The 72,089-nt window shown below is 34.3% G+C and overlaps 1 protein-coding gene and 1 long non-coding RNA gene across 2 annotated transcripts; both read left to right on the forward strand.

The window, feature by feature from the left end:
- Window positions 1-13,146: 13,146 nt before the first annotated feature.
- LOC123559550 (C-type mannose receptor 2-like) lies at window positions 13,147-30,861 on the forward strand. The gene is made up of 7 exons (XM_045351476.2): window positions 13,147-13,300; window positions 14,043-14,118; window positions 21,501-21,706; window positions 21,929-22,016; window positions 23,886-24,026; window positions 30,330-30,532; window positions 30,733-30,861. Exons 2-7 carry the CDS (start codon window positions 14,076-14,078, stop codon window positions 30,859-30,861), a joined length of 810 nt encoding a protein of 269 aa, XP_045207411.2. The 5' UTR covers window positions 13,147-13,300; window positions 14,043-14,075.
- A 1,173-nt stretch (window positions 30,862-32,034) lies between these two features.
- On the forward strand, window positions 32,035-37,525 carry LOC123526499 (uncharacterized). The gene is made up of 3 exons (XR_008367318.1): window positions 32,035-32,184; window positions 37,003-37,032; window positions 37,265-37,525. It is a non-coding gene; the product is annotated as an uncharacterized LOC123526499 (long non-coding RNA).
- Window positions 37,526-72,089: the final 34,564 nt, after the last annotated feature.

A 72,089-nucleotide genomic window follows, 5' to 3' on the forward strand; every position in this document is an offset into this window, starting at 1 on the left:
TCGTCCAACTCAAGAGAGCTGATCACTATAATAGCATGTGGAAATGCAGCTGGGAGGATAATACCACCCCATGTTATTGTTCCTGGCAAAACAAAGAGAGCACCGCTCAGTTATGACACTGGAAATGCCCCTGCTGGTAAGGCCATCATAAAGATATTTTACAATCGGATTGACTGTTGTAAATTATGTCCCTAAGGTTTTTGTTTCATGATTAAGATCCACGCATTTAGAGAAGACTTTAACACAAGCAACACCTAAGTCCATAACGCAGTACATACATATATATATATACAATACATATCCTCGTACTGCCAAAATTCGATCACAACTTAAATTCGATCGGCCCCGGAAATGTTTTATATTTTTTCCTTATTTGGACTTTACACCGGTTGCGCGCGCACCATTTGTTTACACGGACAACTACAACTGTCAAAAAAGTGTCTTTGACTAAAATGGAGATAAGACAGGTAAAAAAGCTTCATTTAAAAAAAAATCAAAATGACTGGATTTTACTATTCCCAAAATATGCAATTTATAATCACCCTTTATTTACTATATAATCTTAGAAAATATATGTGTTTACATTCCGTCTGCTAAGAATGCATATTTTCCAGGGCAGAAGTGTCATCGCTTATGTCCCGCAACATATACTTACCGAAAAAAGTTACGTCAACATATATGACTATGCTTATCATTTATTTTCCTAGCTGGAATTTAATTGGATAATAAGTGGATGCAGTTAAGGCTCTTGTATCTGCTAGAGGTCCTTACAGGTCATATGACACAGATGACCTTACTAGAGCCTTCCTTGCTGTGAAAAATAAGGAATTGTCTATAAGAAAGGCTTCAGTAATATATGGTATACCTTTTGCAACACTTGCAGAGATAGGATTGCTGGACGGATGATGGATCAGTGTGGACACTGTCAAGTCAGGGGTGTTCCCACTCTTTAGTCAGGAACAGGAGTCTCTTCTGGCTCAACATCTTGTCGGCACTATGGCTGAAGTGGGATATGGTTATACCCGCCAGGAAACCATGAATTTAGCCACAGATTATGCCATTGAACTTTGATTGAGAACAAAGGATGATAGACCTGTGTCTGACAAGTGGCTTTATAATTTCTTGGGACGCTGGCCAGAACTTAAATTGAAAAAGCCTTGAGCATTAGAGATTGCCAGTGCAAAGAGTGCAACTAGAGATGCAGTTGACAATTATTTCACAGAACCTAAAAGAATTTTAGTGAAATATGATCTTGAAGATAAACCAAACAGAATCTTTAATGTGGATGAAAAAGAACTGAAGACTGACCATAAGCCACCAAAGGTTGTCGCTGGAAAATTTAACAAGACACAGACTGTAACTTCAGACAAGTATCAGACAACTACTGTCATTGTGTGTGTCAACGGGATTGGACAACAGGTTCCGCCCTTTTTCATTTTCCCAGGTGCACGCATGATTGATGGATTGATGGAAGGCTCTACTCCAGGATCAAAGGGCACAGTCTCACCAACTGGATGGTCAAATACTGAAATTTTCTGTCAGTACATGAAAGACCATTTGCTGAAATACCTTCCTTCACGTGATAATGACTATGTGCTAGTCCTGTATGGTGGTCACAAGTCACACTGCTCTCTTGGACTGATAGTATGGGCCAAGTCACAGAAAATCATATTGTTTGTGTTGCCGCCTCACTGTTCACACATCCTCCAGCCCCTTGACGTGAGCTGTTTTAGCCCTTTCGAGGTTGCCTGGAATTCTGCTTGCCAGAAGTACATGAGAGAGTCAGGCGGGCGATTGATAACAAGATATGATGTCTGTCAACTAGCCTGCAAAGTATATTCATCTACCCTCACTGTGCCAAATATTGTTGCTGCTTTCAAGAGATGTGGAACCCATCCATTCAATTCAGCAGTTGTCAGTGATTCAGTAGTAGCACCAGCCACGACCTTCAAATCCCAGAATCCTCCACCCACAGAATTCAGGAAACTCCAATGTGCCAAAATCAGCGGAAAAGTTTTTATTGCGTAAAGGTGGCAAATTTCTTGAAAATGTTCAAAGTGCTAAAAAAGAAAGAAACATACTCAGCAAAGTTATTGGTGGAAAACCTATCACAGAAGAAGAAATAATTGACAAAATCAAGGACCATAATGATAAACAGAAAAAATGTAGCAACAGTAAGAGAAAAACTGTGAAATCTCCTGTGGCCAGTACATCCGGTCTTTCTGTAAAAAGGGGCAGGAAGTCTCAGCATGCTGCTATTGCACTTGGCAGTGAGAGTGAAGAAGAAATAGGTGAAGAGGAAAAATGCATAATTTGCAAGAAGTTCTTCCCTGACGCAACTAAACTTCCCTTCATCATTATTGTAAAGTGGGGGTGTTGTGACAGGTGTAATGGGTGGGTCCACCTTGCTTTATGCACCCCTTTAAGAGTTTTGAGGTGTGGGGCTCCATTTCGGTGCCCCAACTGTGAAAACATAGAAAATGAACAGTAAACTTAAAGCAAAAAAAAAGAAACTGTAAATATGTTTAAGACTGTTAAAATAGTGTTCAAATTTCATTTTTCTTTTCAAAAGTTACACTTGTTTACCAGTTACTAACAGTTTAAATTTGTGTGCAACGCTTTTTTATGTGTGCAGTGTAATTATAACAGACTGATTATTGGAGTAGGTTCCCTTGATCGAATATAGGTCGTGACCCTGGAGCTTAAACAAAATGGCCACCGGATAAACTTTTGCCGATGCAAAAACATTGTTTTGGTGAGTACTAACTTTATGTCTAAAATTTATTGTAAAAATGGTTACTTTTTACAATTTAATCGTTTGTCTTGCGATATTTCTTTGCATAAAATTATGCGCACGACGAATTCAGTTTACTGATCGAATATTGGCGGTACGGGGATACCCCTACAATCATTAAATTGAAAAATGAACTTTTGATTAGTGACGCGCAAGAAGAGTGCCCTACTGTTTACAACATCTGTACATGTGAAACTCGATATGTAGAAACATGTAGAACGATATTCAACTAGAATGCAATTACATGTATTTCATTATTTGCCTATTTTGAATTTCAATTTATTATATAGGCACACAGTGCAGCGTCTCTGACAGTGGATGGACTAAACAGGGGATTAGCGAGCTTTGGTTCACAGAAACGTTCCTACCAAACATTGGGCCTCATAGACCTCAAGTGCTGATTGCTGACGGCCATGATTCACACCACCATGTTGAACTCGTAGGAGTGGCCAGAAAGGAGGGAAAAATAATAGTTGAGCTGCTTAGTAAAACAAGTCACTTTACGCAGCCATTTGACAGGTTTCTAATTATGCACTAAAGTTTGTCGACTTTTACTATTTTATGATATCATTAACCGTCTGAAGTTCGTTTTCAAAATGATTCCAGTCATTCATTATTTTCAGTTTCTATTTTTATATCGCTTCATATAAGTTAATTAAAAAAATTTCATTTTACACTGATGATTTATAGGGCAAAGTTTCTTCAACTTTAAAGGACAACTGTAGTTCCGTCCAGTTTACTCACACAGAAATACAATTGTGACTGAGGAGTGACAAGATTCGAACACGCGACACTGAATTTGGTGTCCACCGCTCTATCTCTTAATTGCAGTGCTTCTCAATGTTTTGCCACTGGGAGATATCAGGTCTCCGATTGAAGCTCGTTTATAATTTTTTAAATGCGAAAAGCAAAATGTCAAAAAGAAAAAATTGCTCTAATTCAATTACCAAACCGGTTTGTAAGAGTGAAAGTTTGTTTTACATGTATGCAATATGTACAAGTGTTTTTATGAACACCATAATACTGTGTTTTTACAGGTCTGTTTTTAAGTCTTTTAAGACGAGCTGGGGGAGACATGTACAGGACTTTACTTCGCAAACAGGTGTAGCTGTAGGACACTCCCAGTTCTTTAGAATTATGACAAAGGCATGGAACGATGCCCTCACCAGTAACAATGTGAAAGCTGGGTTTGAAGCTACTGGTATCTGTCCCTTCAATCCAGGCGTCATACCTGACATTGCCTACAGTCCATCAGAACTGTATGCAGCAACGCCCTCAGATCAATGTAAGGAAGAGTGTAATACAGTGGAGCAAGTCCATTCAAATCCTTCCGTAGACACCGCTGTTATACCTACTGCTTGTGCTGCAAACAGTAGTACATGTGCCGAAAATGATGTAATTGTTTCAATTGACATAGATGTACATGAGATGGACCAGGTTGTGGACCTACCTGTTTGTTTAGATGAGAATGCCATGATCAAGGTTCTAGAAGAGCAGTTAGGTCCACAGCAAGGTCCTGACCAAAGTCCTCAGCCATCTGCTTCTAAGCCTGAGTGCAATTCGTCAACCCTTCCCGATCAAACTAGCAAGCTAAGGGAGTGCGATGCAGCACTCGCTTTATCTGTGGTCGAGTCAGCAATAACTGATGAGAAAATAAACCTGTATAACAATACATACCAATAGCACACTAAACAAATCCATGTACGTATCCTGGAAAATGTATAAAGAACAAATATTCCCTAGGCCCATACCAGTGCCTATTATCCATGACAACCCCATGCTTGTTCTACCTAAACAACAATATAAAAAGCCAACAAAAAAAAAATAAATACTTTGTAGTTACTTCTGATGAATGTTTTAAAGCACAACTGGAAGAAAAAGTAAAAAGGCAAAAGAAAATCTCTGATGCAGAAGATAGAAAACGTCAAAAGCAATTAAAAAGGGAAAGCAGAGAAAAGGCCGTGAGGAAAAATAAAAAAGAGAGAAAGTTTGTCTAAGTAAGCAAATTTGATTTATTTATTGATACAGACAGACTAGTTCTTTTACATGTTATAAGAAGAAGGTCTAGAAAAATGTTTTACTTTTAAGTTGTAAACATGCATTCTTGAGAGTACTGATGGTATAAAATGTTGTCTCTAGTTTGTATTTTGGGGCCTCCGTGGCCGAGTGGTTAGAGTCGTTGACTTCAAACCATTTGCCCCTCATCGATGTGGGTTCGAAACCTCATTTGGGGCGTAGAATTCTTCACGTGAGGAAGCCATCCAGCTGGCTTACGGAAGGTCGGTGGTTCTACCCAGGTGCCCGCTCGTGATGAAATAGTGCACGGAGGGGCACCTGGGGTCTTCCTCCACCATTAAAGCTGGAAAGTCGCCATATGACCTAAAATTGTGTCGGTGCGACGTTAAACCCAACAAAATAAAATAAATAAATAGTTTGTATTTTGTTTTATGTCATCCACTATGTCTTGTAATATAATTTAACTCAGTTTCAGACACATACGCAGCAATATATTTCACAAGAAAAACATGTCTACGTATAACAGTTTCTTCACAATCTCCAGCCAGTGAACGCATTTCCCTTTCCTGCAGTTGATGTATTACCGTCTTTGTTATGGCATAAGATCTTTAACATAATGTTTTGATGATAACATGTAAGGTGAATAAAGAGTCATGATCGAAATGCGATTCATGCCAGAAGAGGTTATCCAAAAGCTGATGCGCTACCCACTCGCACTCCTTTCCTCTTCCATGCATCTCGCGTCTGAGCAGAACTTTGATTATATTTACCATAACCTTAACAAGATCTAAACGTTTCTGATGTAAGGAAAAGTTGCATACTTGCAAATACAATAACAACATCATCAACATTTACCTAAGCTGAAGTATACAATCAAATTCCCCTCTAGTCAACGTAACTGTCAATATTTGTAACACCCAAAGGGTGTTGCTCTACAGAGGTTGTACACGTTCGAGATAAATTTGATTTGTCATTTGAGTTTTAAAAGTTACTTTATAAGTAAAAAAGTTGCTGTAATAAGCATGTATCGTGTGAGCCGTGCATGTTTTTGTAACCTTTTATCTCACTATAGACAAGTTTGATCTGTACTCTTAGAGAAATTAGAAATTCTGCTTGAGATTCTATCACGGTTAAGTGAGCTTTTGAAGCCTTTTAGAATCACGATATAAGCCATCTACCGCATATATTACGCACTGAGAAATTTAAGCTGAGCTAATATGATATAGGGTGAGAAAATTGTGCAGCCCGACCGGGACACGAACTCGGGGCTTCGGAATACTGTTCCAATGCTCTACCAATTGATTCTCCCCTTATGTGATCAAGTCCGTTCCGTGAATCTCCCTATAGATTTCATTTATAACCGATAACTGTTTCTTGTGGTAAGTACTACCTTTAATCATCAAAAGCTAGCTCATCATGCAACTATTATCGGCTACTAAATAAAAATGTACGTATACTTGTCAACAAAAAACAACAAAATTTTCAGAAGGGATACTAGGAAGTCTTCTTTAACAGAAATGGCGCCTTTAATTTCTGGGGAATCTGGCCAATAAGAAACCTTTTCACATAAATAAAAACAGCAAACTTCATTGGCAGCAGTCAAAAAATGACTTGTTCGTTTAAAGGGCGAATGCATTTTACTTGTTCGCTTCATGGGCGAAAGTGTTCGTTTTAACGGCGAATTTGAGTGGTGTTAGTATTTCATTTACTTTGATTCATGGGGCCGAGATAATGACCAAGCTGTTAAGATAACGTGAACCGAGGATGATACTAAACACCGTCCGAATGAATCTGACGGTGTAGCAAGTGAGTGAACAACATGTGATCATCGCAATTTCATGACCCGTCCGCTTCAAGGGCGAATTACCTATATTGATTGATAACATTTTCTCATTTGGCAGATTTTCCTAAAAGTTTAATCAAGGTTAGAACAATTTGCAACAATTTCTGTTGCATTAAACTGGTGTTTCAAAGTAATGTATAATTTAAGTGCCACAGCAATTGGATTGACATGAACAAAAAAGCATCATTGTGAACATGCTCATTATATTTTCGTAGTATTTCAAACTTTTGATATAATTTCTTAGAGCTCAAGGGAAATATAAAATTCTCTTCTCTAGCTACCATCGTTTCAAAACATAAACATAATGTAACAATTTCATGATCCACTCCATAAATTCAATCCAAAACTTACAATTTTCCTCGCTATTAGTGACATTTATTTCATTGTTTCTTAAATTCTCCTTATATATACACATACAACAGTACAGAGGAAATTGATTATTTTTTTGTTTTGTATTACTCTTTTCAGTTGGATCAGCTGCGTGCACGTCAATTCGGTACACCTGCGGGACATGCCGAGTAATCCGACCGAAACTTCATGGCTTATTTCGGAGTTCCGCTCATGTGATTGGGATAGCCCGGTGTTGTATAAATCGGGGCCACTCACAGGTATTCACAAGAATAAAACATCTGGGGGGCTTTCCAACAGGCATACGACATGACGTTAATACTGCAACTGTCTTACTTTCCTTATATATAGAGGATATTTGTTTTGAGTGAATATGGAATATATCTCACTGAGGTGAGAAAATTTCAAATATTTTCACGAGCGCTAAAAACTCCGTAGAAGCAATATAAAACTGATCAGGAGTGGGTATGGGTGTAGGGACAATGTCATAGCATATGAGTATGTTGTTGTCTTGGTCATTGACTAATAATTTTTGTGACGGCAGATTGCTGTTGCTCTTTTATCAAAATTTCGATTAAAATTTATAAATTTTGTTGTTTTTTCTTGCTCCACTTGCACTTGTTATTGTAAATACATATTTAAATCTAAATACATTGAAAATTCTAAATATATGTATGATTTCAGATGCATATATACTGTAGCTGGTATTGACCATAAGAACGATCTTCCTAATATAATGGCAATTGTCCATCACTAGTAAAACTTGGAAGGATAAGCAACCGTGTCTGTAACAACTATCAATTCCCAAGCATTATTTCCTAAACAAAAATAAATTATCTATCCCATAATCAAAGAGAATCAACGAGAGCAAAAAGAACAGATTCATAAATTAACATTTAGACTTTGTTATCCTCATTGCCATAGTATAACACTCAATGTCAGTCATATAAACTATCAATTCATTAATTTCTACTTGGAAAACATACCGTTATGACTATATATTTCTGGGTCATTATACTGCAAAGCACCTACTCAACCCTACATCACTCCGTCGAGGGAGGGGGTAATATAAAGAAACCAAATTTCAATTCCAGCCGCCTTCTTCTTATGCCCTTACACGCATCTCCCAAAATTTATTGCAGAAAAAATACATCAATCAAAATTATTTAACGCACGAAATAAGTATACATCCTACACCTTAATACGTTTTGAAATACGGTAATACCTCGATTTCTTTAAAATAAAAAAGTGGAAAACCAGAGGTCGCCCAACACGACATAAACGAAAATGTTGCAGGTTTGATTTGATTGACGGTAGTGGAAGTGCAAGCCCTCTAGCCCCAAGTTGAGCAGAACTAAACATTTACACATGTCATAAGTATCAGAAAGTAATTTAGAAACCTAGGATATACATATGTGCATATTGCCTTTTGTTTGAATATACTCAGAACCAGCAAATATTTAATTACTAATATCGTCTGGACAATTCCTTTATTACTGTTTCATGATATAGATTTTATATTTCAGCCTAAACACCTGACACAAGGCCTTTGTCTCTGTATCATTATTTACTTGATGGTTTCCAATAATGTAGTGATAAATTGTAAATTTTGAAAGGAAGACGATTGTGATATCAAAAACATGCAACAGATGGCAAACAATAACTTGGTCTAGAAATCAATATAATGCTTACAACATTTTCCTATAACTGCAAAATTTAAAAGAGAATTTAGCGTAAATTTAGTTGAAGAATGAAATAAGAATCTGTTGAAATAGCTTCATCATTTTGTCTGTTTTGAAATTGTGCATAAGTCAAAGTTTGTCCTCAGCAGTCTGATCAGTTCATAGACATATTAGAGTATTTACTGCAAGGTAATTTGCATATATTCTGTTGTAACACGTATGAACACATGTGTACTTTTTTTAAGAAGTGAATGCTATTTTATGTGCGTTTATACGGGTATAAAGCACATTGGGACTTCCTGCAAATTCATGAATCGCGCAAGCGATTCTTGGCCTTCCAGTGTGGTTCATACCCACATGAACGCACAAAAATATAGCATTCAATTCTTATATTTACATTTTACGATAGATTGCTACAAAAATAACTGAACTGCTTTCTAGGAGTATCAGAAAATCAAAATAAATGTCAAGATATTGATCTTTCCGTCATCCTATAACAGAACAGTCAAAAAGGCCAGCCCACGTTCAACTATACTTCGCCTTCCGATTAAAATACAGTTCCTGGTATTTGTTTGAAATATTTTAACTCCAGTGAAAATTCATACAGTCGTGTTCTGTATTTTTTGACACCAGAAAAATTAGTTAAAGCTATAATTAAATGTTCTTTTTCAAGGTTTTGGCGTCCAATTTTGAAATAATTTTTGGAACGTGACCATTCTGTTCATGTTTTTGGTGAAGGACGTCAAATTACGCGTGCAATCTCGCGGAAAAGGTCATTGATATTATTACTCTAATGTTGTTTTTTATGACAATTAACGCATTTGTCTTTCCATATAAAATGTATAGTGAATGAATAAAGCCTGGGACGCGCATTTCCAAGAATATTTTGAAGAAAGAATTTTACCTCAGTTGGGAAAAGTTTCAAAATGGGCTATAGAAAAAATTACAAGGTATGACCCATACAGTGGCATAACCCAGAACCAGAGCGAAAGTATGAACAAAGTGTTAAAACAACTTAACAAATGGAAAGAAGCCCCAGCTGACGTAGTAGTACTATCATTTCTACGCCTTCATCAATATTATCTGAAGGAAATTTCTCGAGGTCGCGCAGGAATTGGTACGTACACTTTAAAACCTCAGTACATATCAGCAAAAATAGATTTTTCTGAAATAATTCAATTTGCAGTTTCACAGCCTGAAGATATTGTAAATGGCATCCGCGAAAATCAGTTTTTATCAAAGGCAGAAGAGCAAATACTACCAGACGCCATTACGCAAAGGGTTGACATTAACATTTCTCGAGCTGATGAACTCATAAAGAATGATAGAATAGTTTTTGCCCCAAGACTAGGAACATTTACAATACTCGGTCAAGATGACAAGGCTCGAGTAGTCACAATTTTCCCAGAGTCATGTTCATGCGGATGCGCTAACTGCTATCATTTAATGGCTGTGAAGAAGTCTTTGGGCATGGACTTATGCTCAAAAGCGCAGCCAAACCTGACTATCCTGCGCGGCCTTGATGAAAAGAAAAAGGCGGGAAGGAAACGGCCGAGGATAGGAGACTACGATTATGAGAGTTCCCCGGACAAAAAACCCGTGACAAAAGAGGTGTCACGGAAATTGGATTCTTCCGTGACGGAACCGGTCATAAGCGAACATGAAAAACCCGTGACAAAAGAGGCGTCACGGAAATTGGATTCTTCCGTGACGGAACCGGTCATAAGCGAACATGAAAACCCCGTGACAAAAGACCCGTCACGGAATGTAGAGTCATCCGTGACAGAACCTTCATACACAATATATATAGAAGAAAACATAGAACCTGGACAGCCAGTTGCGTCAAATACATCTGTCAGTGGACCTGATTGGTTAGATATTGGAAACCTTAAACTTAAGGACGAAGAAAAAAACATTCTTTATTCACCAACAGAGTGGCTTAATGATCGGATTATAGACGCAGCAATGATTCTCATGAAGAGACAATTTCCACATATATGGGGTTTGGACAGTTGTTTAAACGCGGTCAATCTGACTTTTCCTCGTGCATATGGTAATTTTATCCAGATTGTAAACAGAACTCCAGAGCACGGTGGATCCCACTGGCTTACTTTGTCAACCATGAAAACGAACAATAAATCGGAAATAAAAATATACGATTCCAGCTTTACATCTTTAAGCTTTCAAGTTCAACAAGTGGTGTGTAATTTACTTAAGAAGGATACCCCACCAAAGAAGTCTGACAAAATTTTGTTAAAATTCATGGACTGTGCTTTTCAGGAAAACGGTAATGACTGTGGTCTGTATGCAATTGCAAATGCCATAGCGGAAGCTAACGGAATAGACCCGTGTACTCAAAAATATAATGTGGAACTTTTACGTGGGCATTTAATTAATTGTTTAGAAAAAGCTAAACTAACACCATTTCCTGCCGGTTCTAGGACCCTTGAGCATGCAAGTGGTGTTAGATACACCGCTTATCTAAAAGTATTTTGTTCATGTAGAATGCCTGAAGATGGTATGTATGTTGTTTGTGATAAATGTAAAATATGGTACCACCCTGAATGCGAGGGTCTACAAAAAGATGACATACCAGCAGATGACGTTCCTTACTACTGTAAAAAATGCACAAACCCCAAAAAGCAAAGTAGAAAACGCACGAAAAGAAAATGATTGTATATTTTAAGATTTGTCATTGTTAATAAAAATGTCAATAATTACGATTTTGTGGTCAATGTTTAACCAAATGTAAAGAAGCCAATCATCGGAAGCATACGAAACGTTCCGGAAATTACCGAGTCATGTCCGTCCATTGTTATACGGGGCGTTCCGTAGTTTGCCGAATACAATCCTGTTTCTAAAAATAGATAGCGTCACGGTGTTTAGTACTTTAAGTAGTCCATCACGGAAAATTCAATGTGTCACGGATATTAGGTGTTTGTCACGTATTTATGTCGTCACGGGCATCACGGACTTCAAGATTGTCACGGGTTTTAGGTGATCCCTGCAAATTTTGTATACAACAAATAAGTTTGGAAAAAGAACTCGTGTTGTTAATTTGTGAATAATAAATTTCGTCCTGCCTAGTCCAAGTCCTTCCAAAATCACGGTCAGCCCCACTCCTCTCCCCGACCCCGATTTGTAACGTTAATCAACTTATCTAGACCTTTCTTTACATTCCGAGCCGTTCGTGAATATTTTGTTCTAAACTAAAGGAGCATAGTTTTGGTTAGAAAGTCACCAAAAATTTGCTCTAAAATTTCCAGAACATCTAAATGGATCACGCTACGCCCCTGTTAACTGATAGAATACAGTATTTCATTAGTTAGCATAAAATAAATACATGTTTCCTATATGTTCACTATTAACTCCGCATAATTGTCGTGGCTCAAGTTGACTAACCACAGGGGGTCGGACGTATATAATGTCTCTCGGATTTTTAAGCAGTTCGATCAAATGGCAAATAAGCATGTATTTACATGTTTTTTGAAGAAAAACCTCCCGTTTCTTTGTTTACATCGCCATTTCTGCAAAGATGACATTGAATTCTCGCTTAAAAACTCGAGAGACAGTATATACGTCCGACCCCCTGCTTAGGGCTTGCTACTGTACCCTGAAATAAAGCTATATATTCAGCTTTTAACTACAGCTCTGCAGACCGTGTTATCGATCTTGCTTTTAGCATCAGTGACCAAATATGTAGTCTAAACCACAGCTGTAGATATAGACTTCTTGCATACCAGACGGGGATTTCCGGTATTTTTACCGGTGCTGGAAAAATCCATCTAACACCCTTACACCCCGGGGTGTAAGATGACTCTCGTGCTTGAAATGACGTATTACGAACTACATATATGTAACAGATTTATGTAGTTATTTATATTTCATTTTGAAAAACGGAATAAAAATCCAATACCTTAACAGTTCCTCTTTGTTCCTGATAGTATATTTCTCGATTCAAAACACGTTATTTTACCAAAAAATCATAACGTTACGCTGGAACTGATAAAACCAAACCGGAACTAAACATTGTTGTTTGTCTTTGAAACGTCATGACGTCTTTCCTGTTTACGGACGTTGCTTTCCCGCGCTTTGTTTAAATACGCTGCTGTAACAAATAATTCTAAAAATAAAGCTGTTCGACTGATTTTATTCTTATCATTATATCTTGATATCGGTATGCAAGAAAAAAGATTCTGTCACTGGTTAAAGGTGCAGATGGGAATATCCGGCTCTCGGGTAACTGTTTAGGCGGTAACTCGGTAGGAACCTCGTGACCGCCTAAACAGTTACCCTCGAGGCCGGAAATTCCCATCTACACCTATAACCAGTGAAAGAATCTTATAATAGATACAGACATAGATACAGATCTAGACATAGATACAGATATTGGTGAATGCAAATGATGCAAATGATGCCTGCGATGTATTATGAATCTTCAACATGTTTACAAATATTGATCTTGTTTTCCCGCAGCTCAGTAGATATTGTAGACTATTTGTTATGTCTATTTAACTGCGTCGTAATTGTTAAGTGTAGTTGTTTGCTTATAAAGTGAATCAGTTTTTCTATCAAAGTTGGACTAAGTATAAAAGAAATCAACTTCGCAACGAACAAGTGAGTAACTTGTATTGCTTAAACATATTATTTTAGTATTCAAAAATATTTTAGCTTTTAAAAATTTTATCTCTCCCTAGCCTCCATAGCCTCTAATACTTTTTAAAAGTGTAATGCACCGTTTCGAAGCAATGAAAACAGAATGCTAGAGCCGAGAAGGACGTAATCAATTAACAAATGAATAATTCATCTAGAACGTTTTTTTTCTGACTTTTTTTCATTTCTCTCTACTATTTCCTTTTTTAAACAATAGCACGAAAGAAGGTAAAACATCACTCATTAAAGTAATTTTGTAAAACTCTAATGACCTTCTCTATGCAGAGCTTGAATTACATTTGAAATAGCTAAATTCCTGTAGCTAACTCTGAAAACAAACTTAGTCTTCCCAAGTTCAGATAAATCGAAGGTAAAGTTTAGATCTATAGTGAATATCTTAATTTTGACTAATTCCTTTTAAAATTTGCATTTAAATATACTGCTAGTCGACTTTATAAACATTCTATAACACTGTTGTTGAAGGCAACAAACTCGTTGACAGATCTGAATAAAAGCTAAAGCAGAAAGAAGGCAACTACTGCGCAAATACGTTTGCCCTTGAGTGATAGCTACAGTGACTGTCATTAATCACACAACGGGTTAGTCTTTTTGAGGATTTCTGATATCTAATTTTGATATTCCTTGTAATTACTTTGCCCACATGTGTAATTATTTAAACTTAATTACAACCGTTGCTTTTTTGTAGGAATTTTACCGATTGCTGCACGGAAACGATAAGATGGAGAGTTTTGTGGTGATTTTAATTCTATCCGTCTCATTTTGTAAGTCTTTCTAATTTTTACTGTTGCCTTGTTCTCAGTGCTTCCGAGGGATCTACTTTCCAGATTTTATTCTCATTAAAATCTACATAGAAGAACTTTTTCTAAACTCGAAAATGTAATCAAACGTGTAAAGGCATTAAGTACTTATGTGTTAGTTCTCAATGTTTGCTTTTTCATGATATCAATTTACAACATAACTTTTGTGTTTTACATAACTTGCCTTCTGTTGCGTTTATATGTGTTAGAGATCTGCCTGACGGGAATAACTCATTTGCACTGTCCTGTGACTTTAGAATATGGCGTGGGTGTAAAGGTGAAGTTAGGGGCACCATACACCGTTGGGCCGGTGGTCTAGTGGTAACACGCTTGAATGTCAATCCAGAGGTCCCGGTCCAGATACTGGAAATTTCTGAGATGCTCTTGAGTGTCTCCCATCTAACTAAGAGACCTGTGCTGGTTCTTCCCAGGAAATATGGCTTCGCGTGTATCGGTGCTATACACCGCGCACGTTAAAGAACCAGGGTGTCTATTCGCAAAGAGCTAGGCTAAGTTAGCCGGACAGGCCTGTACCTAAAAGGATTTCTCTCTATCTGTTATGGGGGCTTTTCTCACACTGTCCTTCTGATCAGATCGCTCTTTGTCTGTACTGGTAGAGGATGAATTTTGTGCCCTGTGTGGCTGCGTTAGCTATATGTAAAGCGCCTTTGAACGTGTTTATCATTAAAAGGGCGCTATATAAATCTGGTATAATAATAATAATAATAGTAATAATAATAAACCGGGTTTCGGAAACATGGACAATTTACTTTCAAAGATGGCAATATAAGCTATATTCAACTCTTTTTGACCATTATTTCTCTTGATTTTATCTAATCAACACTATGCAGCAGTTACTTTTTCCGTCATAAACTTGTTGGATCTAACCCGAAATAGGTCAGGCGGTAATCTTTATAAGACACGTACATTATAATTCAGCCATTATTCAATATTTGAATAGATCAAAAGTTTTACTTAATAGTGTTTTGCTTACCCTGCTAGCAAAGTTTCAATTTACTTTCACCAGTCTAAGGTGAAAGAACTCTACCGAGGTCATGCCACCCTGCCACTCCGAGTGTATATTTAGATTAAGCAAAGTCTCTCATGCAATCCTCCAAATGGTTCCACAGTGCTCTCAGGCTGCCCTTCTATTCCTGGTGTACTGTTTGACTCGACAGTGCTTCTTCCTTGGCTCCGGTATAATAGCATATATCGACAGCACAACGCCTGTGACAAGAGGACATAGAAGCTGCATACACAAGCATCTAAATAAAAGTAAATATAATATCAAAATTATTATCTATTATGTTGGGTTTAACGCCGCTAAATAATAGAAATACTATACAGTTTTTGATTATTGATGAATGATTTCGTTATAACGATGAAGTCACAAAGCGCACAGCCCTAGATTTGGCATTGTGGACGAAAATTATTAACTAGATTGCGGCATTAAGATACCATACTGATGCAATATTCAAGAATTAATTTTACTGCAATTCCTGTACGACTAAGCCGTGATAGGGATTATTTTTATTTTTACATAATACATGCATGCACAGGAACCATCTAGCACTGAAAACGCAGTCAAAGTCGCAGTTCGAAAGCAAAATTTGTATGACATATGCCGTTCAAATCAGTTCGATCAATTTAACCTCCTTAGAAATTTTGATTTAACAAAAGCCACAGCAAAAAAGTTTAATTACAAGCGTAAATATAGATATTACGGACATAAACCAATGTATAGTCTGTATCATATACGGTAGAACAAAACGGACCAAAAACAACTTTTCAATAACATCGAAATTTTATCTTCCGCTTCTACAACAACCACATCAAAATAGTTTTTGATAAAAAGCGTTAACATAAATAATGTGGTCAAAACCGATTTAGATGGTAGAACAAAAGGGACCAAAGACAACGGTTTAATAACAGGTAGCTTTTACCTGACTACTTACCTTCAGGCATTGTTACCAAATAACATATTTTAACTACTTTACCCAACACCAGCATAAATTTCTATTGTCCACATGCCTGTTTTCTTTACCCATCACCCAAATGAAATTTACTTTCAATACCTGTTTAAAAATAAAACATAAACAATAGATTGTACTGCTGTATAATGTGACGCAATCTAATACTTAATGCATGGTTAATTTTCAAACCATTTCCAGTTTCAGAAGGTCAACATAGTACTGCTGTAATCATTACCCAATGTACAGTAAAATTCATAGTCTAAACATCATTATCATAACCGCCACCATCATCATCATCATCACCATATTTTACTTTTGCGTTTAAAGGTATGATTAATAGCCTAACGTTATCACCAACATCATCATCATGAGGATACATCAAAATTATAAAAACAGAACAATTAGTAAACAACCACGATATTATATTTCTTAAACTAGAGATGCTTTTGAGAAAGGCGCATGTCTCCCACAACTGCCTTATCAGACTTTCAGTGCTTTGATTATAACGCGACTGACTTATCAGACTTTCAGTGCTTTGATTATAACGCGACTGACTTATCAGACTTTCAGTGCTTTGATTATAAAAACAAGTTTCAAGGGCCTTAATTCCGAAGTGCCTGGGCCGATTTGGCAAGTTATCAAACTTGGCCCAGATCTTATGGTCAAACACATTTTCGTCAAGTTTGGTGGAGATCGGATGAGAAATGTTCATCTTAGAGTGCGGACAAGCTTTGTGACAGACGGACATACGCACACACACACACACACACACACACACACAAGCTTTGTGACAGACGGACATACGCACACACACACACACACACACACACACACACACAAATACACACTGACGGACAAAACAAACAAATAAAGGAACACAGTGGGGCACCGCCTTGGAACGGTCAGTGGAAAACCACCACTTGGGAGCTTAAACCGGTTTATGATGCACCTAACCTTACTCTTACCCCCACCATGTTCCAAAGTCACAGGACAGTGTAAATAAAAGTTATCCCCGCCAGGTGGACCTTAACATACGCAAAGGCAACAGAAGGCAAGTGATGTAAAACACAAAAAAATGCTCTTTATTATCGTATATATATACAAATGCAATTCTTAAGAACCTAAAACGCATGTACTCAATGCCCGTGCAGAAGCCAGAGCAACAAGGGAAACATCCTTAAGGGTCCGACGAAACAGGTGAGAAGACGGAAAGCAAAATAGCTCAGTCCTGGTGGGATTAAAGAACTACCTAACATAGAGTCCCCCGCCTATTCCATCAGACACAATCAAAGTGGAAAGCGTAGTGTCCAGCTGTAGGGCTGAACAATAAACATGCGATGTGTCTCAAAATCTTACGAAGTCTGTAAAGCACATCCCCATAAAAAACGGGTTTTGATATACCTTCTTGCAGAAGTCTCTTTAAATTGCTGTTGTATTTTAAAACCATATCTGAATTTAGCAAAATATTGGAAATTATTTTAGAATTAAAATAATTTAATTTATTTTTTCTCAAACTGTTGCTCGTTAATTACCGTCTGCTAGTTTATTAAATTGTCGTCTGTTTTCGTAGATAAACGTGTCATCGATATTGTTACACTTGGCTGATCTGAACTGGTTCCTATTGATACTGGTACCCAGTCGATATAATATAAATACCAATAATCTCGTGCAGTTCTCTCACATTTTGCTAGCTACACCGTCGGTAACGTCAAAACTACCCGCCCGCCACACCCTGTATTTATAGGAAACTTTCGAAACATAGAGCTTTGCATCTTTAATTTCGGGCTAGTATTGTAGTTTTAACAACTTGCTAGAATACTTTGTCAGTATTTTATATACACTTTACTGATCTATTTATGTTGATCTTACATCATCTGTGGAATGTTTTATGAAATTGGTTCAAAGTTGTAAAGGAAATTTGCATAAAGTCCATCTATTTAACAATAGCTAACGTTGATGTTTTAGTTCAAGTTAATTGTTATTGTCCACCCGGTCTTGACGACTGAGTTGTTAGGTACTGCCGTCTTTTTACTTACAATTGCAGGGTTAAACCGTGCCAAAGTAAATTGATGAGGTGATATACCGGAGAGCAATAACACTGCAGGAGATAACACATCCAGCCATCAAATGTATGACGGGGCTAGATGTCATCTTGTTACGTGACCAAGGACTTCCAAATGTGAGATGTTCATACCGTGTTATGAAGAAAAAACTGAGACATTTTGATGCAGTGTATATAAATTTTGTTATTTAAGAAAACGGTTTAGCATGGGCGTGACTATATTTGTATAAGACTCTCCAGTATAATTTGAAAGATTTTATACTTCTTTAAAAAGGCACGGGATAGTTCATTGATATTAATATACGTATTTCTAATATTAAAATATATAAACTAAATGTACAAGAAGACAATAGTGAAGTAATGAAATTATTAGAATAAGTTTCACTTTTTAAGTTAAATGTGTCGTATTGACATGAAATTCAAGGACAGGAAAATAATTATAGGAAGTATTGACTGTCGTAAATATTATTTTATGTGAACTTAAAAACTTTGTGATCACAGTTAGATATCTCTAAGAAAATTCTGCTATTATTTGTGGTAACAATTATTATGTAGGACACTGGCTTTTTAACTGTGACATTTGATAGACCTTAATATTAGTTTTTCTTCATCTTGTCATAATACTATAAGTAAAAGGTGTTTATTTATAATACTGGCTTGATGGATATTGTCGCTCATAATATATTGGCGGTAAAATTCTGTCGGCCGTGAGGTGAGCGGATACGGTGTCTGTATGTTTGCATTCAAGTTGCGTACTTTGGGGTATCATATGTTTACCAGTTTGTGTTAACTGGATAGTAAAAGGTTTTGCCCTAGTACTTGGCGATTCCTAGTGTTGCGTGTGTTGCGTATGTTGCGTTGCTCTCAGTGGTGTCACTTTGCCTTGCCTTGCCTTGCCTTTCATTGACTCGTGTTGCGGTTTCGCTCATTCTCGGTGAAACCCGAAATGGGTGGAATGGTAGCTCGACGTTCAATTGAAATTGTTGTGTGTTTGCATTTGAGTGATACCTGTTATAAAGTGCAAAGTGTCTTGTGTTGCTTTGCCTTTGAGTGACACCTGTTACAAAGTACAAAGTGTCTTGCGTTACTTTGCGTTGTTTGAGTGATACCTGTTACAAAGTACAAAGTGTTTTGCATTGCTTTGCCTTGTGGTCCGTTGTGTTATATTGCCTCGCTTTACATTGGCTAGGGTTGTGCATTTGACCGCATCCGGTGACACCCGGGCTGGGTTGGATTCACAATTCGAAGTTCGATGGATTGCGCAGTTGCGTTGTTTTTGCAAGCCTTGGGTTGGTGCGTCTGTTCTCCTCTCGGTCGACGGATTTTGCTGTGCTTTTAACGACTCTACACGGTGAGACCCTTGTTGAGTCATGAGCGGCCGATCAACTCCCAATATTGTCAATATACTTTTACTGAATTTAATTAAATTATTACAAAATGTATCATGCGTATGTTTAACTATCGTTGTAAGTATCAATGCATATTCTTGATGAATAAAGAGTGTTGTATGAGATAATTGGTTTTTATTTTGAGTAATAAAATAATTACGTAATTTATAATAAACGTAGCCCTGTTGAAGAAGCTTATTTGTAATAAATAAGTTACGTTCATTGAAATCCTCAACATCGCTACACGCTCTTGCAAACCGAATTAACCGAGAAATATATATCCATAAGATGTAGCCTGGGATACACCCATATACAAATTTGGGAAATTTACAATACTAAAATTAAAATCACCCCCTTGTCATAAATGTTGGTATGTATAAAATTGTCGCAAATAGAGAGATGTAAATCTAAAAATGAAGCAGTAGTATCCGATTTGTTAGTTTTATTTAAGTGCAGCTCCCGGGGATAAATACATGTAGTATCCACCAACTGAGCACAAAACGGATGATCCATATTAAATACATCATCTAGATAGCGTGATGTACTATTTAATGCAGTAATAATGTCTGCCTGTGTATCTGGAGAAATGCCCAACATAAAATCTCTTTCATAACAAAAAAAAAAAAAAAAAAAAAAAAAAAAAAAAAAAAAAAAAAAACAAAAAAAAGAAAAAACAAATCTGCGACAAGCGGTGCACACTTTGTGTCCATGGGAATACCAATTACTTGTCTGAAAACTGCATTCCCAAACCCGACAGTACTATTGTTCAATATAAACGAAAGGGCTTTACAAACTTCGTCACAGGTCCACATAGTATAATTCTTTACAATGCAACTAGTGGAAATGCCAGCCCTGGCAAAAGTCTTTTGAATTAGGATTGTTAGTTTATTCATTTATTTAGTTATGTGGTGAAGTGGTATACAAAGTAGAAAAATCATATGTACTGACTGAAGACACCTTGTAATTATTAATTCTAAATCTATCCAGGTTTTCGCCAGAATGTTAATGACCAAAATGAGTTTTCCCATACTTTGTCACAATATCTTTTCTTGTTGGCTTTTACTGTAGGTAGGCATGATGTTAATAACTTGGAAAACATACGGTGATACAAGAGTTTGAATTAGCGATGAAACGCTATATATTATATATTTATTTATGTAATTTTGGAATTCAGTACATTGTTGGAAGTTTAATTTGCTAGTCAACTATACGCACTTTCAAATTAGAAACTTCAGTGATGTGATCAGTGATCAAATGTTGTTCAACAGAAGTACTCAGTGTAGTAGCTGTAGTACTATTTAATTTGTTTCGTAAAACATTAATGTAATGTAGGCGTGAAATGATGCTAATTACAGATAAGTGTAACGCAATAAACAAAAGATTTGTATGAGCCAATTTAAATGTTATTCATATTGTTGTTTTAGCTAGACTGAAGCAGGCATGTACGTTACATTCATCAATTCGCTCTATGGTTAAATGTATGTAAGTTCTAGTCATGTACAAAAAAAAGAGCTACATTTCATGTGTCAAGTTTTGACTTGCCTTCGTGGGACTATAGTGAGTTATATGATGATTTTCACATTGGTTAATATGTTCAGGTTATTCTATTTCATTATATCAGAAATGTGCCTGACGTGATTTACACACGAAAGTGTGTGTGCGCGCACATGTGTGTGTGTGTGTGTGTGTGTGTGTGTGTGTGTGTTTGTGTGCATGTGTTAGGCGTGTGCGCTGCTATGCGTGCTGTGCTGTGAGTTGTTTGTTGGAGGCTGCGTTCTTAGATCGTGACATTCCCTGTTGGATATTCTTTTTTGTTGCGTTGCCTTCTTATACATACCATTATATATTTCTTTGATATATCTTAACAAATATGTTGTCTATAAAACTTAACGTTGCATGAATATAATTGTTGTACTTTGACAGGCGCAGCCGATATCAATAATTGTCCTGTTCACATACCTAGAACAGCCTTTTTGTATCAGTTTGGAACAAGTTGCTATCAGTTCAATATGGGGCTGAAAACCCTTAAGAAATGGGGCGTGTCTGGGATAGACTGTAAAGTAAACCATGGCGACCTTATTGACATCCACTCAGAGGCTGAGCAAGATTTTATCATCAGCGCCTGGAAGGCAGGTCTTATTAATATGTACTTTGTAGGTAGCTCTCGTTTTAGTAACATTATATATTTCATTGTTTCTTTCCTGGTTTATTATTTGCCAAATATAAAGTCCTTCACACCGCTACAAAATTCACTTTGAACTAAATAAAAATGATATTGTAAATTCAACTTAGCATGAGTTAATGCTTTTACAGGTATGATAAAAATTTTGATGTTACTTTTATTCTTGCAGAACCTAAGCTACACAATCTTTGGCAGCAGTAGGTTGTGGATTGGTCTGAATGACATTTTCACACCAGGGATTTGGACCTGGTTTTCAGGTATGTTTGGTATATACTAACTAAGAAGAAAACATATCAATTTTGCAGTTGTCACAATTTGACCTATCATCTCATTTATGTTCTGTTTAAATTATAGCATATGTCTAACAAGTTTTATTCTACCAATGCAGACATATGTTTACATCGTAAAAAGTAATGTTTCAAAAGCCCTGTTTCCTTAAAGCAAATTCCTATAGCAGTGTTCATATAGTTGTGCAAATAACATTTATTTGTACAAAAATGCAAAGTCACAAAAATAAAAACCTAGGACAAAAACAGAAAAACACAGACCCTTATACTAAACAATAGAAGGCAAGGGTAGATTTTCAACATACATGACATTATAAAGATATCCCTGGCAAATAAATTTCTTTTACATAAAATGTCACACTTCACCAACGTAGCATGAATGACATTGTAAACCAGTAAAACCAGTAAGATATTTCCCTATCACAAAATCCCCCACACTAAACCAACGTTAGAGGACATTGCAAAGACAGCTATCCCCGCCCGCATAGCCAACGTTAGAGGACATTGCAAAGACAGCTATCCCCGCCCGCATAGCCAACGTTAGAGGACATTGCAAAGACAGCTATCCCCGCACGCATAGCCAACGTTACAGGTCGTTGTATTTAACCCCGCTAAAAGATTCTCTCTATCAGTCAATCACTCAAACTAACATGTTACAGGACACACAAAGGCAGTTATAATCCCCACCAGATGAATCCCTATCACAGCAACCCTTCACACTTCTTCAACGTTAAAGGATATTGTAAACACAGACATCCCCTCCAGGTGAATCCCTGTCACACGAACCCTCACATTTAATCAACGTTACAGGACATTGTAATGACTGGTAACCCTGCCAAGTGCATCCCTATTACACAAACCATCACAGTAAACAAACTTACAGGACATTCTAAAGATAGTCTTCTCCTCTAGGTAAATCATTATCACACAAACCTTCGTTCTGCACGTCGGATCAATTTTTTCTACATTGTTGAATTTAAATAGACCCTGATTTTTCAATACTTCAGAACATTCTAGAACATCCGGCGAATTACAAAGATAGGGTCATGTTCTTGACATTTTGCTAGACTGATATGAAAAGAGTGGACCTCATACAAAATTTCATAACGAGAGTGTATGTAAAAGAGAAAAAGTGGAAACTCCACAGGTCGCTCAACACAACACAAACAAAAATGTTGCAGGTTCGTTTTGATTGAGCCTGTTTATGGACTGTAGTGGAAATGCATGCTACCGTCCACGCCCTCTAGCCCCGGGTTGAGCAGAACTCAACATTTACACATGCAAAAAGAACAAAAAGTAATATAGAGACATTCGTAGATATATTCATGTGGCGATGCACATGGAACCTTCAATGATACACGTGTTGTGGCGTGTAATTCCATAAAAAGCGGCGTATGGTTCCCAGATAAAATAATAGGTTTGCTCCAAACGAGAACTAAACAAACTGGAATTTAGAAAGGGGGTCTGAGGTTAATCACAGTTTTAATAATCTTTCTCAACTATAACTTTTCTGCAATGTAGATTTCACTGAAACTTTCCACAGTTGTAATCATATGTTGAATTAAAATATAAAGGTATAATAAAATGCTGTCTACCTGTCTGTCACATTTGCCCACTGTCAAAGGAAGTCGAAACCCCCCATATAGTAGTCATTTATCCTAAAGATAGTTGTCGCCACATTAGTGTGTCTGATTACCTATGTAACATCCAAAAGCTTGATTTTTGCCGCATATCGTATTTGACGCACATCGTGTGTTGATGTGTTTAAGTGTGTTTGACGCATAGCTTGGCATATTAATATTTACAAGACAAAGAGTCTTATACTTCTTTTGTTTACAGGAAGGAAAGAAATTGATTTCCAGAACTGGGCTTCAGGACGGCCAGACAATGAAAGCGGGAAACACTGTGCTGTGATGACGTTATCTGGTCAATGGGAAGATTATGATTGTTATGATTCCTACAACTGGATATGTGAATTCAGTGAGTGAAATACGGAAAATTCTCTCGCAATACGTTCTGAACAAGTGAGAATATAAGAAACGTAGTTGTTTCCTGAAAAAAAAGACGTTTAGAGTACAAAACCAATTTTACAAGTTATAACACGTAATTGCGTAATGCGAGCAGTTGCATTTTGAAAGCAGTAATTGCTAAGTGTTTCGACATCCTTTTGTAAGTCTTATTTCAGTTTTGGAGAAGAATAATTATATTGGAAAATGAGTCAAATAACTTAACATTCCGTAAATGGTCGATTATTACATGTGATTGTTTGCAAAATTAACCAAAATTGATGGCTGACCACCCTATAGTACTATTTATCTTTTATATTATCATTTCTGTTTGAGGGCACATGTGGCGGGCAAGTATTAAAATACCTTCGCTTCAAAGGCATTTTCGAAAATTTTACTAACATCTGTACTATATATAATGTATAGAAAACACAATAGCATAAAGCATAAAGTACAATGGTTTTTAATACGCAAGGAACATTTTTATATGACTAAAAATATATCGATATAAAGTGTTGTTTTAAACTGACACAGATTTAAATTGACAATATTACCCTTCTCATTGTTAACAAGATTCAAGAATCAAAATTTTATTTCATATAAACAATAAGTTTATAGACCCATTTGGCAAAAAAAAAAAAAAAAACAGCATAAAAATATGGTGACAGCAAATGTTAACAATATAGACAGTAACAGTAATCATATCAAATGTGACGTAAAGTTTATAACTAGTTATACATCTGATTGTAATATTGAGGGAGGTGTAACAATATAGACATTGGTCATATCAAATAGTACGTCAAGTATACCTAGTTAAATAATTGACTTAAGTATTGAAGTGTAGAGTAAAATGTAATAAATCGCCTCGGCCTGAATCGAAAGAGACACAGTCACTGAATTTCGGAAATGACAGTAATCGGTTGTGATATACTCTGTACTTGTGTACCTGAATGAGAGCACTAATACTGCAATAGTATCTACTACCTCCAGTTATACAGTGTCTGTATACTAACTATACTAGAAAGTGACTTTATCAACAAACGTATTGCTACAATTGAAATATTTTTGAGCTAAGCAGGAAAACCAAAGCAATATACCACCTCCCCACTTCTACCCAAAAGCATCATTAATTCTGCTGGCGCCCCACCATCAAACACATTTCTAGTCGTTTACGTATGCAAACGCATGTCTATATGTTCAGCAATAAAGGCTCAAAGTGCTGAAGAACAAAGCGGGAAATTTCTAAATTATTGCGGCCCGCGCCTGCCCTACATATTGTACTCTTATGTGTGTAAGTATGTAAGTGCCAATAGGAAAATCTGGATAACATAATCAAAATAAAGCTAAATAATAAACCTCAATTCAGTTCAACACAAAACTTTCCATTACGTTGTAAACCTTATCCGAAAACGAAAGTTGACAAGATAAGAACAGTGGATTATACATCTGCATTACTAAATGCTGTGCAAACTAATGATATCTATTTAACAACAAGAATATCTCAAAACCATTTATCACAATCAAACTAGATAATATATGACATCAACACACTATCTACCATATGATTACGTTGTCCATCTTGTCCGAATTCGAAAGTTGACAAGTCCGTCTTGCCAGGATGCGAAAGCTGGCAAAATTAGACAGCTGGAATATTCATAACATGTATACTATCAGCTTTTAGAGTGTAGTTTTTCATGTCTTTACGTGGTTCGGCTACATTAACGAATAATCCACGTAATTGACAATGTGTTTGACTACACGTCAACAATTGTTGACTAAACGTTTTAGTTAAACTGCGAGATCATCGATACGCAAGTGTACGATGGACAACGCATTCTGTCAAATGTAAGGTGAATTAAATATTTGTAATTACTCATATTTAAGGTATATGTCAACACTGAATCGTGTAACAGGTGCTTTCTGATAACATCACAGAAATGATTTATGATAATATTACAGAAAAGAAATATTTCATACACTTAATTTTCTCTGACATTTTAACCTTTGGTATTGAGAACTACTGCTCTGGTTACATCAAGCATTTTTGCATCTTATAAAAAATTGTCACGGATTAGGCTTGCCTAACAGGTGTTAATACAAGTATTTTGGTAAATAAAACATAAAAATGCAATAGAGGCTCTTTAAGCATCGCTATATTAAAAACCATTATGTCTGATTGAAGTTTATATTAAAAGTTCAATTCAATTCAATTTCAATTCAATAGTTTATAAGGCATAATCATATATACATGTTTATCGCCATTACTTATATACATTGTGTATGGCGGTATAGTTAAACATACAGTATGAGAAAAGTATATGAGTTTAAAATGTATGAGTTAGCAATTATACAACCAACTATATACAGTCAAGGTTATATTACAAATGCAGTATCACATTTACCCTTCTCTTTCTATTCTAACTATATTACAACTATATCTTTACTTAACTGTTATTTATACATTAAAATGTTTATTTGTATTATTACATTTGTTGGTCGTCGGCGTTTAATCTTACATTATCACGTTTACTTTAGCCAAATTTAGCAATTTTGACTACTTTTCATTATATTTTTAAGTTTTTGCATATTTGTCCAAGAACAAGAATATCTTGGCAAACATTTCAGTCTCAAGTCCCTGTATAGTGGACATATAAGCAAGAAATGATATTCGTTCTACATGACATTCATGTGACACTGTGTACACTTTCGGTTTTCTCTAGCAATATTACGATATCTGCCTTCTTTTTATTAACAAATTATGTGCAGAACATCTAAATCTACTTAAAGCTCTTCGATAATTCACATTGTTTATACAGTTGATATATTTCTCTTCAGAGAATTATTCTTTAAACATATAATACGTATCTAATTTTGTCATGTTATAAACATGATTATACCACAGTTGAATATATTGCTCTTTAACTCTTTGTATTAACTGTTGCAACTACACATTTGTAATATTTGCATCGTTCCATATATAGGCGAAACCAAGATTATCTAATAATTGTTTAATTTCTAAAGACCATTTGTTTAAAATATTACCATTGCACTAATCATACTAAAAACTATACATCATGGACTCTGGATTTTCTTTCTATCTTTGCCAGTAATTCAGTATTCTAATTTTCCTAAAGATATAAAGGGGAAATCTACCTAGTTCCCCATAAAATGTGGCTTTTACAGTTTGCTGTCTAACATTCAGTACTTGCTTTAAAAATTTCATATGTACACGCTCGGTATTTGGAGCTTCGTGAATACCACATATTTCTGAGCCACAGTTCAAGGTAAATAGTACCATGGCATCATACAATTTTATCTTTTCTGAGTCACCCATAGATACTTTATCAAATAATGCACTCAAAGAGTATAAGGCTTTGTTTGCTTGTTTTGACAAAGCTTTTGGAGTCTGATAAAATTTATCATTCGATGTGATAAGTCTACACCAAGGTTAATGTTTTAACAACTTGCAATCTTTCATTATTATAATATACATCAAATGTTTCGTTACTGTTGCCATTTTTGCATAGCATTACAACAGTCTTATTGGTATTCACTACAATATCCCATTGGTTACAAAGTTATACAGCTTTTTCACTCTGAACAGTATATGAAAATAAAACAGTATCGTCAACGATCAATAATAAAAATATCTGCAGTTCATCTATAGAAAAAGTATCTATTGTTTCATCTTTCAATTAAAAACGCATATCATTTATATAAAAAATAATAGAGGAGATAAAGGTTCTCCTTGTTTTACACCGATACATGTGTCAAAATAATCAGATAAACACCATTGACCCTTACACTAGCTTTGACATTTACATACATAACTTTTAATACAATATTTGTTGATGCACCATATGGAGTAAATTTGAACCATATACCATTTTTATAAACAACATCCATAGTTTTTTGAAAATCAACAATTGCTACAAAAAACTTTTTTCTTTTCATAGCTTTATATTTTGCTAATAATACTATCTAAAACAAAAACACAGTCAATCGTGGTTTTCCTTTAAGGAAACCGAACTGTACATTATCTAAAATATTTTCATTTTCAGACCACTTTCGTTAGCTGTTATCTTACAAAATTGAAAATATTTTCGAAATACCGTTTGCGTACATATGATTAAATAATTTGCATAACAAAGATGATAACATATGCTTTCATTCTATAAATATTCCTGGTGTGAGTAAATCCGACTCACCTCTTTTCCCCCTCCTTAGGGAAGAAACAGCTTTTTTCAATTTCTTCAATAGTAAAGTCAACATTTAATTCATGAACAAAAAGATCATCGGTATTGCTATCATGGTTTACTTGATCTTCTACATCATCTATAGTAAAAACATCATCATCTTCATACAAGTCCTTAAAATACTGATAAAACCGGTCTTTGCTAAGTTTACTTCCTTTGAAATTCATAGACATTAGTTTATCAATCTCAGACCAAATTTTTGAGGGCAGGGTTTTGCTAAATGATGAATATAATTTTTCTATATATTTTTATATTGTGTAATAGCTCTTTATTTTGTCTGTTTAAACCTTCTACGTTTTATAACAAGTAGATCTCTATTATCTACAGACATGAGTGTTGTATAATTTCTATTTGTCCTTCGTAATTCTCTTGTCGCAGTTTCGCAGTCATTATAAAACCATTGAATATTATATTTACGATCATTATTTCTATTAACACGTAGAACATTTCTCTTTGTTCCAAAAACAGAACGAGTTTATCATTAAAACAAGAAACAATACTGTCTACACGGGTATCAAAATCCACATCAGACGAAATAATATTATTTACAATGTCATCAATACTATTATACTCACTAAACATAGCATCTCCTAATTCTTGTGCTATCTGTTCGTCAAATTTTAGTTTACCATCAGAAACATTAACTTGTGTTTCATGTTGATCTAGCACATGTTTTTCAAAACTGACTTGTAATGATACATGCGTCGAAAATGTATTTATTGAACAGTGAAATCATTATAAAAGGGAATAAATCGTTGAACATAACACATAGTCAATGAAGCTATTGCGATTTTGTTTTAAATTAATAAAACTTCAAATGCCTGCGTCGTCTCCATAACGCTCATTGACAATTTACAATGAACCACTGGTATAAGGTTTTAATGGTTTTCTACCGGACGTGTTTACACAATCATCCATCGTAAACCTATGTGGTCAGTCAAATACTGCGTCATCTGTATCTTTATTACATGTTTATACTTGGAAAAAAATGTGCCTTTTAGTATATCACTTCTATTCCCGCATCTTGCATTTAAATCTCCAATTACTTACACCGAACCCATTTCAGAGTACTTTCGAACATTTATGACCTCGCCGAGATTTCAAATTTTCATTACGAGATACTGAATTTGACTCATACCCATTTATTTCATAATTGTCATTTTTACGCTGCCATGTTTCAGAAGAAAACATACCATCAAAATTACAAACGAAATTCAAATTTTTTTCATCTTTTTCTGTTATAATCCATCAACGTTCCATGATAAAATGCTTAGATTACACTTTTCTCCCGAACCCTAGTCCGAACACTTGGGTTCAACGCTGATGTCTGGCTTATGCAGTTCATCGTTAACGAAGAGCTTGTCCCGGATCAAGTAAATATCATTGTGACATACACGCTGTAATTATCAAACACAGAGATTATATGTTAATGGTTCATGACGTGATAATTACTTAAAGTTCTTTAAAAGTCCGTCAAATGTTTTATATATTATGTCGGAAATAATTCATTGATTTAAGGCTGTGAAGCCGTAACTACAATCGCGTATTTCCGTATAAGTGCGTTCTAGCATTCCAAAGTTGCATATGGAATAAACGTGATCTATGGCAAAATTGGCACAGCAAAATGTTTACTTTACATGCATTCTTCAGGTTTCCACTAATATGTGTATATAAATAATGAGCCAAATTTATAGTGAAGGTATCCCATTCATGGCTAATTTTGAATGAACTCTCATTTGTACAAAAAATGAATATATTAAAAATATACAATTAGCGAATATGTTCTTGCTATATATTCAGTAATAATATTTAAGAAACAAGAACTGAATTATTTACATTATGTTGTTTTCTCTTCAGAACTTATTTAGTTCAAGAACTTCTATGACGGGAGTAACTGAGAACAAAATTGCGTCTAGTTATAAACATGAAATGCCCCATAGAATATCTAAGACGCTAGGTTTACGAAAGAAATGCCTAGTCGGTTTAATGATTGAATGAATATATCTGTGTTATTTTAACAGGTACGATTCCAAACTATGACTGTCCTGCAAATCTGCCTCGAACTTACAAGTTACTGTCATGGCGAGACCATTGTTACCTTTTTAATCCGAATTACATTGAAGACTGGTATAACGCGGACATCAGCTGTCTAACAATCAGGGGAGGCTACCTGGTTGATATTCATTCACAGGAAGAGCAAGATTTTATAAACTATTCCTGGTCGGTGCGTATTTTCTTTTAGCAATACATTTAGTGTCGGATATATCATTAGGCGTCTATTTGGTCACATTAAGCGATGTAAATTTCTTTATGTTGCTACTCAGCTCCGGACTAAGTGTCATGAAGTGTATAGCATCAGATACATTAAATAAGCCCTATTTTCTTAAATGTTAAAATACTTAAATACATAATGTGTTCTTGTAGATACTGCGAATCAAAGCACATGAAGATATAGGACTATGGATTGGTTTGACGGACGGACAAAACTATTTTGAGGAGGGAAGATGGAACTGGACATCAAGTAATATTGACTATATAATTATATCGGATTAGAAAACTGAAATTTAACTTTTATTTTGTTCTTTCAATTTTTGAACATATTAGCCCGTTATTGAGAAACTAGGCTATCTAGGAAATACTTTATCCTTCGTCCTTTTGTGACATTTCATCAAGTACTTGGAAACACTTCCGGTTAAACAAAGTGTGGGGGAAATAGTTTCTTTCCGCGAGTAATATTCAAACTAGTTTAATTCCTAAAATACATTTCCTTATATGTATCACTTTAAACATCTTCAAGTCAGAACCGCTGGCCTAATTTCAAAATAATTTGATATATATTTTCCTTGGGTGACCAATTAAGTGTTCAAATAATCTTGATTCACCAAACATGTCAAAAGGGTACCGTCTATGTTTCTTTTTTTCTTATATCGATTTAGTGATTCATCAAGTTATCAAGAACAATGATGACAACTAAATTGGTGGTGGAAATTCTTACGATTCTAGACAATGTGTCTCTCCAAGGAATGACAATGATATACTATTCTCAGCATACAGTCGTAAAGTTGTATACTTCCCTAGTTAGACTAAGACGAAGACTTCTCGGTGGTGTCTTTATATAGCTTAAACAGTAGTGTCTTTTTTGTCCTTTCATAACATTGTAATTTTTCACTTTGAGCGGATATATGATATTTTATGAAAGTATGTATATACTTGCAGCTGCTTTCCTGCAATTTGCAGCAAATCAAACTTGACTTATAGCATTTACATTGGAGCTATTTCCCTTTATTCAATTAGAAGCTGCAATTTGCGTCACTCATTTTCCAAAACCTGTTGAGGTATGTGAATGTTTGTATAAACGAGTGAATAAATCACATCAGATATCTACTCACTAGCCCTATTTATATGACATTTATAGCCCTTGCATTTGTTATAAAAGAAAGAAAGATCTATGCGAAAATCGAAAGCAATTTTATTGGCCACTTTGTCACTATATATGATATACGTTCCAAAAAACATGAGGTTTACTTTAGAGAAACACGCATGTGATTCTGACGGTAATGGTATCGGTCAGAACCCTATGCACCATACAAACGTGACTTTTACTACACGTACAAACCGTGCTTCAATTATTTTCTGAGGAAGCTTAAAACTTTTTCGAAAACTATTTATCTAATACCAAAAGAAATCAAAAATGCCATTTTATCCGTACGTTATTTCCAGATTTTAAAGAACTTGACTATCAAAATTGGAACCCTGGTCAGCCAGATAATAAAAGTGACCTGGAAGACTGCGCTCTGATGAGTTGGTGGGATGTACAATATGGTAAATGGAATGACTACCCTTGTGACCAGAAACATGGCTATATATGTAAATTCCGTGAGTACAATAAGCTACACTTGTCCTGAATACAAGTTAAAAAAATAAGATACAGTAAAACAAAAATACGCTGATGAACTATTTCCTTGCAGACAACAGTGTATCAGAAATTAACAAGAATAAAGCTGCTAAAAGGTAAAATAAGCATGTAGTTGAACAAATTTAACATTTAAGATACAAGGATAAAGAGCAAATAGAACTAAATATGGAAAGGTTAAATGAGAATGCCAATTTACATATGATGTGTCATAAAGCACATTTATATAAAAGAAGAAAAAAAGTGATGATCATAAATGAAATTCAGCAAAATTACAAAACATATAATTTTTCATTTTAAATATTATTAAGATAATACAAACAAGCTTTAAGTCAACAGAATACATGCGTTTTAATGAATCAAGTTCCTCTATTTAATCGTTTAGTGTGGGGCTAAATTGAAGGGTGGTCGGTCGGGAATAGTTTTGCACGAGACAGTAACACGATCACAAGAAAATTCAAGAAGTGGCGCGAAAACTCTAGCTTGTCGTTAAATAAACCACTCCAACCAATAGAATTTCACTTCCCTAATGAAACCAGTTAAAAAAGTGGATACAGAAAGGCGTGATAAAAAAAAATGAGCGAATACAGAAAGAAATGCTGTCCTCGTCATTTAAATATGCTGATATCTATTAAAATAGCCCAATTTATAAGACATTAAAGCACTAATCTGTAAGAATGAAGTATATATCAAAACCTAATTCGAGTTTAAAAAAAAAAACAGTTCCGAAAGTGCTTACCTTGGCAGTATGAATTAAAGGTGTTTCTCTTGTAGCTCTGCCTTCTGCAAAGGCATTGAGTACATGCGTTTTAGGTTCTTAAAGATTGTATTTATCTCTACAAGAGCATTTTTGTGTTTTACATTACATGCCTTCTGTGCATTTGCGTATGTAAGGGTTTCACCCGGCGGGGCTAACTTTTATTTACACTGTCCTATGACTTTGGAACATGTTGGGGTTAAGAGTGAGGTTAGGTGCGCAATAAAACGGTTTCAGTTCCCCAGTGGTGGTTTTGCCACTGACCGTTCGAAGGCGGTGCCCCACTGTGTTCCTTTATTTGTTTGTATTGTCCTTGTATGTTTGCTTTGTGTGTGTGTGTGTGTTATTGTGTTATACACTGTAAGCTAAGAACAAAGATACGATGTTCGATGTCTTACGAATATGATAACTGTGTATACTGGCATGTATATTCCGAGTGTGTAGATAAGTGCGAATGCGAATAGATACCATATCATTTAAACAATAAATTTGAAAGTTCTACTCTTTAAAGTTTGCGAGTATGATTTTTATGTATGTAATCTTACAATTTGACTTTTCTGGTTTCTCAATTAAGATAGAAAATGTTTTGGGTTTACGTTTGGGGAGGCTGTGTTTTTAGAACTTGGCTTTCCCTGTTGGATATTCATAAGTATATATTTGATGAACATAACTTGCATTTCTAGTCTACGAGTTGTACACCGAAGAACGCATTTACCTGTGTAAGGGTAATCATTGTTTCAAGGGTGCCTCAAGTAAACGGATTTATTGAGACAGAATTCTAACTCCAACATTGAAAAATTAAGGTCGAATCCTGTGGGTCTGTTTTGAATTTTGCTCACTTTTTCCAAAAATAACCATGGGTAGAAGTAAAACCTACCTACATTTCTTCCACAATGTGTAATATAAAGAATGAAGGCAAAATAGAGGCTTTTTGCCGTATGTAACTTAGTATTTTTAAAGATGTCTAACTCTACCCTTTCTGTTTTCAGAGGTAAATTCACTTTGAACAGCAAGAAACCGCTTATCAAATGAAAAGTTTCCAGTTTTGTACAATAAATCAATGATAAGTCTTGAAAAAAGTAAAAGCTTACAAGAAAAAAAAAGAAAATAAGGAAAAACATTTTGGTCCCAGTGGGGCTTGAACCTACGATGTTCGGCGGGCCTCCTCTGTTTTGGGCGACGTTAGGTGGGTGTCAAAACGAAATATCGAAATGGCACAAATCGGCCACCATATTTTAGTCATTTTCTTGTCAGTCAAATCTTCCATAAGTCAGCACTTCGAGTTGGTAAGGCAAAATTTCAAGTTGCGTAAGTGGAAATTTCGAGTGAGTAGTTGAAATTTTCATTAACAAAGAAATTTCGAGATAATTAGACGAAATTTCAATTCAGTGAGTCTAACGTCTCTTGGATTTTGGTGTAAATGAGTCGAATTTTCGAGTTAACTCTTCCGTAGGATCACCAATTTCCCGAATATAATAAAAAAAACTTTTTTCAGTAGTTACAAAAGAACTGATAGCTTAATTTTCTATTAACTCTCCTTGGTCTATCTTGAATGCGCAACTAAGACAGATAGAATTTAGATGAATCTTTTTTCTGAGGTCAGACTCTGTCAAAAGTGTATTTGAAAATATGATGTTTTTAAATAGCCTAAATACTGTCAAATAGAAGAGTAAACATATATTATGTAAGATTTCGATTACAAATACATAAATCCTTATCGGTTGATAAAATTACAAAAAGTAAAGGTCATTAAAGCATTCAATTGATCATATATGTATTTAAATACATACAATGTACATACACAATTACTGAAACACATCGAACTTAAAACATATGTGTCGAGGCACGCTAGAAACAGTGAACGTATGTGTATTTCTAGTTTACAGACGCAAACGATTAGAAAAATTAAATAGTGCCATGTTCTCAATTAGATATAGTGACAGATCTGTCTGTTTTATTTTCTAAAATAATGTATAGTACTCCCCTCAAATAAATAACCTCTTGCTACAGACCTAAATTTGTAGGTTATATGTGTACAGTAGAGAAACATTTATGAGAACCACCGATATTTTATCGGCATACAACACCCAAGTCAGCTTTGGGATAGGCTAGAAATGTTTAGTATGACTATAAGAATAATTATTACAATCGTTAAGAATTTGCATTGCATTGACATGCGCATATTTATCATCTATTCATTAGAAATGCAAGTCTGTAATGTCAATATTACTTTCCTTTCTCTTTTCGGCAATCTGGAGAAATACTGTTTACTAATTGCCGTTTACTTGTAAGTTGTTGAAATATCTCAATAAATGAATATTCTGAATATGCCAAGTAGATATGACTTTGTTATTATTGACATATGACTTTGTGCAAGATGTCTTTATAATTCTAACACGACCAGCGAATAGCCAACATACATGTACAGCAAAATCTATCTCGGGTTATTCTGCAATAAACCAGTCGCGTGCAATGACCTCATCCGATCCAGGTGCGTAGCATGGTCGTAAAAAGTAGTTACCATTTTTCTAACACTGTTGAGTATGTCGTGTTAGAATCGATCGAAATAACAAGTTCCCAAGTGTGATTTATCGTAGAATAACCCGAGATTTTCGTTCTTATGCGAAACAATATATCACTCAGACCTAAGGTCTTCGTGATATATTCAGAAAACACGGGTTATTTAAGAAATAATATATCTCATCCAGTGATTTGTCGTTGAATAAATCATTGTTTGGAGTTCAGATGCAAAGGCATTATATCACGATGGCGCAGCCCGAGTGATATAATAATACACATCTGAACGACAAACAATGACTTATTCAAGAGCAAATCACTAAATGAGATATATTATTTCGATTCTAACACGTTACCAAGGATTTTTAAGTACATCCTTGACGACATTCATTAAATATTTGCCCATTTTCAATTGGTTTCTTTTCAAGAGCGCCGCTATGCCGTTTGACGTCAGGACGTAATAATAGTGACGTCAGAACAGTGATTTGTTGTATAATAGTTCACTGTTTTCAGCCTTCTATGCTTAATAGGAAAACGAATCGGATCGTGTTAGAATCTACGATAAACCACACTTGGGAACCTATCATTGATAAATAACCATATATATTGCGCGTAAGGTAGTAAACAATTGTAACGCTTTTGAATTAATGCAGAAATTTACATTACGTTCTCCTACTGTATCACTTTCATTGCCATGTATACAGTTTATGCCAAACTTTGTGAAAATAAACATTTTGAAAACATTTCCCCTAATTTTGGGCAGTAAGCTCTAAAGAGGGTAACTAAGACTTTAATTCTTTAAATTTATTTGTGTTATAGAATAAACGAAATGTAACATAAACCATTAAATGCTGCTTAAATAAGATTGTTCGCTTTATATTTTACAATTTTGAAGGGAAAAAATTATTAACTCTTCAAACATAAAAATGTTTATGTAGATTATTCTATCTATGATACTGACCGCACAATGTATTCATAAAAATAAATGATATGTTAATCATTTTAAGCAAAGTTTGATTGAAATTACAGAGTAAAAATATTTTAAAAGTTAAATAACGGCAACGAAATAAAATACCATGATATCATCGACAAAAGTATGTTAATCGATATGTTTTTAGATTTGTTTACATCACATTTCTACTGATTGAGTAATAACAAAATCTATAAATAGATCATTTGAAAGCATAGAATACAGTCAAGTAAAATGATACGCGGTTTGAATGAGTCTGTTCATGACAGGTACTCTAATATACAGAACCTTTACGGCTCCTTTGTACTCCACGATCAAGGATATAACAGCACAAATTCCAAGTACGGAAAGAAACAGAGTTTTTTTAACATACTTTACACCCTTCACGAGTAAGTTTTGCCTAAAACTCGCAAGTCTAATTAAAACCCTATATCTGAGCATTTTATTTACAATTTATAAACAACACTTCCCACATTTTGACAGCCTTTAAAGTAATTATTTAGAATTTTGCCAATTAATTATTGACTTTCATTTCAGGAAAGGATCATACTTAACTGACATAAACAGGTACGCTTTTATCTCAGTTACAAAATGTATGTCAATATTCGAATTTCGGACAATTCTTTTTCTGTTGAATATCAGGTGATACATTATGCCTAATATTTCTACTTAGTTGTATACAATAAAATGTTCTATGTAAATTAAGTAAAATATTGTCTAATGATAATTCATATTTCCGAAATTTGATTGTTTCATTGTTAATTTTACACGACTGACAATAATATAATATTTTTTCCAGAGTGCTTTCAATTCCAATTCCAAGGACACCTTCATTGCCGTGGCATTTATTTAGACTTTATACCATTTGATGAGCGAGAAAAAAATTGTACAAACACCAATTTCAGATATTTTTATTTCTTGATATTTTGAAAATATTTATTTCAGGGAGTATTTCATACAAAGAAAATATAAACCTACCAATATTACAAAATACTAAAATTCTAGAACATAAATAGCAGTGTATGATAAATATGAAAGGGGGCAAAAATAAATGTTTGATAAAAAAATTGCAAGAAAGTTGTTGCGGAATGTACATGTATAACATGAATATATCTTCACCAATCGTGGCAGATGACATGACGCTCATATCCTGTTCAAGTAAGGCTTTAAGCATTATGCCTGACACCTGTTATACATATTCCCGTCAGTGGCGCTATGAATATAATGCCAGTAATTGTTTAGTTGTGGTATTCAATGCGACCCCAAGTTTCTACTTGAAACCGGAAGTATGGTCCTTAGGCGCAAGCGAAATAAAAATGACTCAAGATTATACTCATTTAGGCATTAAGACAGACAGTTACTTAACCTTTAGTCTGCTGACGGAAAATGATTCTGCCTTTGCGACCAGTGCAGACCAAGATCAGCATGCACATCCGTGCAGTCTGATCATGATCTGCACTGTTCATCATTCAGTCAGTATCTTTTTGGTAAGTACCCCTTTTAACATTTAAAAGTACTGTCCAAATTGGAAGATGGACAAGTTCATTATAGAATTTTAGCAGGGTAAGGGTTAAGCACTAGACAGGTAATGTAGGACGCTGGTGTGAAATTGCGAGGTACACTTTTAGGAATTTCTAATAGTGGATTGCATCCAGAGGGATTGAACTGTATTACATTGTATAAAAGTTACAAAGCGGATGTTTTACCAAAAGATTTTTATATGGGTGTGAGCTGTGGAATAATATTTCGTCTACAGATTTACTTCAGCTAGAGAGATCCCACAGATTTTGCCTAAAGTGTATTCAGCGGTACCAAATAGTACCGGCACAGACTTTACTTGCTATCGGTTCAATGTCAATTTAAAGTGAAATTAGTTATAAGAAATTACTGTGCAGACTACCCATACATTGCCTTGCGAAACTAGTGTTGTTATATTTTCTGCTCCTTCGGGATCATTGATTTCGATTCATTTAGATTTGAAGATCGAATACGCTAAGCGGGCGGGCTAAAAATGTGTCGTAAGATAATCAGAAAGCAGTTATAAAAGAACAATAGTTCGCTTAATATATTTTTGGGTGTACATGATCGTTTGTGACGTTTGTGATATTAGCTTTATTTATTAGCATAAACAATGGAGTTGCAATGTGAATTTACAACAACAGAGACAATAATCTAGACATAAGAATGGTAAAGTGCATTGTGCGTGCATAGCTGGCTTCTAACCTACTTTAAAAGTTGTAGTGTCATATTCGCATTCTAAATCGCATATACGTTTATGTATGTTTACAACAGTGTGTTTGGTTATGTCCGGCTGGAGACTGTCATATATAATTTATTTAATACTGAGACTCAGAAATACAACATTCAATGAATCACGTATATTTCTAAATGTATAAAATAAAAATAGAATACAAAGGTTATTTAGGGCATAACAAGCTGGAAAAATACAGAAAAGTCAGAAATACAATATTCAGTGGATCATTTTCAATTTAAACTAAAATAAAATAGGTTCTGTACAATACGAGATATATGTAAAAAACAGTAAAAGTGCGGAAACGTTAACAACAAATGACTTATACGAACATTTTAGAACTTTGTATAGTACAGATACGATAAATGATAATGCAAAGTACGACCAAAATATTATAGAGAGAAATAAGCATGTCAGAAATGGAGAAGGCAGTCTTTTCACAAAATAATAATAAAAGCAGTGGAGAAGATACAGTAATAGCGGAAATTTATAAATGTTCATTTCATGAAACTTCTCAGTTTATTCTTACTCTTTTTAACCGAATATTTCTCACAGGTGAATACCCTAAGGCGTGGGGGTCCGGAATTATTGTACCAATACATAAAGGTGGTTACGTGGAAAATGCTAGAAATTATCGAGGCATAACTTTAATAAATGTAATTGCAAAAATTTAGACAACCAATACGGATTCCAAAAAGGAAAATCAACGATAGACTGCATCTTTATATTACACTCTATTATAGCAAAACATTATCCAATAAGATGAGGTTGTACGTAGCCTATGTGGATTTTGAAAAGTGTTTTGATAAATAAGAACGGTCTTTCATTTTTTCATAAACTTATTCAGCAAAATGTTAGTTCAAAACTTGTAAAAGCAATCAAAGGTATGTATAGCTGTGTAAAAGCAGCTGTAAAATACAATAAACAATTGTCGCCAAGCTTTGAATCTAATATAGGTGCCAAACAGGGCGACCCAAGTTCAAGTCTTTTGTTTTTATTTTTTGTAAATGACCTAATTAACAGCATTAATAGAAATATTGAGGGATTTTCTAATTTAGATGATTTACAATTATTCATGCTACTTTTTGCAGACGACACTGCGTTATTTGCCCATACCCCAGAGGCGTTACAGTCAATGTTAAATGATTTACAGATATATTGTCAAACTTGGAACTTAAAAGTTAATATAGCTAAAACTAAAATAATGATATTCGAACAAGGAAGACATTCTACTCATATTTTCACATTTAATAATTAAATTTTAGAAGTTGTTAAAACCTTTAAGTATCTAGGTATTTATCTATTTAAAAACGGGAACTGGTATCGAACCCAGCAGCATATTGCTCAGCATTCCCTGCATGCATTACATAATTTATTCACAGTATTCAATCAATTAGATCTAAAGACACATGATAAATGTAAATTATTCGATACCTTGGTAGGATCTATTTTACATTATGGTGCTGAAGTTTTTGGCTACAACGAAGGTAGAAGTATTGAATTAGTACACTGTAAATTTCTTAGAAAGATACTTTGCGTGAGAAAATCAACTAACTTAGATGCATTATATGGAGAGCTAGGACGATATCCAATGGCAATACACCGTAAAATAATAATGATCAGATATTGGTTTAAAATACTAAAATTAAACAATAACTGCATACTTAAAAAAACATATAACATGCTTAAAGAAGATGCAGATAATAACACGTCATATAATGGAAAAAGCTGGGCTTTTCACATAAAAACTTTGTTAAATGAAATAGGTATTTCAAATATTTGGTTACAGCAAGATAGACTTGATATTAATTTACAAATAATTAAACTTAGAATACTAGATACTTATAAACAAAGCTGGTACGCAAACATAAATAATTCCAATAGACTTAAGTTTCATCTTATAGCATTCACAAATACACATTTGAACTAGAAAAATATCTTAACGTAATAAACAATAACAAACATAGAATCGTTTTAACTAAATTTAGAACATCAGCTCATAATTTAGAAATAGAAAGGGGTCGACATGAAAATATCCCCAGAGAAAATAGGAAATGTCGAAATTGTCCTTTAAATTTGATAGAGACAGAGTATCACTTTTTACTAATATGTCCGAAATACTATGAACTGCGAAGGAAATTTTTCAAACCATATTTTTGTAGATGGCCTACAAGACAGAAGTTTGAATCACTTATGTCAAGTACAAATGTAAGCTACTAAATAACCTGGCAGCTTACTTATATCATGCTTTCAACGAACGAACTTAGATTATATTTTTACTCATTTTACTTCGACTAAACGATAGATGCTTTCAGTGTTTGCTAGTTTGTGTATCTACCGGGATTGTGTTCTGTTGCGACCTCTGAGCCAAATGATTGCATACATTGTGTTTGAAAATACGAATACCTTACATAAATACAATGGTATTCTACGTATATGATATACGTCATCATCCGAGAACGCTATTAATACAATAGTTGAATAAATTCCGCAGGTAGTAGATTTAATTTTACATAGACCAACGAACTGGTCTTTTATTTTTGGTTTTCGGAAAGGCCAACCGAAGTTTGGTCCATAGAATTAAATCATATCCGAAAATATTTACAACATCGTCCACATCTTGACTTTTGGACATATCTGTCAAGGAACTAGCTTTTATATAACGTAGCTAAATCTCTGTTTAATGCTTCATCGTAAATCTATTTGCGGATGTTCTCGTATTAAAAATTTCGTTTCATAACGTCATTGAGTTTAGAGGATGAAACAAGAAATAATGTGATTTCGATACCGATGTATATATGCAATGGCGATTCATGGCTTATTTTATTTATGTAGTGATTAATTTCGAACAATGAGCCGTTGATACTCCTTAGCGTCACTTTCTCAATGCAAGGTCCAATAATACCCGTTATATCCACAAATTAGTTAAACAATGCAAGGGAAATAACCTCTGCAAGTTGTCATATAATTACAATCAAAAGTTACTTGTCCTTACCCTGCTCTTAGTTGTGTAGATATGAGTAAATTATGATCAGGTTCTTTTTCATACCCGTTTGTTGTCGGGAGTTATGATATAGAAGTGTACATGTAATAGGTGTTAATCTACTGAACTTCTCAGTTTAATGTTTGGAAACTGCAGGCATGTGTTATGCTTTACAAAATTGTGCTGTTTGTATAGACTATAAATTGTATGTTTGCAATTTTATGTCGAATAAAGAATATGTTATGTTATATGTTATCTTTGGACTCGTACACACCTGGCGGCTTGTCCAGTATGGTTTTCTCAGCTTGGTACTCGTCTAAATATGTCTTCGTATTGTACAGAACAATGTTAAATAACCTATCTGACTTCAGGTCATGAAAACAAAGTCATAGTATTCGCAAAACCAGAACTTTATTAACACACACGAAGACAACTGTTTCAGGAGTGTAACACTCTCAGGTATGTGTTCATAAACTAGGACATGAATCAACAATAGGTATATACTTAGATTAGATATATTTTTAAAACTGATACAACATCAATACAAATTATCTGTTTCAATTCAGTTGGAAGGCTGTCGTACCGGTTATGATTCAGCTGTTGTCTCTCTAAACAATTGTTTATAATATGCTGCCTTAGAAATAATACTGATTGTTTCTAAATTCTTATTTCTAACTGCAATATTGATTTAAAACTTGCAAACATTTCTGACGGAATATGTTAGCTGTCGGATGATTGGAGTTTCAATTAATCGATAGGCAATTACATTCCTTATCATAAACAATTATCTTTCTTTTGCGACAGCTGCATTAAAGCTATTCTGGTACATTTCGTCGGTGATTGTGTTGAGAGAGGTATCGTACATTTGATCACCCCTCTTGTTAGAACTCAGTCGAATTGAATCGTTCCCACTGAGCTTGGTTGTGCAAGAAGTAATTATAAAGCAGATGTGTACATGCTTTCTTACAAATCAAGTTACAGCATGCTACGACTTTATGCTCAGTTTCACAAATACATAATCTGACAACGGTATATGCCAAAGGGATGGGTAACAAGTTCCCTCAACATTATTACACACCTTCCTCAGTTTTACTAAAGGTTTAAATTTCTGATGATATTTCACAAATGTCGACAAAGCAAATCGGTTTTACATTCATACTAGACATATTTTAAAGCAATACAAAAAAAAAAAAAAATAAAATAAATAAATAGATAAAAAATAAAAAGTAAAATAAACAATAACAACAACAAAAACTAATCACATTTTTCTAAACGATTAAAACACATGCTTTGTATTCAATGCCCTGTACTTCAATGAGCAGTCTACTTGATCCAGATCCAAACTGCATCAATCTCAAGCAAAAAGAGTAACATTACCATTGTACGGCTTTTTTATATTGTTAAATGTAAAATTAATGTTGCAGATAGCTAAATCGATCATGCACAATATGTAGTTCTTTAATTCATCTAATTAAAACAAAAAAAAGAGAAAATAATAATAATAAAATAAAAATAAATAATAAATAAATAGATAAAATAAAAGGAAGCCTTTATGGCAAAATTGGTGCATGCCAATACTGTACATAGCGCATGACTATAACGATCGCTATCATTCCAATATTCACAATAATGCGTCTGCTATCGCCATAAATTTTGTCTTGTCTTTATTGGATTTTAGGAAACGCATCACACACAGCATTGATAAAGATGTGTTCAAAGAACATTAAAATATTTAAAAGAAATGGAATGAGAAATTCATGATTACATCATATGTGCACTGCACACTCAATCTCATTCTGAATGATTGATGTCGTGTATGCATTTGATTAACCTCTACAGCAGTATTATTCGATTAATGTGCGGCGGCAGTGAAAAGTCGTCCCGTACGTCCTTACGAATGATGTACATCATTGCTACTGCATAACCAAATATACTTTTGTGATATGACTCAACCAGACGACTACCATTTGGCTTGCGTATGTTCTATGCTTCCAAGCAACCTTTATTTGTATTTTTACTGCATATAATTTCAACGGATAGCCATTGATTTTAATGTGTACTTATGCATTTACTTGCAACGAAATAAGCTACGTGTATGGAACGTGCATTTACCTGATGGGTATTCATTCTTGTTTTCTTCGTGTAAGGAAAGAATGGTGCGCACTTTGTTCACTTTATTTTGCGTTGGAGATACGTAGAGGAATTTTACAGTAGACAACATATTTTTATGATCTAGTTATTGAAATTTACTATAGAAACAGATTAAATTCGAAGATGTATTTGCACAGTTTACGGACGAAATGACGGACATAAAAGCGCAACCATATTGTCCTCGAAACTCGGTTTCAACCACTGAAAATACATATGTAGCTATATATAAGAAAATTGTAGCAATGAATAAGAACGAAACTGTCATTTTTCATTTGCTATGTTTAATTGTATTCTGTCATAGGTCCTCAGCAATTTAAAAATTAGAATTCTGCAAAATCAATATCTAAATTGTTACGGTATACACATACCAAAGGATAATTTGCACACAAAACGTATATGCAAGTTTGTACCGATGTAAAATAATGAAAGATTATTTTATTGTTTGTAAACCAGCTACACACCTGTCAAGTTGATATATTGTTGGTGCATTTATGTAATTGTTTATTATATCACATCCTCACGTTTTGTACGTCAAATTGTCAGACAATAAATATAACTGATGTTATGATATAGCTATATAATAGAGTTACAGATAATTAGATAGGAGAAGAGGTCAGAAGGGCTTCGGAGTCCGGCTGGACTTAGACCTAGGAATGGGTCTCGTAGATATTAAGTTAGGTTTTAGATATGACATTTGTTAAGACTTAAGAAGTTACAAAATGAATTATGAAAGTTATGTACGAAATATTCTACTGTGTAAATAAACATCAAAAACGTTCAGTACTTCATGTTGTGTTACGTTACACCGACCAGTTAACTATGTCAGAAGTTAAGTGCCTATGAGGGTTTCTATAGGGACAAATGAACAAGAGAAATATTCATTCTAAAAACGAAACTCAATATATGTTACGTTCATATGCTGTTTGCATTTGGCAAAACTACAAATCGCTCTTCATTCGGCATCTTAAATCTCAATACAGCTGCGCTCTCAGCTTTTATGCCTACTATATTTCTTTGGACGGAAAAATAATTTGTAACCCGCGGTGTTCTTTCACCCCACCTGCTCATCACTCCAAATTTAGTTACAATGCCTTAGGGGTTACAGGACAAGTCATGGAACCGCGTTCTTAATTTAAATTAGACTCCAAGTGAGGCTAAGACCATATTATTTAATTCTTCATTGCTCAGAACAGAGAGTTTATTATGGAACCGGGAAATGTACGTTAGATTTAATGGAGTAAAAGGAAAAACAGATATAAAACGAGGAGATCTGATTTACAAGACAGTTGGTTTATTATTGCTAATTCTTTAAACATCGAGGGATTTGTTCAATAAATCAAGTGGACGTATACTCCACTATTGTAAGACTCAAAGTTTAACTCACATCTATTCTATAAGCAAGATAGGAATGGTAATTCCAATACGTGTTAATTCAGACTTTTTGCACAGTTAGGCAAGTTAGAACAATATCACGCGATATTAGACATTCCCGGTGGTCTCGCGCACGTAAAATAAATAGAACGCCCTCTATATTATTATTTAAAGGACACAGTCTGTATATACATGAAAATATTGAGTGAACACCATTTCTCAATCTTAATCCTATTCATGTTATTTTAATGCAATTGAAAAGTAGTCTGTCTACACCAGCTGCAAGAAAGTGTATCACAGTTATACTTCTAACATTCCTCAAATTGCTTTCTTTCATATTTTTTATATTTATAATTTTACTCATACATTGACGCATACTTAAATTGGTAGCGGCAGTTGAAGATTATACTTGTAAATAATTTCAAAATAATGAGAACCAATGAAAGCGGCACAGATACAATGTAGTATATGAATAACACAAAAAGGTATCGAACAGGTTGTGGACGCTATTAGAACTAAATTGCCATGAAAGACTCAGACCTCAGTATCTTCGTTTTGGTAAAACTACCAGACAATATGGGTCTTTAAAGTTTGTGTGTGTGGAGTAGAGGGGTTTGGGGGCCTGATAAATCGGTATTTTTTATTCTCGCTTCATATAAAACATAATTGACCGACAGGTAGGATTTGTTATTGCTATTCGATTAGCTCTTTGCTGTGGTGAAATAATTTGAACACCTTATTTTAATGTTATAACAGAGGAGATGAGAAAGAGTCCAAGAGAATAGAAACTATGGTTGTTATATGCACTGCTAGTGTGTAACGAGCTAGGGATAAGCAGCTCTACTGGCATTTAAACGCTTATGAGACAATGTTGGTATGTGCAGCCAACCTAAATTACAACGCCGTAAATAATAGGATTTTTTCTTTTTTATTCTTTAGTATAGTATTATTATATTTATAATCGTTTGCTATGTTCAAATGTTCACTAGATAGCACTTGAGGCATCAATACAGCATGTACCGTAACATGAAAGTGATATTTAATGTACCCATATGAATTGAATTCCAGTGTTCGCAACACAGTAATACTTTAGCTTTACTGCAGTAAGTCAGGCTTCTTACGTCATATAGTATTCGAGTAGTATTGTGTACATGAAACTTTGATGAAAAATTGATTATAAAAAATACTTTTCCTTCTTAAAATATGCTCAACAACTTTTCTAACTCCACACCTGTTTTTTTTTATCTCTACCAACAAAGACACGGAAGCACGCATGGACGAAACACTGTTGACATATCATGTCTTTGTATCCTTATGACTAAATACATGAACTATTCCAATAGCAAATGTTCGCCTCGGTGGGTATAAAATGTCGTGTACTTGCCCTATATTTGCCGTGTTTTCGCCCCGAATACAAAAGGACAAGACAAATCGGCAGTCTTCACCTAGTACACAGTTTATGTGTTGCGGAGTTTGGTTTATTGTGTTGTAAACATTATAGGAAATATCTATACAGAGAAGATAGTTTCAGCCGAATGAGTGTTTGTTAGACTGTTTCTTACTTTATAAAACGCACATCGTGTCATGTTGTTTTGCGCATGTGTATCGAAGAGCAAAGACGAGAAGATATACATGCGCAATAAACGCGTGCCTATAAAGTCTTGTTTATTTTCGTCTAAATTCATTCATGCTGTCATATTTTCGACACAAATTGGAAAACATCAGCCATCGTAGATATTACATTCATCCTTATTTTCCTCTTTAATTGTATTAAAAGCATTACCATGTCGTGCAAATGTAATTGTTATGATCAAATACGCACTTTCTCTCAAGAGTTGTTCCGTAGAAATAATACTGATTGATTCCTACCACCTCTTATCTCTCTTAGTTTTAGCTGTTGTACTGATAGGAAACCAAAATAACCCTTCATATCTTAGTTGTCAGACGGATAGACTTTTAATAATGCCATATTTTATTACATTCCTTATCACACTCAAGTATTGCTGCTGTGTTTCCGTTCCTGTTGCTAAGTAAATAAAAACTAATATGCATATTGTAATAACACTTAGAGATAAAGCAAAATCATAAAGTAAAAGTCAATAAAATGAGATATTTTTGACATGCAAAATAAAGTGAAAATTTGTTGGCCTTTCGGACCATAGTGTACACGAGTTCCGCTTACGCATGTGCCTCTAAAATAGCACATTGTATCTCATGGCTAAACCATACATATGTTTGGAAACAGGGGCAATAAGGAATGTCAATACAGAAACAACCTGTTGGAGTAACTTCCACTGTTAATGAAGAAATATATATATATATATCAGTCTAAAAGTCTTAGTTGTCCTATTTAGCAACAGCAGCAGCAGCAGCAGCAGCAGCAGCAGCAGCAAAAACAACAATAACAACAACTTTTATTTGCAAAGAGACCTCTGTAAACTTGAGTCGCTGAAAAATACAATCTCTGTTCTGGCTTTGTATTTCATCTATTCTCCAAAGACTGTGTCATCAAAATCAAACTTCATTTAATATTTATATCATTTTCTGAAAGCAGAAATAACATTTAGTTACATACATGGTGAGCATAAACTTAATGCGCAGTACCAAATTATAACTGACGAACGCAGAGAAATTAAAATGCAATTTTCTGGCTTCAAGGAAAACCTGTAAATTGCAGATAATTCGTTCGCGTTTACGAAGGAAGCAAACAGAAAATTAGTAGTCAAAAGTCAAGCTTTTAATGTTAGATGACTGTTAAACTATAAATGGAAAGATAATAATTAGTCTAGACTAATTCATCCAGGAAAGCCCAGCCTCACGTTATCCATATTTAATCTTCATAGATAATATATCTGTCGAAACAGTTGCAGCATCACGATAATTTCCTCTCTTCATTGGGATTGTATAATTTTCTCTTTTCAATAAATGCAGTTATTGCAGCTGCTCTTCAAACAGTCTGGAATTACATCACCATAGGGGCAACAAGACGTATCACGAAACTGTGTTGTAAGATACATTAAAATCCATCTGAGATTAAGATATCCTATTTATTTCCCCAATGTCGAATGTGGTAAGTTTACATGACAGAAAATGTCCTTGTTGTGAAATACATTCTAATGTTCGACAGAGACAGCAATGTATCGACGTCAGCTGCAGCTGATATATCACGTTTTAAGGACACTCGCTACAGTTTCGTAATTTTTTCTCAATAATAGATTTTGATGAAATGTTTTGTATTAAAAGATCATGCTATGATGTATTGAAAAATGAAATAAAAATACTAGGTCACCAGCTTTGTTTCAATTTAATTTGCCCCTAGATATGGTGCTATTTTAAACATTTTTCAAAATTTCTGTAATCCTAAAATACATTTCAGTAAAGAACAATAATCAGCAAAAATTTGATTATCTAAGCATTTTTATAACGGAAAACAATATATCTATTTGAAACATGCTCAGAGAAATCAAAAGAACATGATTTTGTAAAGAAAGGAATACTTGTTCAGCAGACCCAAGGGCTATTTTTGCATATTTTTGTCAGTTTTAAGTTGGTACTTCTGCTATTTTATCGAGTTTCACGTAATAGAATTTAATCAAACTCTGCACATGCCTTTGGTTATGTCTACCAAATCTAAAACAAAAAGAAAATTGATAGGTCACCATTTTAGATTTCGCTTAAATCAAATTACAACGAGGTGGGGTGTGGCGGGCATTTATACAACGCAGGTTGGTACGAAATACTCATTCAGTGTTTGAGCAAATGACTTAGAAATATATATATATAAAATTATCAAATGGCAGATTTCTTAATAAGCGAATTTTAAGATGTTTCTGAAGCATTTTGATGGCATAGAACGATGAAAGTTTCCGCCTTTTTTTTCAACAAAACCTATAGTTTACGAATGTACGGTACGGGATTAGAAACAGCTGTGACTAAATGCAGAGTTTGAGCGCTGGTAGATATATTAATATAAATAACAGACTGAAGTATATGTCGGACTGAAGCAATTTGAACTAAAAGTACTTTAAATGTATATATTTTGTAACTATGGTGATACTTACCCTTACCTTTAGTCAGTATATTATACATTTTGTACATTAAATGCATGCGAACATACAATAATTTGCGAATTTTTGCCGTACGCGACATAAGATAATCACTTCCAGGCATGCGCAGAAGACCGCACCAAGTCTGCAGTGAGCTACATCGAACCAAATTGGCACGGTGTTGGGGTAAATATCGACCCGTCCGGAAATACGAGTGCCTTTAAACCGGAATTGTGGTTCAATATTGCTATTACAATGACGATCACATTGTTGATATGGTATATTTAAGAAATAATAAGTTCCTAAACGTGGTTTATCGTAGAATAACCCGAGTTTTGAGTTCTTATGCGCAAGAATATATCACGTAGGCCTGAGAGATATATTGTTTCGCATAAGAACGAAAAACTCGGGTTACTCTAGTATAAATCACACTTGGGAACTTATTATTTCGATTCTGCCACGACATACTAGTATCAACAGTGTTAGAAAAATTGGTAACTACTTTTTACGACCATGCTACGCACCTGGATCGGATGACGTCATTGCACGCGAGTGGTTTATCGCAGAATAACCCGAGATCGATTTTGCTCTACATGTATGTAGGTTATTTGCTGTCGTGTTAGAATCTTAATTTGTATTAATATCTAAAACCAACAGAATAACTTTCCAGAAACGAATAAGACTTGCCGAAATATTCTATATATCTCTCTGTTTATAACATAGGCATAACAGTTGATTACATAATTACGTATTGGCAAATTAAACATGTGTAAAGCAACATAGTTATAATCTATTGTATCTATAGGCAATGACTCAGCAATGTTTCAAGGTGTACCAAAGGACTAGACAGAATATCAAGGACGGGGCGAATATTAACAACCGGAGCACGACACTAAAGAATGATATTTTGATAGTTATATAAATCTACAAAAAGATCCGTTGGCTTAAACAATATTTTTCCACATTTTTACTTAACTTTATAAGTGTAGACTATGTAAAAAGGATTGAGGAGTAAGCACAAAAAAACAACCAAGCAAAGGTATGGCAAACTTGGTTTTGCTTAGTTCCATGCTTGAGAGATAATGAAATTTGAAACACCTCTCTTTCCCAGGCAGAACTACTTTCGCAAACAAGTTTTACATTTATGGATAGATGACTGTTTCCGGTTTGATTGGCTTCAAATACCTCTAGAAATATTTTAGACTCGTCCGGCTCCAATCAGCTATGTAAACTGACCCGCGCCTCAGCAATATCTTATTGTTATTGTTATTATAATACCAGATTTATATAGCGCCCTTTTCATGATAAACACATCCAAAGGCGCTTTTCATATAGCAAACGCAGCCACACAGGGCGCGAAATTCATCCTCTACTAGTACAGACACAGAGCGATCTGACCAGAGTGACAGAGTGAGATAAAGCCACCAGAATAGACAGAGAGAACGTTTTAGATACAGACGTGTCCGGCTAACTTAGCCTAGCTCTTTGCGAATAGACAGTCTGGTTCTTTAACGTGTCTGGTTTATAGCACCAATACACGCGAAGCCGTCTTTCCTGGGAAGAACCAGTACATGCCTCTAGTTTATTTGAAATAATAAGTAAGATCTATGAAAGGTAAGGCGGGCAAGATATTGAAAATTTGAAAATTCCTAGAAATGCTCTGATTTGATAGATATAATGGGACAATAATAATGACATTTAGACCTAAACAATGGTGTTAAGAAAAGTAACATCTCACCGTTTGTTTTTTCACAAACAAGTTTTAACTTTTATCGATAGATGACTATTTCTGGTTTAACTGGCCTCAAATACAAATGTACCTCTAGAAATATTTTAGACCCGTCCGGCTCAAAACTGCTATGTAAATTGACCTGAGCCTCAGCAATATCTTATTCGAAATAATCATTAAGATCTATAAATATTTTAAAGACCTTTTGAATATAAATGCCTGTAAACAGCATCAATCTCTTTTATTCAAAAATCGTACCCGGGCAAAAATACACTATGTTTAATGTTACATTACTTACGAGTGCAAACGTGCATTTTAATGTGAAAGGTGTTGTTGAAAAGGGCATAGAAACAGCTAGACGGAGACATCTTTGATTTGGAGCTAAGCGAAAGGATGTAATATCCTTGTTTATATATGAATATACCAGGACGCAGTTGTTCGAGACTTTAACAGTTGATTAAGATAACAGTCGATTAAATTTTAGGGTAATATTTGGACATTTTAGAAAACTTAATTATAAACACTAAAACGTATTTACAATAAAATTAAAACATCGCACTAGTGTTTCCCACCAAGGCTAGTATTTTGAATCAAAATTTAAAGGTGATTACTTTAACAGTCTGTTAAAGTTTCGAACAACTGGGCTCAGTTCGAAATGGTTGGGGAAGGCACAGTGGCGATTACATTATTGACAGACAGGCCGGACTTATTACAGTTCGGTTTCATTTTCTTTTGCTCCGGTGAAATCATTACACTTTGTTATTTCAGTGTTATAACAGAAAAGATGATAAGTGTGAATTCTGCAGGAATCCAAGAGCAAGGCTTAAACAACTCTACTTGCGTTTTAACGTTGGAATGTGCAGTCAATCTATGTCCTCATTTTTAAATTACGAAGCCATGAATAATAGAATTTCTTCTTTCTTTAAGTTTCAAGTATAGTTTAAGTATATGTCTAGATGTAAAAGAAGTACAGACAATATGTATTCTAACGTAGTATGGTGCTAAATTAATTACGGCAACTTCTGAATAAATGGCATATCTTGTTTGTCTTGGAATATTCATGTCCAAACGCCTTCAAAACAATATTTACATTTGGCGTAAAAACCAGAACGTCTACACACAAATTCTAAGACAAATCTACATTGCTTTGGCGTCTATAAAATTTCCAGCTTGTTCTGTTTATACGCATTATATGAAAAGATGCCTCAAGCTAGTACGTATTCTCAAAAATTTAGAAAAAAAAATTACAACTTAAAGATTGCATTTGAACTGCGTGTCGAACAATACTGGAAAAGTTTCATCACATGGTATTTTGTATAACACTATACTGTTTCTGCTATGTTTGATGCATCGGTGCATCAATACAGCATGCACCGTAAAATGACAGTGATATTAATGTACCCATATGAATTGAATTTTAATGTTCGCAACACAATAACACTTTAGCTTTAGAGCAATAAGTCATGCTCTCTACGCAATATAATAACTTAAGTGGTATTGTTTAAATGAAACTTAAATGAGAAATTTTAAAATTACAAAAAATACATTTCCTTCTCAAAATATGCTCAACAATTTTCTTAGTCCACACCTGTTGTTTTTACCTCTGTCAAACTTTGACAGAAAAATTATAAACGTTAGTTGAGTCATCAATGGCGTAACAAAATGACATGAAATAAACACGTTGGTTGTTGAAAATATTGACAGATGGTCCATTTCAACTGATTGGTACTGAAAATTCATAATGTAAACATTTGAATTACTTTCTTTTGGGACTGACTTATTATGTGACTTTTGATTATGGGTTACTGGGTTACCTTATTGTAACCGTTATGGCTAAATGAGTTTACATCCGTTTATCATCTTTGTTTTTTTTAGCCTTATGTCACAAATCTCATTCAATCAGAATACTAGAAATGAAGGGGTTAGAGAATCGGTCAAATATAAATTTAGATGGGACAATAATAAGCGGGATGATCACCTAAAGTGTCTAAATACTGAGTCAGTCAAAGGTGAATTAATTTCATTGATATATAAACTTGTTAACGCCAACAGCAGCAAACAAATAGATGATAACTTAAATGGTTTTGTAACTGTTTTAGATGACGTTTGTTCTCCTTATTTTAAACATACCGTTAACAAGAATATTCTAGCTCACAGTGATCGACCGCTGAAAACTGAAAATATTTGGTTTGACGATGAGTGCAAACAGAAAAGAAATCATTTTTTTTTAATGTTTGAATATGTACCGCAGTGACGATTGTGAAATTAACAGAGCCAATATGTGCAAAGCTAGATCGGAATTTAAACATACTATTAGAAATAAACGTTATGATTACAGGAAAGGGTATACAGACAAACTTTTAGAAGCTAGACAGGGAAATGCTAAATTATACTGGAAACTACTTAAAGATGTTTCAAATGTAAGTTACCCAAAAAACTTGTCAGCCGTTGATTTTGCGAAATACTTTAAATCAATAAATGATCCTGAAGGCCATTTTTATCAGGCAGACGAAGACATTCTATTTTTCAATGAAAGGTTTTTAAATTGAGAGACCCAAATAATGTTTAATGAGTTAGATAAAAGCATTGATCAGTTGGAATTAAACAAAGCTATAGGGCAATTAAAAAAAATTCCAGTTGTGGTCCTGATTTAATGTTAAACGAATTTTTTAAACAAGGTATACAATTTTTGCAACCGTATTTATTGAAATTGTTTAACAAATGCATTGAACTTGGTTACTTTCCAGAATCATGGAGTGAAGGATATGTTATACCTATTTTTAAAAGTGGCGATAAATCTGACCTAAATAACTACCGTGGAATAACTCTGTTAAGCTCGCTACGCAAGATATTTTCTAGAATTTTAAACAATAGACTAAGTAGTTGGGCAGAAAATTACAATGTGTACATTGAAGCGCAAACAGGTTTTAGAGCTGGAATGGGAACAATTGACAATATATTAATTCTGAATGGCCTCATTACTCACTGTATAAATAATGGAGAAAACTATATTGTGCCTTTGTAGATTTTAAAAAAGCCTTTGATTTTTTTGTAAGAGATATTCTTTGGTACAAGTTAATTAAATATGGAATTAGAGGAAATATTTTAAGTGTAATCAAATCTATGTATAACTGTGTGAAGTCAAAAGTCAAATTAATGAATACGCTTAGTGATGATTTCTCATGTCATTTAGGTGTTAGACAAGGGGAATGTTTATCTCCCTATTTATTTAGTATGTATCTAAATGATATTGAAGAAACTTTCTTTCTCAAAGGTGTGGAGGGCTTTGAAATTGGTACTTTAAAACTGTGCGTCTTGTTGTTTGCCGACGACATTGTTTTGTTTTCAATGTCAGCCGAAGGTCTTCAAAGGTCTCTAGATGTTTTAGCAGAATATTGAATAGATGGAAACTTTCTGTAAATATACAGAAAACTAAGGTGCTGATTTTTAGTAGAAACAGGAAAAGTCCCGCTGGTCAAGATTTTTATTATAATGGGTCACAGTTGGAAATAGTAAACACATTTAAATATGTAGGTGTAGTTTTTACGTCTGGTGGAGCATTTAACGAAACCGACAAAACTTTATGTGGACAGGCACTAAAGGCAATTTTCACGGCCATCCCTCCAAAACATATTCTTGAGCTCTTTGATAAGCTAGTTCTACCGATAGTAAATTACTCGTCTGAAGTTTGGGGTTTTAACAAGGGTATTAATGTCGAAAGAATATCTTTAAGCTTTTATAAAAAAGTGTTAGGGGTTAAAGTTTGTACACAGAACAATTTCGTTTATGGAGAGTTAGGTCGGCTCCCATTGTTTATACAAAGACAGATACATATTATTAAATTTTGGTTGAAATTATGTCACTGTGACGACTCTAGGTACACTAACATGGTTTATAATCTACTTAAATTAGAATCTGAATCGCACCCAAATAAGCCCACATGGGTCACCAAAGTCAAATCCCTGTTATCAAGACTTGGCTTTTATCAAGTATGGCTGAACCAAGGCGTTGGAAACCCAAATATGTTTTTAAATTTATTTAAACAACGAGTACGCGATGTATATTACCAAGACTGGAACGCTAGCTTGCAAGAATCAAGTAGGGCACTATTTTATTGAAATATAGCTTCCTTTGAATTTCAGTCATACCTTTCTTACGTTAATGTAGAAAAATATAGAATTGCTTTGTCTAAACTAAGAGTGTCATCACATCGATTAGAAGTAGAATGTGGCAGGTGGAAAAAGCCAGTGAGCACTCCGTATAATGAAAGAAAATGTCCTTGTTGTTATAAGCTAGAGGATGAATATCACTTTGTATGTGAATGTCCTTTATACAATGAATTACGTAAAGTATATATAGATAAGTACTATCGTGTCAGACCAAGTTATTACATATCTATTGAGCTTTTATCAACTGATAACGTAAACTCTATGAGAAAACTGGCAGCATATACCTTTAAAGCCTTTGAAAAGAGAAGAAATCTGTAATTCATGTCCGTTTTGGTTAAAATGAATCTTTTCAATATAGTCTATTACTGCCTAGAAGCAACAGTCTATCCCGCTTATTTATTCACTTGTTTGCTTATATAAGCGTTTAAAAAATATGTATACTGTTTTGTTTAGTTATAGGGATATATGTTTGCAATTATCTGCATGTATATGAGATATCATATGTACATTGTATGTTCATGGGCCATAAATGGCTTACAACGAAATAAAGATATCATCAAGATATTTTATTGAAATCTTCAAACATTTTGTCAACATTTCATTCTAATCTGACAAATTTTGGGAGAGATAAAAACATAAAAGCAGGTTTGGTGTTGGAAAAATTGTTGCGTATATGTTCGTTATTGTAAATTTCACGTTAGAAGGTTTCCATGGATATGAAGATGCGCATATTAAAAAAAACAATAGTACATGTCCAACAGGATAAGCCGCGATCCTATATTCCTCAAACCACATCCCTGTAGTTGTGTATGTATAGATATGTACATGATTGCCATATACACACAAATATACAAAATAAAACATGTAAGCAAAGAGAACGAAACGAAAGATAAGGGAACAGAGTGGGTTTAAATCATTGTTTATTACTAGGAATTGTACAATACAGAACTATAATTTCTAACTTAATATGGCTGGTTTCTGTCAGCTTATGTTGTCGGGTTTTCGCCCCGAGAGTACGCACGGATGAAAGACTAGTGACATATCATGTCTTTGTATCCGCATAGCCGAATACACGAACTATAGTATTCGTCACGGTGGGTATGAAATTTTGTGTCCGCGTTTTTTTGACGTATCTTTTTTTTTTGCTCCTAATACAAAAAGACAAGACAGTTATTGTCATTACGTGCCTTCATGTCTTTACCTTGTACACAGCTGCAGGGTTTGGTATATTGTATTGTAACACTGCCTGTTCAGGAAAGATCTATATCTTTACAAGGAAATAATATCATAAGAATGAGTAATTGTCAGACTGCCTGGTACTATTCTAAAACGCACATCGTGTCATGTTGTTTTTAAATTTGCGCATGTATATCGAAAGGCGAAGACTAAAACTCATGAAAGAACAAAACAAGAAATTGCCAATTTGACGTGTATTCTCACATACAATCTCGTTATTTCGCATTAACGATTTAATGCTCTCGTGTCTCCGACACGAAATGGAATAAATATACCATCAGCATTTTCTCCTAAGAAATAATGACAATGTTGTTGAGTAGAAATATCACCAATTGATTTTTGACCTCTTATTTATAGATGTTATAATGTTCCAAACTCTTCATATCGTAATTGTAATGTGAAGAATGGCCTTTTAATTATTCCATACATTATTACATTCCCGTATCGTAAGCAGGTATTGCTGCTTATCTTTCTGGTTTCACTGAAATGGAAAATACAAACTAGGTATATTGTAATAGCATTTACAGATAAAGCGATCACAAGACGAGGTCAATACAATGAGAGTTTAAATTTTGGAAACTTGTGAACGATACAAAATCTCCTCTAACGATGTCTCTAATCTATTCTCCAAAAAGTATGTTTGCCTTGTTTTTTGGAATAAGATAGAAATAATTGTAAGGGACACATATGGTGAACGTCAGCTTAATGCGCAGTACCAAATTATGATCGACAAATACAACCAAATTAATTAGGCAATTTCCTGACTTAAGGAAAATGTCTAAATTTCAGATAAATCGTTTGGGTTTCATGAAGGAAGCATACGGAAACTTGCTAGTCAGTAGTCAAGCTTTTTATGTTAAATGACTGTTTTACTATAAATGGAAAGAAAATAACCAGTCTAGACTAATCCATTAGCCTAAGGAATATACAATGTTCAAGCCCAACCTTAGGTTATCTCCATAGGATATGTATCTGTCGAAATGCTGAGTAAGAATCCGCTCTTCGTTTGACTTTTCTAATCTTCTGCTGCCAATAAATGCAGCTGTGCCAAACTTTCAGTAATTTGTAATTGCTGTGTTTTTCCACCTGCTCATTAAACAAACTGGACATACAATAACTTAGGAGCAACACGACTATCACTTTCGTAGATATATTAGAGTCAAACTGAGATTAAAGATTCCGTATTTATCTAAAATCAGTGTAAACACGGAAGATTTACGGTTGTATTTAGATTAAAGTAAAAGAAAATGCCCTTGTCGTGAAATACTTATTTATCTCAAAGAGCTATGAAAATAAATGTATGTTTATAATTCTTGGTGTATCTGCATCGACCACAGAAATGTATCGACGTTAGCTGATATGCCACTAGATGTTTTTATAATTGCTATTACACGTTTAAACATTTCTGCTATGGTATAATACTAACTTTCGTTGAATTCATTGAAACAAAAGAATAGCTTTTAACAAATAATTTGAACTTCTAAAATGTAAATGAATTTCTTATTTTGTAGCTGTTCGTTTATCAGAGATATAACAGCTGAGTATATAATTACATATTGGCACGTTAGTTGATATTTATAATATACGTAATATGTGAAAAAGTAAAAACTGTGTTAAGAACTAACGTTCTTGAAACAATACTTAGGGCGAGGCGAAATACATGACCGTAACAAAGATATTAGAATCATATTGAAGTAATTCATTTCACTAATAGTGTTATTTTCTTGCCCCATGTCATTACGAAACTTCTGATTTCCTGCCCGGAAAACGAAAGTAAGAGAAAAAGAAGCGTAGCCGGTAGTATTGTAATTTTATGCATTCGTACGCAAGTATCTAGATATGTACCTTTCACAACTGACATATCAGTTACACTCATATCTCCATGAGGAAATGCTTTCTTAAGGCGGATGATATAAAGTTAAAGCAAATTTCATATAAAATAGATTAAGACATTAACTATCTATCGCGGGAATTATTCAAGAATCTAATTATTTCAGTTATCGGCTACATGTAAATGAGTTTCTATTTCACCTCTGGCATTTAATAATTAGATAGAACAGAGATCAGAGACATTGTCATTTCTTTTGACAGTGTCATTTATCACCAGAGTAAACAACAGGACAATATTTTTAAACTAATCAAAGTACTTTATGTTTTATCTAGTTTTGCCTCCTTAAGCATTTGTTCTTTTAATTGGGAATTTGAAACTAGGCCTAAGTGAAAAGGTAAATGTCTCCACAGCATCCTATAAATGTCACAAGCATAAATTAGTTCAAACTGCGTCAATCCAGGACTAGAGGGTGTCGATATCAACCTTATTTTAATGAATTTGACAAGTGAATGACTCAAGCACTATTCCGTAAAAAAAGCTTAAATGATGAGAGTGACAAATTTTAATAGATTTATTCCAAATGTTTATTGAAACTTAAATAATTATGTCACAAAGATATCATCTTTTGTCAATGAAAATTGTAATCATTGAAACAACCGTCACATCTCATATAGCAATATTGATATAACCTATAAATATGTATATATCTGTTTAATGGAATAGTCACTCCACTTGAGACATCATTATAATTGTGTTTCTTTATTTTTTTAGTCACGACAAAAAAAATATAACATGCTCACGAGCATATTTCGACTATGAATAAGTCATATCGATGAAATGTTAAAACTAATTTTTATCAACACTGTAATATCTGCTATATTAAAACTACATTTACACATGTATACATTTATACAATAAAAAATACATATGAGCCATGCCATGGGAAAACCAACATAGTGGGTATGCGACCAGCATGGATCCAGACCAGCCTGCGCATCCGCGCAGTCTGGTCAGGATCCATGCTGTTCGCTAATAGTTTCTCCAATTCCAATAGCCTTTAAAAGCGAACAGCATGGAGCCTGACCAGACTGCGCGGATGCGCAGTCTGGTCTGGATCCATGCTGGTCGCAAACCCACTATGTTGGTTTTCTCATGGCACGGCTCATATATACATTCACTGTATGCATTACATTACGCCTATGATTTTGAAATATATGTATACTTCTTAGTTAGTTGTCCATATTCATAAACATATCAAGTCATTTATTCACACCAATACAAACATCACTGCAGGAATATTTTTTAGGATGTTGCCTTCTTGGAATGTAGCTAATCTTACCGGATCTTTGCCCGTGGTTTCCTATTTAAGAACGGCATATTGCTTCAGATTGCAAGTAAAAGGCCATAACAAATAAATTCTGGTTTAAGAAAATGGTGTTTTGGCATAAAATTATGCATATAATATTATATATGTATATATTGACCATACTGTAAACATTTATAAAAATGACGTATTTTTCATATATGATTAATGAATACAGCTGTGCTTCTAGATCGCGGGGCAGGAATTCAAGAAAGATTTTATGTACAGTATGGAAACGTTTTCCACACAAATTGAAATTTAACTGAAAGTTGACAACCTCTCTTTTATGGGCTTCTAAATTACATTGTTGAAATTGGATGTTTACCTAAATCTGGATAAACATTGGTCAGCCTGTGTATCATTGTATCTGCCCAAACCAAAATGGAAAGCTTAATTAAGCTTGCATTAAGATCGCAGCAAAATTGCAGTTGCAGTCTTAACAAATGTGCGGCAAACTTATTTCAGCGTGCAGCAAGATTGCGATTGGAACCATCGCAACCATTATTTAAGGTTGCGCAAACTAATTTGCGCGCTTCCTGCAACCTATTTAAAATCCTGCAAGCTTGTAAGGTTACGCACGCTTGCGATTGGAACCCTAGCGATGCCAATTGCGACCTTGCAAGTTTGCACAATCGATATAACAAGATTGCAAGTTTACACAATCTTGCAAGCTTACGTAAACCTATATGAGTATGGACAAAAAGACACTTTCGCAACCTTTTTATGATCAAGCTTGCAAGCTTGCATATCAAGGACTATCTTCATCAACCTATTCAAATCAAGGTGGCATTATTTAGGTCTGATAACCTGTGAGTATAAAAATTTTATATGTACTTCCTTTTATTTGACAAACTGCACAGTTTATAAAACTTTCGCACTTTCAATGAAACAATATTTGTAGTGATCAGTAGATTAAGACTTAAAAATCAGGGACAACACTTTTTAAAACAACGTAGTTTGACATAAAAAATGGCTAAATGCATTACCTTCTTTTTATTCGTATCAGTCAACTAAAAGAGTTTTTTTACAGGATCGCAAGCTAGTCGCAGTCTTAAAAAGTATTAAGATCACAGGATGCCCGCTGCAAGACTTATCCGCAAACTTAAATTCTAAGCATCTGCAAGCATTATATTTCATGACTGCAATCTTAAAAAGATTGCGCAAGCTTATGGCAAACTTCTTACAAGGTTGCCGCATGCTTGTATTTTGGTTTGGGTGATTAAATCATATCTGAATCATTGATGACACTAAGATAAAGTAAGTATATAAGCATCCACGTGCATCTCATTTGTTCATTCCCTTTAAGGATCCGCATTGCTTTGGGTGTTCTTATCAGAGAAATAAAAGATATTGGCAGCGATTAATGTAAGTGGTAAGGAATGTAATTAGGAATGGACTAATCAAACTCCTTAGATAATTTCAATATACCTAATGGCTCTCGTCTACTCGCGACGAAGCTTCTTATCTAAAGGATACACTCAGGTATTCGTTTTTGTGAATATATTATTGCGACATTAGACTCCTTAACTTTATACCAAATGATGTTTTAAGCATACTGTGGGTTTGTCAATAATCACACACACTATGTAATTGAAAGTCACACCTCCGTGAGCTAAAATTGAAATATTACGTCACCAATTCATGGTTTTTGTGTCTGTTAGCATCGAGTTTGAACATACTCTGTTTTATTGAATTAAGATTACACCTTTCAATAATTGTTTTGACTAAACATTACCCACGTTCCTCAATTAACTTGAGCAATAAGACATTTACATGCAATATATATAAATTTTGAAAAAAAACACACACAAAAAAACAAACAGCTGAACTATGTCCGCTCTAGCTGCTATAGTTCATTTGCAGTTTTAAAAGAAGCGCTTCTCTAAACATGTAATGATGTATAACATCTATTTGGGCAGCTGTTTTATTTGTTTTTAATTTAAAATTCTGGTCAGGCCCCGTGTTCACTAAACATATCCAGGCTCAGGTGAGTTTAATGAAACTTTATTTGTCATTTGTATCTAAATTAAAATAGCATGTTTAAAACTAAATTTCAAATTAATAATTGAAGTGGCTATTCAGTATTGATTGTCAGTCTCAGTTGGAATTTAACCTCGAAGTTTTCATAAAATTGATATTAAAATTTCAAACTCAAACTCAGCTGAGACCGAAAAATGTTTTGTGAACACGGGGCCTGATCGCTCTGTGTCTGTACTAGTAGAGGATGAATTTCGCGCCCTGTGTGTCTGCGTTTGCTATATGTAAAGCGTCTTTGAACGTGTTTATCAAGAAAAGGGCGCTACATATATCTGGTATAATAATAATAATAATAATAATAATAACAATAATAGCAATAATAATATCATTTTCTGTGCGATTAACGTGTATAAATGCAATAGTAGCAGACATTTATTCGTATCTGTCCGACAGCTTTGTTCCGCGAAAATTTTCAAAGCCGTAGCGATACCTGTCACTTTTGTATGTGCTATTTTGCAGTCAGACTACAATATCTCGCAATATATGTTAAAATACAGTTTATTATGGTGGCTGATTTCTGCCAGTGTCGTTCTGTCGTTCTGGCGCCCCCGCCACAACGAAAGAACGACGTTTTCCTCTTTTGGCGTTGTCTCGTTCTGTCGTTCTGGCGCCCCTGCCATAACGAAAGAACGACGTTTTACTCTTTTGGCGTTGTTTCGTTCCCTCGTTCTGGCGCCCCGCCTAAACGATATAACGAAGAATGCAACGCGACAGAACGAAAGAACAACACTTATAAGCGGCGCCCTAAATAACGTCATCTTGGCGTTCTATCGTTCTGGCGCCCCCGCCACAACGACGGAACGAAACAACGCCAAATGTGAAAATATCGTTCTGGCGTTCTGGCGCGTTCCGGTAGAGCACGCGCACTGTTGTCATGTTTCGGCAGAGTAACTCGGAGTTACTCCCTTTTAGTGGAGACCGCCATTTGGGTTGTTCCTAATCCCCATATCGTACCCGTACCGTACATTCATATTCGGCAACTTTCGATTTTCACGGGGTTTTTAGACATATTTAAGGGGCTGATGTTGTGGTCTTAGCCGATTTCATCATTTTTATATGTACATAATTTACTGTCATTTTGAAAATTGTATCTTAAGGTTAATTATGTTTGCTGTTAATTGATGACCCAGTTTTTCGTCATATTTAAACAAGTACATGTAGTTAACAAAGGGAGAGGATATAACCACATGTTTTTTGATATTATTCTTTTCCATCAAAGCTAGAACGAAAGCATTAAATAAAAAAATATTTACTTATGTTTAGAGTAAAATATGGCTAAGATGTTTTAAGTATTTGACTGTATGCATATTTAACACTAGATCAAAACTTCCACCGTTTTTATCAGTATGTTTATTTTTTTCCAAAATATTATAGCTGGATATATCTGCTAAGTCGCTGTTATTTTCAACTTAAGCTTGAAACGAAACCAGGTGATATGAATGAAATGAAGTGTGAAATATGAAAGATAGGTGCTGTTTTCAAACTTTTATGGATTCCGTGAAAAAGTGTATCTATCTATTTATGAAACAGTAGAAATGGGTTTAAGCAAAATACAAAAAAATATGACAACAGTGCGTATGCTCTACCGGAACGCGCCATGACGTCAGAACGGTATTTTCACATTTGGCGTTGTTTCATTCCGTCGTTGTGGCGGGGGGACGACATTTTTAGGGCGCCGTTTATAAGTGTCGTTCTTTCTTTCTGTCGCGTTGCATTCTTCGTTATATCGTTTTGGCGGGGGCGCCAGAACGATAGAACGAAACAACGCCAAAAGAGGAAAAACGTCGTTCTTTCATTATGGCGGGGGCGCCGGAACGACAGAACGAGACAACGCCAAAAGAGGAAAACGTCGTTCTTTCGTTATGGCGGGGGCGCCAGAACGACAGAACGACACTGGCAGAAATCAGCCACCATAGTTTATTTATATCTCTTGTACGTTCCTACCTTCAAGAAAATTGTTCAACATGTTGTGCAATCCTGTAACAGTCGATTTCTAACCTATAGATTTCACACAGAAGATACTGACTCAGAGAGACATCGTCTTAATAACAAACTGTAGCCGGGCGGAGAACAATATAAAACAGATCTTCATTTGCCTAACTTTTAAAGGTATACGTGTTGTGAAAGTCAATTTCAATTGATATTTCTATTTTTTCTTCATACGTGTTTATGATTTTCAATATTAAAACATTCATCTAAATGAATTTTATGTTCATGACTTCGATCTTACAAGTTTTAAGATCATGAGTCTGAAATAACAGCATTTTTTTTATTCAAGAGTTCGATATAAAATCATTTATATTCAAGAGTCCGATATTACAGCATTCATGATTATGAGTCCGAGATTGCAGTATTATCATCATGAGTCCGAGATTGCAGTATTATCATCATGAGTCCGATATTACAGTATTTATGTTCATGAGTTTGAAATGGCAATATTTATGTCCCGGAGTTCGATATTACATCATTAATGTTCATTGGTTCCATATTATAGCATTTATTCTCATGTGTCCGATATTACAGGATTTATGCTAATGTATTTGTGCTTTTAACGAATCTGTTCAACGACTTTGTTAAAGGTATCACAGATAAATGCTGTTATTTCAAATTCTTCACTCTTCCATTTGATTAAGTGGTCATGTCTTAATATCAAAAACAGTTATTATTTTGATTATAAAATATAATATAATCTTCAAATTTTGAAACCATTATGGCACTACTGGAGCGTACAGTATGTCTCCGGTCTACGGCATTTCATTTATTATAGGTTGATTGGAGGTTAAATGTTTATCCAGTTACTGGTGTGCATTCACTACACGTCGTTTAATTTGGTAGGTCAGTGGTATGAGGCTTCCATCAATATGTTTCGCTTCGTATTAAATCAGATAGGCAAAAGTCCAACATGAAGAAAAAAAACGCACTTTACACGGAAATGTATAGACGGGAATTTAGTGTACTTATTATACACAACACTATACGGAAAAGGAATACTACAATGCTCTGTCTTGAAACGGTCCTAGACACAAGCACATCTAGGGTTTTTTAAACTGGTTTATTGTCGTCAAAACAGTTAATCTGACTTCGGTATATCCGAGACGATATTAACTACGACTGTAATAACATCCGAAGTCTTGTTTTTACAAAACAGAAAGCGTGAGTTATTCATGCATTGCACCACATATGCCTGAAAAAATACCTCCGCTAGCGCAAAAAATATAACACGATAGTGTCCGTTTCATCCGTTTGTCCTACGTAATACAGTCGTCCAGCACAAAAGGTGGATAAAGTTTATAACCTATTTGTTGTGCCGATTTGATGCATAGGATCACAGATATACATTTTTGATAAATAACTATATCTCAGTCAGGACTTTGGACTTTTTGTGTTTAGAGAAGTTTAGAGAAGTTTCCATTTGTCATGTTTTTCAAGCACTTAGAAACCAAGCATCCATTTTAATTTAGAAATGGAATACAGAAACGAAGGCTCTTATAAGTTCAAGAATAATTCAGAATTAAGCCACAGTTATCGTCATGGCAATATTAAAGTCGGAGTAAAAAGACTGGGTCAGGTTCTGCACACGTGATAAAGAAAAATAATTGTTTTTCTACGGCAGTGTGAGCGGCCTAAAGTCAAAGAGCTTTGCATTTCTTAATTATTCAAGAGCAATATCGCTATGCAAATACGCTAATTTGTCTCCTCTACCATTTAAAAATTAGATAGAACAGAGAAACAAAGCTATTGTTGTTTCGTCTGACAGTGTAATATATCGTCATAATAAACACTCATGTAGGGTAATGATTTCTGAATTAAACAAAAGAGTTTTCTTGTATCTCTAATTTGGAACCTTTAGCATTTGTGTTCTGAATTTAGAAAGGCCAATTTACTGGAAAGCAGAAAGCAATCAGAAAACTGATATAGGTATCCAATCTGTTTTGTAAACACATTGATTGTTTCGATATCCCGTTTTTGGGTTAATTTGTCTATCAAAGTCGTTACGCTCATTCGTTTTATGATAGTGTATGGAATTCGTGAAAATCATGTTCTAGATATTTGCGCCACAACTATGAGCGACCTCAGGTTAAACGCTAGATCATTTTTCCGAATATATATAAATATGCATACTAAAACCATTTGGTATATTATGTATAGATATAGCTTAAAAACTATAGCCTACAACTGATGATAAAATATATCAAAACTTTTATAGTTTTCCATATGTTAATTACAAAGTTATTTATACAAAGATGTAAACAAGTGAACATACGATTGAATTAACCAGGAAAAGTATGTATCCATGCCCCAACTTCTGTTGTATATAAAGTAATATTGACATATGTAGATAAACACAAAAGGCAACACTCATCGTGAATCAACATTTCACAGTTCCATTAATTCGGTTTGTAATGGATAAAGGGATATCTTTAACAATTGATGCGTTATTACTGCCGTGATTTATTAAAATGTATTGATCTAGTATACGTTTTTATACCGGTATTACAAACTTTACAGGAAACACTACAGCACAGAACGAGAGAACATTAAGTTAATAATAAAACTGAAACCGAAACTGAATAATTTGATTAAACGCCTTTTTTATACAATGACATATTCACCCCTCCCCTTGAGGTCACTGTACCCCTATTGCAAATACAAGTGCTTTAAACATCACATGGTACGCCCAGACAGGCTGCATATAACTTCTATCATTGAATGTTTTGCACTCCTTGTATGGAACAACATAACGACATTCAGAGTTTTCAGACGATCTCAAACCTTGTCTTCTAGGAATATACTCAATTCTGTTAAATACATAGGTGCTCTGCCAGTGTGACAGTTATACATGAAAGAAAGTATCTTGAACTCAGTTCTTGCTTTCACCGGCAACCAATGTAAGTGATACAATGCTTGTTTGGAACTGTCAAATTTCCTCCTGTATAAAATTCATTGTAAAAACGTTTTTCTCCAAGTATTTAAAGAAATTATGCATAAGCAAATAAATACAACATAAATACAAGTTGACAATTTAATTCAGACATATAACAATTATCATGACGTTCACTTTATGGTTTTGGTAAACGGTGTTTGAAGGTCACAGTTTCAGATTGAAACTTTCACTCCCCATTTCTCTGAACAGAGCACAATAGGTAAAGTGGAAGACATTTAATACATTTATCAGGTATTAGACTTTGCTAAACACATCGCATGTTTGATGTGGTCTGTTACGTAGTCCACTGTTTCACTTGTCCCGTTATGATGTTAGTCCTCATGCTCCGTTTTCTGCAAAGGCATTATGATTCTTTGGGCATGCGTTTCATATATGACTTTTTACTGTTTTACCTAATGTATTCTGTTATAATTGCTATTGTTAGGAATTCATTAGGAACAACTTTTATTTACATTTTACTCCCAGTTTGGAACATATAGATACGTGCAAGGTTTGGTTTGAACTTTTATTGGAACTGAATGTTCAAAGGCGGTATCCAACTTGCATTTATTCAATAGTTTCGTCCTCGTTCTCTATATTTTTTACTTTAAATCTAGGATTCCAAAGTATCTAAAAACAACTTATATAATTTGAAAATGCATTTGTCATACTATAAAAGTTGCAACTTGTGTAAAGACTAAGGGAAACGCGTGTAAACAATAATGTCTTTATCCAGACTTCCCTCTATCTAAATCCATGCTACATTTATACAATCAGTTCTATAAAAGCGTTCGGTTGCATAAAACGCAACCAAGGAAAATAATACAGGAATCGGCCTTAGCCTGTTCATAACAGGTTGTATTTGGTCTTTGGTTTTCCAAATGTGTAAATTTGGTATTGCAAGGATATTCATATACTGGATGCAAACGACTCAGGTCATCGAAATAATATTCGTACACCGTCAACAAAACTCATCAGTTGTAAGCCCAATGTTTGAATCAATAACAAACCACGTTCACAAAGTAGTTTAACACCATTCAAGTCATTCAAGACTAGAAAACAACTGTCATGATCAATAAACTATTTGGGTATACATCAATGTTAACAATTTGTGTCCACACTTTCCTACACATCAGTCATGGATGACTGGTCGGGTGTACGTTTTTAAAACCTTTCGCACAGAAATGTAGTTCTGCAGAAAACACACAAAACAACTGTTATAGACATCAGAAATTACGCCATAAATTGTCAACCAGTCAAAATACGTATGGCTTCATATTGGGGACATCCCAATTTAAAGGAACTACTTGCTACAATACATTGACCCGGAAGTACTTCAATACCGGGATGACAACGTTAAACAATGTATGGGGTTCGTCCATTTTATTGCTGTTTATTTTCAGTTCGATAGACTATAATACCGAGTTATATGAGATTATTGCAGCTTAACACACGTGTATACTACAAATTGATCTTTTCAGGCTCAAGATTAAGAAAACGAATTCCTACTGTCTTCACGTGATTTACGATGGTAAGTGTTATTTTTGTACAAAGGTAGGGCTGAATCCTTCGAACTCATTAAAAAATGTATAATGACAGACCCGTAAACATATTGTATAATAAATTCAGTGCTGAAACTACACTCATATGCGCTAGAACAAAATGGAAACCAAATATGAACCTTGATATTTTGCCTACACATTCTCTTAATACCAAAGCGCAGGAGAAAATTTTACGTAGGGGTGGTAATAATATGTAAATGTCAAAGAGTTGTATCACAAAAGGTTTTACCTTAAACAAAAGCCATGAATCATAAATAAAGGAACTTAACTAAAATACTATATAACTTAAAACAGAATATGGATCGATCGGTGATGATGATTTAGTTTATGTACTAATGATGCTGAAATAAAAAAAGGAAAAACAATTGTCATATTTGTTATAATAGTCAACAGCGCACTTTCATAAAACTTACACAAGTTTTGACAAATCACTCAATGAAATATAACAACAACGGCAACAAAAATGTCATACTATTTATGGTATTTACAAGGCCATGATCATACTCGGAGCTTGTACACATTACGTAATTTAGGCCTGGTAAAATGTACCCCTGCCAAATATTGTTAAAATGACCAGATAAATTATGTGTATCTACTTTGTGCATATTTACAGCAAAGATTTACCAATTCATAGCGTAAACGGAGATCAATTCATTAACATATTGGTGGTTAGAAGGAAAGCTCAGCAAGAACTGTGTAAACACCTCATGGATATCAACACAGATGCTTTTTAACAATTCAAAGTACATAAATATATAATATAACGCTACCTTATATTTCTACCTGATAATGTGTAATTGATTTGAGTACCAAAGGATTTCACATTACATGTATTTGGCTCTTTAACATTTTGACTGCTATTTATTATAAAATAAAAATAAATAATTAAAAAGACACAATAAGCATTTATAATTCATTTAAAGCGCATTCCGATCACTCATATCAATGCCAGACTCAAACGAGAAATTATTCTCCCAATTATGCGCATTGATTCATTATGGTAAAATAAAAAAATAATTTCTAAAGTGTACGAAATGGTAGTGGAACAGCAGTGAATAGATTGATAAGAAATCGGTCGAACTATTATTAAATCAGTAACCTCTTGTTTCTGCTAAACTCGCATTAGCATTTCGGTACAGATCAATTTACTTCGAAGAGTTTTAAATGAAATAAAATTAAAGCTTCGATTCCTTAAAATATCCGTCCCCAGAGGAAAATCTAATAGGTTAACGGGGAGGAGTGTTATTAACTGGATTTTTAAAATGCCCAAGGAACTTTTAAAAAAAAGGAAATAACTTAATGTCTTTTTTTAAGTCCTTGTTCATAAAAACGACTTATATTTCCGTCGAAATTGGTAAAAATGTTACAAGGATATGGGTGTCAATGGTTTTAAATTTGTTTTGAAACCATAGAGCAGAAAAAAGATTTACAAGCAAAAGAGTTTCCCGGGGACTTGATGTTACGTAAAAAATCATCTATTGATTTTGTATCTCTTTCAGAAAAAAACTGAAAACGTTTTTTTTTTAAACGCCTATTTTACGCAAAATTTTTTCAATGGCGTTTTCAAAAAAATAAAAATACGAAAAAAAATTTAAAGTATTTTAATGACATAAAACATAATGAGCTAAATACCATTGTGAAAAAAATATTTAGAAGCATTAAAAAAAAAAAATAAAAAAAAAAAAAAAAAAAAAATAAAAAAAGTACGGTGATAACCATATTTTTGGTTTTAAAAGATAGAATACTATCTGTTTTGGAGAGTGATTATTCTTGTGTTATGTTAGTGTCCGGAAAGGGTATTTTCACGAAAACCCCTTACTTGACGGGGGTATGTACGACGAATTTTAAAAAAATGGCAAAAATAAGTAATTGAAAAAGAATGTTGAAAAATTCATTGTTTCGGTGATTGAACGTAGATGGAAATTTAAATGTTTTTTGTTAATTTTGATGACAAACCCCAAAATACTTTATTACCGAATGAATAATTTGGACTCTGTTTTAACAAGGGTTTGTCACAAAGATTTTGGTACAAATAGGTTTGGAAATTTATTATTAGATTTCTGTAGAAATTGGACTTAGAATTTTAAATGGCCAGTTAGGAAAAGATCCGTATTGGTGCTTTAATTTTTGGGTTCCAAGGGGGTTAAAAGTGTTGTTGATTGTTTGGCACGAGAAAATGTTTTAAATGTTCGGCTCGTTTAAAGTATGGAACCAAATTTTTATTGACCTTGCGCTGTATGTTTTAGCCTTATGCCCAAAATCTCATTCAATCAGAATACTAGAAATGTAGGGGTTAGAAAATCGGTCAAATATAAATTTAGGGGGACAATAATAAGCGGGATATTACCTAAAGGTCTAAATACTGGTAGTCAAAGTGTTTAATTCATTGATATTAAACTTGATAACCCCAAACGCGCAAAAAAAATAGATGAAAATTTAAAAGGGTTTTTGAAACTGTTTTAGTGACGTTTTTTTCCCCTTTTTTAAAACATACCATTAACAAGAATATTCTAGCTCACAGTGAGGGACCGCGAAAACCGAAATTTTTGGTTTGCGTGAGTGAAACAAAAAAAAAAATCTTTTTTTTTTTAAAGTTTAAATATGTCCCTAGTGCGATTGTGAAATTAACGCCCCCATTGTGTAAAGCTAGTCGGTTTTTAAACATACTATTAGAAAAAAAAGTTATATTAAAAAAAGGGTATCGAAAAATTTTAGAAGCTAGACGGGAAATGCTAAATTATATGGAAACTATTTAAAGATGTTTCCCAAAATGTAAGTTACCCAAAAAACTTGTAAGCCGTTGTTTTTCCCCGAGTTACTTTAAATCAATAAATGACCCTGAAGGCCTTTTTTACCAGGCGATGAAGAATTTTTTTTTTCTTAAAAGGTTTTTAATAAGGACCCAAAAATGTTTAATGGGGTGATAAAAGCATATCATTTGGGGAATTAAAAAAGCTATAGGGGCAATTAAAAAAAAATTTCCCCGTGGTGGCCCTGATTTAATGTTAAAACGTTTTTTTTTTTAAACAAGGTATTATTTTTGAAACCCCGTATTTTTTAAAATTTTTTAAAAAAATGCTTTGAATTTGGTTTACTTTAAAAGTCATGGAGTAAAGGTTTGTTTACCTATTTTTAAAATGGCGATAAATTGCCCCTAATAACACCGGGGAATAACTCTGTTAAGCTCGCTAGGTAAGATATTTCAGAAATTTTGAAACAATGATTAGTAGTTGGGCAGAAATTAAATGTGCATTGAAGCGAAAAGCAGGTTTTGAACGGAATGGGAAAATGACAAATATTTATTCTGAATGGCTCATTTCACTGTTAAAAAAATGGGGGAAAAAATTTTATTGTGCCTTTGAGTTTTAAAAACCCCTTTTTTTTTTTGTAAGGATTTCTTTGGTACAATTTAAATTTAAATTGGAGTTGGAAAGGTTTTAAGTGTAATCAAATCTTGTAAAAACTGTGTGAAGAAAAAGTCAAAAATGAATAGCTTAGTGTGATTTTCGCATTTAGGTGTTGACGGGGAAGCTTTGTCCCTTTTTTTAATGTATCTAAATATATTGAAAAAACTTTCTTTCTCAAAGGTGTGGGGGGCTTTGAAATTTTGGGACTTTAAAATGTTTTCGTTTGTTGTTTGCCGAGACATTGTTTTGTTTTCAAAGTCGCCGAAGGTCTTCAAAGGTTCCCCAGAGTTTTTTGCAGAATTTGAAAGTGGAAATAACTGAAAATACAGAAAAAATAAAGGTGTGATTTTTAGGAGAACGGGAGACGTCCCGTGGTCAAAAATTTTTATTATAATGGGTCACGTTGGAAATGTAAAACATTTAAAATTGTAGGTGGTTTTTACGTCTGGGGGGATTTAAAGAACCGACAAAAAATTTTTTGTGGAAGGCACTAAAGGAAATTTTCCCAAAAGAAAAATATCTGTTGTTCCGGGCCTTTTTCCAAAAATTTCTTGAGCTCTTTGA

The sequence above is a fragment of the Mercenaria mercenaria genome, chromosome 15 (genome assembly GCF_021730395.1).
Source record: "Mercenaria mercenaria strain notata chromosome 15, MADL_Memer_1, whole genome shotgun sequence".
Classification (NCBI taxonomy): domain Eukaryota; kingdom Metazoa; phylum Mollusca; class Bivalvia; order Venerida; family Veneridae; genus Mercenaria; species Mercenaria mercenaria.

What these genes read in the sequence shown, in the direction of transcription:
- LOC123559550 (XM_045351476.2), top strand. Translation starts at nt 14,076, where the DNA reads ATGGAGAGTTTTGTGGTGATTTTAATTCTATCCGTCTCATTTT. An exon ending in GATTTGGACCTGGTTTTCAG is followed by an intron (nt 22,017 to 23,885) that starts GTATGTTTGGTA and finishes TTTTGTTTACAG; the next exon opens with GAAGGAAAGAAATTGATTTC. An exon ending in CAACTGGATATGTGAATTCA is followed by an intron (nt 24,027 to 30,329) that starts GTGAGTGAAATA and finishes TTATTTTAACAG; the next exon opens with GTACGATTCCAAACTATGAC.